Here is a 60948-nt window from a genome sequence, read left to right as displayed (position 1 = left end):
TCATATGTCATAATCAAGCTACATTCCCAGCGTTTTCAAGGGATGCTTTTGAATTTGGGTGGTGATGGAAAAGGTCTCACAAAGAAACCAATGGCTTCTTTTGCTGCTGTGCTACTTGAGACCCATGAAAGAGAGAGAGAGAGAGGCAGTCCATAACCTCTGTGCATGCTACTTGGCCGACCCATGAAATCTTAAATACAATATGGATTGCATGTTAGTTTGAAGTAATTATATTGAGCTATGCAGTAAAATTAACAAAAACAGGGAGCATCCTCTCCGCTTCCTACTCTTCCACTGGATGTGGGTCTACTTATGATCTGAGCCATGGTGGTGCTGTGATTAGAATACAGGATTGCAATATTGGAGGCTAATTCTGCCAACTGCCAGCGGTTCGATTCTGACCAGCTCAAGTTTGACTCAGCCCATCCTTCTGAGATCGGCAAAATGAGGACCCAGATTGTTGGGAGGGGTATGCTGATTCTGGAAACCATTTTGAGAGGGCTGTAAAGCACTATGAAGCGGTATACAAGTCTATTGCTATTGCTGAACTCAGGATTGTTATGTGCAGGTATACCTTGCTAGGATAGGTTCAATCATCAGAAAAGCATCTTAGCAGAGGAAGTTGCCAATAGTTTGATCAGTTCTTAGAAGTTCTTCCATTCAAAAACAGCTCTTGAATTGTTGGGCAAATAACACATCCTTCAAGGTTCTTCTCCTTGTAGCAAAATGTGTATCAGCACACTAACTGAGCAAAGCAGTTGCTGTTTTCTTCACTGCACTTTCAGGCCTGAATGTACTTGGGGTTGGCAATTAGTAGCTTCTCTACTTTGGCCTAATAGCATTGAAATCTAATTCTTGGAATATTCTACACAACTGAGTAGCTATGGGTTATGCACAGTAACAGAGCCTCTCTAATGCAAGAGACCACATTTATGTGGATACTTCTTACATTATTTTATTGAGGAAAGAAATTTCCACATCACCCTGCCCCAAACTGTATTTATCTTTGAAGGTTGAGCTAGTCATTAGTCATTTTCAGGGATTAAAACTCTCTTAAAGAAACTTCTGTTTTGAAACTTAAAGGCAGCGCAGTTGTAAACATATTGAGAAGCATTAGGGTTTCCTGTCCTTGAAAGTTTCCCTTGACTGTTTGGAAAAAAGAGTCTTTTTAGCACCAAGTTCGAGCTCAGAAATTTTAAATATGAGGACAGAATGTTGAATTTGAAGCCAAATCTCTTACTGGCCACATTCAAATGACTTAGTACAGAAGCTACTCTAGCTATGATTTTATGTAAACTTATCCTGAACCTTGCAGTTAGTTTATATTGTGTACAAATCCAGACAAATAGCATCCAGTTGAGTCAACCAGTGTTACATAAATCGGGGTAAGCATATTGTGCAAATATGGACTCCTTTGTTAATTTCTAGACTTTGGTTCTGTGCAACTTGAGACACGTGCAATTACAGTATTCTTAAAATCATCATTTATATTTATACATCATTTGTAGTTTTATATGACATATAATTAAGACCATTATTCTGGAGAAAGACTAGATGCATACTAAGTTCCCGCAGGTTTCATGTTGTCCCCAGCAGGCCCTAAATCTGCCTATTGTCCTTCAAGGGCATCATTGCTGTTTGGTTAACAAAGCCACCATACTGCCTTGAGGCTGCAGTTGCATTATAGTGTCATTTTCACATTAAATTACCATACCAGTGAAGAAAATGCCTTTATTGAAATAATGAGAAGATAAATTGCATCATTGTGAATATTACACATCAATAACGTATTTCAGTTATCTAAATTAGCTCATATATATTATTTCAGCAAACCTAAACACATTTATCAGGTAGATTGGTTATTATCATGTTTAGGTTGTATAAAAGGCTTGAGAAAAGCTTTCGGTCGCACGACCACCATATTGACTCCCATAGTGAATTTACGATTTATCCTCATATGCCTCATCTTAGCTACATGATGGCCTTTATGCTAGCTGAAATTTCAGAAGGAAAAGACTTTTAAGGGCTTGATGCAATAACCAGCAAAGACATTACAATCCATTCAGGCATACACACGGAGTTGGGAGAGGGAAATACTTGAAAATATTAAATGGGACAGTAAGGGATTTCTGGTTCTTGGTAGTTATCACCTGAGGTAGTAACACATACGACCATTACTGCAATTGTTTCTGAAATCTTATTGTACTTCTCCAAATTTCCTTTTCAAACCAATTTTGTCTTTTTTAAGGCTGGCTGAAAAACTCCCTAATTTAAAGCTCAGCTCTGTAGTTCCGTGTGCAGATGTTCCTAACTTATACCTGAATAATCTCAAGCTAATATTTAGTAGCCAGATTCAAGTTAGCTTCAATGCAAAATAGAAATATGAGTGTGATTCTCATTTGCTTTCCTACTGCCCAGGCTTTGGTGACGTAATTTTTTTTTTTTTTTGCCAGACATCGAGTCTTCTGGATGATTGCTTAGATGCTTTGACTATTCATTTCCATAATTTATTAGCAGATTTGAGAAACTGCACCTTGGACAGACCTTCACGGAGAAAGATTTTATTAACCTGAATACTCCTACTATTTGCTTTTAAGTTAACCATTTATTACTGCCTATCATCTAGGACCAATCACAGTAAACATTCTAATCATTCTCTATGATCTAATATTTTGGTACTCCACTTGTACTTAATATAAATAGTGTGCTAAGAAACTAATCCAAACTTTACTTCTGCAATAAACTGATTGATTGGTCTCAAGCAAATCAGCATTTTCAGTTATCTAGAATATGGGTGGTAACACACAGCATGACTGTGTGAAACTATCAGATTCTTGAAGTTTCTTAAACACTCTATCATCCTATACAAAATATTTTGAGATCCATTATTTTTCCAAAGAACGATTTTTCCTCCTTTTTCATTTACTCTGCGAGTCCAAGCCTGAAGCCAAACGGAACATTCTAAATTATCTATTATTATCGCTAAAGGCCTTATCATTTTTTTCTTACTTCAGCTGCAGCAGCAAACTAGATGCCCATACTAACCATACTCAAAATAGTCCAGACATTTTTTGTTCCTTGAAATTAAACTAATCCTATATTAATCTAACACACATCTGTAGGAAATCCATTTACTATGAACTCTTTTTAAAGAGAAGAAATAAGGGCACAAAGTGAAGGCTACCATCTTTTAAACATGTATGTTGCTTTTATTTATACAAGGATAGAGAGACTGTAGCATTTTTTGCTTTTACTTGTGATCATTTAGCCTTAGCATTACTTATAAATTGCTAGAAATTTAGTTTAGAATCAGATAACGGGATTTTGGCCGGGAAGTGAAAAAAATGAAACCTCCCATCCCACACCAAACATTAAAACTAGGGAATATCTAAATTTATACATGACATATAGACAGAATGTTAATTCTCTCAGGAAGAATGGAAATTGCTCACCCACTGCTGGAAGAGATATTCTCCAGTATTCCCAGTATTCTTAACTTTAGGATAAGTTGCAAAAACAAAACAAAAAACCCCAATATAGCAATCTCTTACAGCTTTTCCCCTTCAAATTTCTCATCTTGAACCCACAATTTACAGCAACCTGTTTCACTGTCAGCATTAATAGCTTTTGCTGTTAAAAATAAGACCTGGCTAGTGGCATTCTGGGAGGAATAGGGATCAGAAAATTTTGGTTTAGAACTATTGGAAGACACTCCCACCCACCACCCACCCCATTTTTAGGATATAGACCTGGCAATATTTAAAACTGGCCCTACGCCATTGGACGTAAGGAAGGGCATCATTAGGGTGTGCCAAGGCCACTCCTGAACAGCAAGAATATGTCTTCCCATTAAAATCTGACCCATTGTACACTGCAGGAAGCAAGGGCAAGAGAAATGCTAAGAAGCTGCTTTCCCAGAATGGAATGATTGGGAAAAAGAGGCGGCACAAGGGATAGCAAAGTGTAAATTTCCTTTCTCGTTAATATATCTCTAGCTAAATGTTCCCACCATCTTGTTCTCCAATTTTGGAAAGTGGCAGAGTTTGTGGTCCTCAGGAATTGGATGCCTCGTATTGGCTTGATCTAGGTTTCCTCTGTGGCAGAGCCTTGGCTTCTGGGCTGAGTGGGACCAAATGTGTCTGTAGGGACAGGGCTGGTGGGCCTGGCTCAGGCCCAGGCCCAGTTCCATTGATTCTGGTGGGGCAAGTCTGGTTGAGGTTGTTTGAATTTCCAGAGGGTGGTCGGGACTTGTAGTTGGACTGGTACCAAGACCCATTTCTATAGCGATTTGAATTGTGATGCAATGAGCCATTTTGGCGTTGTCCTTGGGACCGGTAACCTTGACCAGACCTTCTATTTCCCTGGAACCCCTGGAACAGAAAGAAAGAGGGGGAATCAGTGAGATCGGTAGCAGTATTATGAATGAAGGTAAATATAAGTAAGTGTCCTAGGATAATGTTGCAAGATCCAATCTGGATTGTTCGCCGGGACCAGAGGTTTACGCCTCTGAGCTTTTGGATTCATGCTGGAGCCCATCCTCATGGAAATTCTCTCTCCTGGAATATGTCTACTACACAAGAAGATGCAATAGCCTAGAACGTTTCATTTGAATGCTGTCAATGCAGTCTTTAAAAATGGGAAGTTATTTTAAAATTTGGTGCATGCTTTACTAGAGTTGAATTTTCATTCCAAGTGTTGGCTTAAGACAAGCAAAGGTGAGATTAAAGAAGTAGAATGACAGCCTACTACATGTCAAAATACGGGCCCTTCGCTTTCCCTTCTAAGTGAAAAATGCTACGGTAAAGAGGACTCAAGCCTGGGCAATCTCCAGGCCACTCTCAACTACAGAAACAACATTAAATCATTACCTCACGGTGGGACTGAGATGGACGGCTCGTTGCATTTGTGGAGGTTTCTATAGGGGATGATGGTTTCTTATTGGCCATTATGAGGCTAGGAGAAGAGGTAGAGGCACACACTGTGGTAGTGGACTCATCCGGACTGCTTACTGCCATGGAGGTCATGGAGCTGCACCGTGATCTGGTTGAATAATGATTTTTTGGGTGTGAAACTGAAACAAGAATGACAAAAACTTTATTTCACACTTTTTTTAATAATGTAAACCTGAATTTACCTCTCATCCCATCAGCAACCAGTGATGATATATTTTCCAAATTCTTACACAATCAAATTGCAATAAAAAGAAAAATTGATTCCAGTCTGCTCCTATAGTGTTCCTGTAGTAGCCATTGCCACCACTTTACAATTACTGCTCAGATATTGTGAGCCAGCTAAGGGGGGGAGCCATGTGCCTGCTGAAAAATACCTTGAGGTATAGAAATACCGAAAATACTGGAAGAGACAAGGCACTGTCCAATCAGGAATTGACAATCTTAGTAGATTTAAAGATGAAGTAAAATTGGAAAAAAAAAAAAAACAGAACTAATGAGCAGAGAGGAAAAGCCTGCAAATGCACTTTTGTGTAAGTGAATGGATTTCACTTTAGTAGTACTGCAACAAGTCTTTGAACATTTTTTTCAATTTTTTCTTAAAATCTAAAGCATTGGGCTATGTCAAATGGAGATGTCCAAAGAGAGACCCCGTTCCATACTTATTAATTTGAAATATTTATAGTGTGCCCCACACCCAAAGGATATATAACATGTACATTTATAATATATCTAAAATAAGCAGGATAAAGTAATAAATGCATGTAAATGACTCAGTTCTGGAACTGTAATAATATGAAAACATAAGGGACCTCGATCATCCTCCTTTCCTGAGCTGATAAAATTCTGAGAAGACCTTTTCAGTTGAAAGACACACAAAAGCATATTTTCAGAATTTTAGAAATGCTTTTACTAATCACACATGTGTTTAGTTCAGTTCAGCTTTATCCCATCATTGCTGTGTTTTTATTTTGTGTGGGTACCCAGGATATACAAGCTCACCTTGTCCAAAGGATTCAATGCTTTTCTTTAGGGCATCCAGGTCACAAGTGAAGCGAGCCACTCTTCCGAGATCTTCATCATATTTGCGCTCACTAACAAAGTGCTGCAGAGAAGAAAAATGTAGGCATGTGAGCATTATGCACAAAGCACATTCATGTTTTGGGAGAGAAGCTGTCAATGTGGATTGCTGGTATCAACCGAGGCACAAACTACACACCCTTCTCTCTGCTTCTACACAAAAGAAGTAGAAAAAGAAACAATTGGATTTATTTTGCAAGAAGACCCCATTAGAAAATAATGAACAGCTTAAAGATGGAACTGCTGATAGAACAGCAAGTACCAAAGTGATTTTTTTCCCATGTAGTGAGATTTTTGTGGGAATTTGAACGTAACTTCATTCTGGCCTCTAGTGGTAGGCAAGGGAAGCATTTGTCAGCGTTGCTAGTTCACACAGCACGACAAAGACCAACTTTTTGTAGTCGCAATCAAATTATTCTTCAGCTTTATGGAAGTTAATAAATGTGAAAAAGTTTCAGGCAAAATCTTCAACTTGATTTTCAAGTTTGTTCTTTTCAAAAGTTAATTTAAAAAAAATGATTTTGTTTTTCAGTCAAGTTTAAGCAAATATTGTCAGGTCTGACACTGAAATTGCCTGTTTCAAATGCTAAAGACTGGCTCCTCCTAAGTATGTCCTCTGCTGTTCAAGGCAGCCCTTCTGCCTAAGAGGAATATAAGGAAATGTAATTGCATCAACAGAAGCTAGGGAAATGTAATTTCTCTGTGCATATTGTGGCTGTACTTTGAGGAGATCTCTGCCCCAACTGCCCAATCTGTGTAGATTAGAAAAAGGTGCATATAGTCCAAAGCAGTCTGGAGATTCACCTTTATATCAGCTCTAAGTTCTACCAATTGCTCTTCTGACATTCGGACTGCTACATCAGTTAGTTTCTTCAGTGCCTCTGCCTTCTTTTGGCGGCTGCTTAGGATTTCCACTATAATGTAAAACAGAACCCCAAAAAAGGCAATAATGTTTATAATAAATACGATAATTAACCAATTAAAGCACAAAACAATATCTAAGTTGCTACATATCTAATTCCTGCCTGCCCCTATTCTCCCCTTTCCCCAATATTTTAGTTTATCCTTCGAAGATCAGCTGCAGCTCTGCAATACGTCTGAAAAATGCTTGAGGCCTTGGAAAATGCCTAAGACTGGAGTTAAGTGCCAGGGAACAATTACCTAGGTAACAGGGTGAGAACTCTTAAGTTCCTTAAATTGACAGATTCTTATATAGCTCAAGCTCAAAAAAATATCTGTGAATAAGGTCTTTTTGCTTTCTTTTTCTCTCTCCCCCTTTAATTTAAAAAAAGTTATCAAGTTAAATTAGTTGTTTACTTGATTGCAATGCTTTGGATGGGGTGCAGTTTATAACTCTGTTCTCCTGTACTCTTTTCCCAATGAATGTTGGTATATCAAAGCAGTTCTTTTGTCTTGTAAAGAGAAAACCATGTAGATACTACAATAAAACTCTGGGAACCAAAACCGAAAGAACTGCAGTTTTTCTACTGAGAGGTAATGGGAATTGCTTTTTTATAACAAAGGTAGCCACAGGTTTATTTAGATATGAAGATTATAGGATCACAAGTAGTGATTCAAGTCTCAAATCAGACAATCGGGCTGGGCATATATTTTATTCTTGCACTTTTCAGCATATTTGGACTCTTAAAGTGAGAAGTTTCATAACAGTTGGAATGGTCACAGAGACTGAGGCAGTGATAGTTTTCATCCAGGATAAGTAAATCAGTGTATAAATGCACACATAGAAGAAGCCTTAGGAGCACTCTGTGTTTGGAATGAGAAAATCCCAGATGCTGGTCTGGTGTAGTGGCAACTTGGATTAATTATGGCACTATACTTGGAAAATAAATGCAGTTAGTCCTTGACTTACAACCACAATTAAGCCCAACATTTCCACTGTTAAGCAAGGCAATAAAATGTTGTGTTCCATTTTACTTTTTTTTTTGCCACAATTGTTAAGTGAATTACTGAAGTTGTTAAGTGAATCTGGCTTCCCCCATTGTTTTGTCAAACATTCGCAAAAAGTGACCAGCTGGGAAGGTTACAAAAGGTGATTACATGACCACAGGACAATGCAGTGTCAAAAATAAAGGAAACTGAATTCTGATAACGTGATCAAAACGGGTTGTGTGAAAAGTAGTCATAACTCACTTTTTTCAGTGCCACTGTAACTTTGTATGGTCACTAAATGAATGGTTGTAAGTCAAGAGTAAAACCAGATCTTACCCATGTACATATAATTACAAGATAATTTGAAATATGAACCTATACAACTAGACATGATATAAAACCAATTTGTATGTATATAATATGAGGTTTACATATCTGGAAACACCGGAAACAGAAGTACTTCTTTGTATTTTGTCTTGAACTGCTTATTTTAAACATCTGGTAGTCTTGTACTGGTTTCAGTACACAGATGTTAACATAGTTGTGTTTTATAAAACTTACTTGCTTCTGCTTTTACTTTGTCCATTTCACCAAGTAGGGCTACTTCTCGATCCATGAGGCTAAAGGAAGAAAAGAAAGAAAGAAAGGAAATAAATATTAAAATTCTTATATTCATAGGCTGTAACTCTCAGAAATCAACTCAATGATCAATCGGGACATTAAATTGGGACAAATCTCTGCCTCCTTGATGAAGACAGTTCCTTGCTATACATTAAGCTTTCAAACACTGAATGGATAAATATCACTAACAAGGAACTTGTCAACTCTTTTTCTGAGATTTTCAACATCTCTTTTTCTTTAACCAACTGAAATTCTACATGGTTTATCATTGTTTTGGTTCCCAAAATCGTAAGTATGTTGATGTTTTAAGCTTTCATTCCCAAAGTTATTTACAGTTTGCTGTTCTACTTTTAATTCCCATATAGCAATCACTGTGGCCTATTAAAGTGTTTAACTACCTGTAATTCTCATATTTCAAATGGTCATCTGTGAATATGCCTGTACAGGGTTTGTACTTGCAAGCACCCAATTTAAAACATACCAGAACTATTCTTTGCAGGAAGTTGAGCCTCATTGTAACTTCTCCCCTCTAACACTACTGGGCCACGGGCTATTCGCCACCAGGCCACTTGAGTGGCTGGCTGATGGGCGCGCCTCTGTGCGTGTGCACAGCCCCACCCACGAGTGTTGTCACGGGCATTCAGAGCCCCACTCGCACTAGCCTCGTCACAGGTGCTTGTGGCCCCACTCACGCTCACGTTGCTGCAAATGTCATGGGTGCTCGCACATACACATGCGCTTGTCCCTCCCACAAAACCATCCCTTCTTTCCCCCCACCCCCTGCTCCAGGCCACCAATCCAGAAAGGTTGGGGAACTCTGTGCTGCAAGTAGTAACTGTTGTTTCTCTCCTCAGATTAGCAACTGCTACAGTAATTACTGGAATTGGTAAAGCAGAATCAAGTATCTGATATGGGGGAGGGGACCAGTGTCCATTTAATCCCCAGTTGAAGAACAAGTTCTGTTCCCAAGGTCTGCCTTTAAGTCAAATTTGTATGTAAGGCAGAACAGTATTATAATACTGTATAAATAGTATTGTGTAATTAACTTGAACCATTGTGTATTTAATTTGAATCACTGTGTATTTAACTCAGATTTTGCTAAAACAGGTTCTAGACTGAACTCTGGGTTGTCCTTAAACCAGGGTGTTCTTCATCTGTGAGCTTACTGTACACTGGTTGGTGTACACTGTACACTGCTGTACACTTGAAGAACCAGAGTTTCAGGTTAACCGTTAATCTGTTCTTTTTCTCTCTGATTTCCTCTGGGTTAGCGTCAAAGAGCCATTCAGACAAAACTGTTGATTGAGAATAAAAACTGATGGTTCTAGTACCAGATCTATACAAGAAACAGCAGGCACATACATAGCTGAAATGGAATGGTCCAGTATAGACTGGGCTCCTTTGCCAGCTCACAGCTTACCAAAATAGCAATGTTTTGAATGGCAAAGGTACTGCTTTCTTAATCTGTTCAGAATACAGAATATACTGTTCCTTATGAAGGGCTTCTATCCCCTTAAACAGGCCAAGCATATGCCAAAGAGGAAGACAGATTTGGAAAGAAATAGGAAGAATATATTATTGGTTGAAATGCAAGAGAACAGGCTTTTGCAGCATCAGTTTATTCCTATGGAATGCCAAGAATTTGTTTATAGGGGGCAAAGCTCATTCATACTCCATGCTATAATACTGTACTTGTGAGGAAAAAAATGGCCTAATAAATGCAGGATAGTAAATGCACAGAGATGATTTATGGGCATCATTAGAACCTCTAAAAGTCTCTGAAAAGACATTCCCCTCAGGAGTCTCGGCAGAGGTTGGCATGGCTACCAAGAGCTGTTCACCATACAGCTGCTTCTCTGATCTTCACAATCACCCTCAATAACAAGGAAATAAATAAAACATTATTTGTTGACATTTTATCTTTTATCCACTACATCTCTTTTTTTGTAGCTGTTTATTCTGTCCCTTTAAATATTTTAATAAAAATAACACACCTTGCCCCCAAATATAGCAATCTTATGGAAACTGAAAACGCTCAGAGGTTTCCTAAGGGGGTCATGCATCTGAGGAAGAGATAAAGGAACTATCTGATATTTCAGTTTTAATTCCAAATTTCTGAGGGGTTGAGGATAATTTGGAGTAGTTATCTATCACACCCTACCACTAAATCATGCAGAGATGGGTGACAACATGCAGGGATGGGTGATAACAGATTCTGAATATCTGCAAGAATAGGTTTCAGCTTAGATGCATCCAGATGAACAACTGATAAAGGATAAAATATAATCATTGAAAGCTTGCATCTCAGAGGTTGAACAATTTCAGCAATGGCTCAGAGGTTGTAATAATGAAGGCCATGGATGATGATGCAATTCTAAATCCTAATAATCATCCGTAAATATGTTCCAGCTTCTATTCAGGGCAACAAGCCAAGGAAAGCCAATAAAATCCTTACAGTGAGGAAAATGAAGACAGGGTAGGTATCAGCCTTTATGCTGCTATTAAAGCAGCTACAGTTCTACTGCTTGCCTTTATGAATGAAAGAGGACCAGTCCTCACTTAATTGGGAGTGGTAACTCCACTGTAATGTGGTTGTAAAGTGCAACCTCACATGACCATGTCAACTTACAACAGCAGTTCTGGCACTTCTGGTTCCCATCATTAAGTAAATCCAGTGTAGTCATTGAGCAGAATATCATGTGGCTGCCATTTGGGACTTCCTGCTGGCTTCCCCACTGACCTTGCTTGTGAGAAGCCAATGGGGAAGGTCACAAATTGTGACCATGGGACTTTGCAACCTTCATAAATAAATGCTGGTTGCTAAGTGCCCAAATGACCTCAAGGATACTGCAACAACTGTAACTACGAGGACTGCTTGTAAGCCTCCTGGTTCAGGGCCATCGTAAATCTGAATGGTCGCTGAATGAATGGTTGTTAAACAAGAGCTACCTGGACAGGGGAACTAGAGAATTTATGTTTGAAAACAATCCTGATGGCAAGGCTGATGAAGTCTCAAGCAATGGATTCATTTCTCAGACCAATATTAGGTAAAAGTAAGCCTGAAGGAGTGAACTGCCTATGCACTTTGTATTTCTTTTATTATACCTTCAATATCAGGTGTGGTCTGCCTGCTTAATCGTTTGTGCTTTGAGACCCAAAATAATTGTAGTGTTCAAGGCAATCACAGAATCTTATCAGAAAGTTCAGAGGATTAATCAGGCTGTATTTGTGATGTGCTCCCAGAGATGGATGATTTGTCTTTCAATAGGAACTTCACAAAAAACCAGAAATTATATATTTAAAAGTTTGAGCATCTTGAGCAGTGATATCCAAAACCTGATAATCTTCATTCCTGGCAATAACTTCAGGAGTTCACAGCACATTCATTTCTTTTGGACATGGCAAAGAGAGTTTCCTGTCAGGTCAATGTTTTATTGCCATACTTTGTCAATTACAAAATACCATATTTCCCGGAAATAAAACCTATCAAAAAAAAAAAAAAAAGCCTTGATTTTTACATGTGTGCCCAATATAAGCTCTACCCCCAAAATAAGCTCTAGTTAAGACCCTGCCCCCTGCAGGGTGCACGGGGTGGGGCGAGGTGCATGGGTAAAAATCAAGCCAGGGTGGGGATACTTACTTACTTTCAGACAGTTGCAGCCACTCCCTGACATCTCCCTCATCTTGCTGGTCCACTTCTTCTGCGGCCGCTTGCTGCTGCTTGCGCGCATCGGCCCTGGCCTCCGTTCAGGAAGGGCCTCTGCAGCTGATAAAAGAGCTCCGGACTGACATGCACCTGAAGGCCTCTGATGGTGAAACGGAGGCTGGGGGCACTACACGCAAGCGGCAACAAGAAGCCATAGAAGAGGACTGCCAGTGGGCTCCTGCTGGGTGGGATTGTCGGTGCCGCCGCCACAAGATCAGTGGAAGACATCCCCCAAGATTTGGTGCCTTTTTTGGTGCCCCCCCAAAAAAGTAAGTCCAGGTCTTATTTTCAGGGAAACATGGAAGCATTTAGAGTGCAGGTGGCCCCTGAAAGATCTATTGGGATGAACAGTGCCTAACTCTAATGAAAATAAAAATATAAAAGTTGATAGCATGTGATAACAAGTCAAATAAAAACTGAAACTACAGTTTTCAATTACAGACAGTAATGTTCAATTATTAAACATTACTGTAGAACAGCTAAAGTTGAAAACTGTGAGAGTAATGCAGCAGAGAATATTTAGCATGAGGGTTTGATCTTCAGGAAACTGAGCACTTCAGTCTATTACATGGCAAGGTATTCCTGAATGGATTTTCCTGTTTTTGCCAAATATTATAAATTCATCATTATATTTAAAAAGAAATATAGCCTGCCTAATGAGCACATTATGAATTTCTAAAGCAAAATAATTAAGTTTTGAAGGGATGCTATAAAATATTACTTGTTCAGTTTTAGTTCACAAAATTGTGGCAATTCCTTCGACACCTCTTCCAGCAAGTGACTACAACCAATGTATATCAAGAGAACATAATATTTGTAATGCCAACAGGTGCAAGACCAGATCTCTTGATAGACTTCCTACATTGAACCAGCAATGCTGCATTTATGTGTTGATACAAATAATTTTCCTCAGAAGTGAATAGAAAGGAATTTGTATGCTGTGGCTCAAAGATACACAACCTTACTTGCAGGATGGCAATCACCCCGTTTTGAGGAAAGAACAAAGAACAAACCCTTGATTCATTATCTGGCATTTATTAAAGGAGGTTCTGCTGGCTTACTTCCAAACTAGCCATGCATTTCCCTGTGTCACGGAACTGCACTTCCTGCTTTCTGCCCTTACTCTGCCCCACAGCAAGCAGAATTATTGAAACAAGGTCTTTAACCTTTTAAGACATGACGCATGAGGAAGCAAAGATTAGAGGAGTGACACAGGAGGATATGGTTTATAAAAAGCACTAGCTTTTTATGCTGAAGGAAGAGATATCTGCATGAAAATACACCATCCAAATGAATGTGGATAATACTGAATAACAAATATACTGGCAAAATCCACAATGAGAATTAGTTCTAAATATTAAGTCATGCAGAGGCTGTTAGCCTTCACTTGAGGAATCTTTCAAGATTCTTCTTTGCCTACAATTCCAATATATATCCTTGGAGAAATAAGTCAGATGGAAGTGACCCTCACTAAAAAAAAAAATGCTTTCATTATTTTTGTTAAGGCTGAGATAAACAGCACAGTTTTTAGTATAGGTATGTACAAATTTTAGCTATTCAGACCATCCATTTTAATACTTTAATAACAATATGCTTGAAAAGCAATAAACAGAGCTGTGATAGATTAAGTCAGCCTACAAACCCCCTGGAGTCCCTTGATCTCAGGTTGTAAGATTTGAACATGAAAATGCTTTTTGGCATGGAAAATGATTCTGTTCGCAAAATTCCATTTATTTGCTCAGATTTCAAACTAACTTTTAAAACTTAAACTGTAGCTTTGTGAAAATTGGGAATCAAATTATTTTAATCACTTGGTCATTTGAAATGTAAATGCAATAGATTTCTCAACCATGATGAAGATTCATTACTAAAAGGTAAAGTGGTCAGTGAAATCCTGCATATATGTACAAAACATTTGTTTCTCAATTCTGCCCTGTTTTTATCATAGGCCAGTTTCTAAAAAATTAGGAGAGATTTCAAGCAACTACTGTATGTTGTAATGCTATAGATTACCTTTAAGGCATCTATTCTTAGTAACCTTGCACTGCTAAGTCCATGAGTTTCCTACATAAAGTCATCCATATACATAGTTGTTTTATTTGGGGATAAAGATGCTATTTGGAAACAGTTTGTACCCTAACATCATACAGTACTACCAGAATCTGGTAGTCAGATGCCATTATAGTTAAATTTTGCAATTTCCCCCCCCCAAATTAAAAAAAAAAAACCCACCCTCAGGCAAGGACTCGTTTGGTCGAGGAAAAAAGGGGAAATTGGAAGGCATTATTCTTAATTAAATCCTTTAAAATCATGTTCACTCTTGAATATACCAGATTTCACAGTATTAGCATACCAAATCTGCAGCTCTGCAAAGACCTGCTTCATTTTCTTAATGGAAGCATCCATCTCTTCTTTAACTACTACTCGATATCGAGACAGTGACACAGTGCATCGCTGGAGGTCTTTTACTGATTTTTCAATATTAGAACCTGTCCAAAAATAACACAATAAAGCATCAGTACTCCTTGCAAATTTTCCAGTAATTATCAAAACTACAAATGATTGCCATAAAGCATTTGTTCATTACAAGAAAAAAAGGGATTTCAAAGAAACCAGCATGCTGCTTTGAATGCCATTTCTTCCAAATATTTCTGCTAAATATTTACCAGAAAAAAATTCCAGGAATAAAATAGCAGCATTGAGTTATAAAGAGAAAATATCTAATTGTGAACAAAATTGCAAAGTTCACACTAAGATTGACTCTCCCTTTTGTAGTCCAATCTGCATAAAAATTTCTCTAAAAGGGAAGGTTTAAGGTTTAGGTACTGGTTGCAAAGGTTAGACTCTCTGCCGGCTATCTCCCAAAAAAGCACACTTCCAAGCTTCTTTCCACCACCAGAAATTACTGAAGTGCTCACTCTCTGCTAAGCTGCTTGTTAGCCACTTCCTTGTTAAAGCAAAAAGTTGAAACACTGCTGCCAAGAGGCCAATGTTCCTGTCTCCCCAAAACTTTGGATAATGACCATGTTTAGAATCAAGATTTTGAAGGTCTTATTTGCTGGCAGGTGTAGAAGAGAAGAACAGAAATTAAAAGAAGGAACAGCAAGGGCTGTTGCTGCTCATTTATCCACCCAAGTTCATTGAAAACCTGGCTCACACTGTGAGAAAAAAAGTGTGCAAAACTGGGATAAGAAATATATAATGATTACAAGGGAGAACACACTTTTCTAAAACTATGTTGCACATTACATATACAGAGTGAATCATAGAGCAATGCCAGCTAATTAAATAATCTAGGTCAACTAATTCTCATTTTATTTGTATATCCAGATGAGGAAAAAATGTAGTCTACAATGTGCCCCAAAGGATGCAATATTTATATTAAACATTATACAATCTTTCAGTGCTCCTTGGTAAGTCAATTACAACCAGTTGCAAGTAACTCTAGCTGCCTAATGTGCTCTGCAAATTACTCCCCACTTTTAATGAAATGTATTATGTAAGAGCTCTCTGCAACCCAAATAGAAATAAAGAAATTCAAATAAGACGAAAAAATATTGTGCCCAGTGAATGCATTTATTCTCAGAGCAAGCAGGTATTATACCATCAGGCTTGAACAGATCTGTAGCAATTTTGAATTTAGATATAAGAATCCCTTGCAAAGTCATCACAAAACTAAATGAGAATTATACAGTAGCAGCAATTTAACACTGAAATAGGCAAGATGAAGTGATTGATTGAAATCAGGGAGGAGAGGAAGTGGCTATCAACTTCCACAGGAATCCACTCTTCATTTACCAATCCCAGTGCAGCAGCTAACATATTACTTATGGTAAAAAGCAATAAATGACATGATGACAAATGATTTGTTGTTCAGAGCATATTAAAAGGTTATCAATAAGCATGTCAAGACAGAACAAGGATAATCATATGGAGATGTCCTGAATATTTATCTTCATCTTAATATTTATGTAAAATATATTCATATGTTTGCACATGAAGTATTCCGAACAAAAATAACAACTTCAATTTTAGATTCCATTTAATTTATAATCTTACTGTTTCCCAAGGAATATTTGAAATGATAGACTAGGCTCTTTTTTGCTTATCTCTGAAACAGCTGAAGGTTAGGCTGATTTGGTACATGGTTACCCAATGAACTTTATGACTCAGCAAGATTTGAACAGGATCAAAGTCCTGTACTATCCACCATAGCACAACAACTAATGAGATATACACTAAGAATTACAAGCTTTAGAGTTATAACAAATGTCAACTGGCACCCTATAATTATTTTGCAACAAAGAACTTCTTAGTAAAACTAAAAAGAGAACAGAATCATGCCATAGATCTGTAAATTCTACCTAGTTTTTTGTTTCCAGGGGGCACAGGGACCTCATCCAGCATTGCTAGGGATGAGGGAGCTGGAGACTGGGTGCTGGAAGCAGATCTGGAAAGTGGCTTGCCAGCATTTCTCAATTCAGGTTGCACTCTGAGGGACTGGGTATTCTGGGAAGACCGCATACTTGCAGATTTTGGACTCAAGTTGGTTATTCCATTTTCAAACTGTAACAATGCTGAAGAAGGGAAAAAAGTGTTACTCTAAGCTTCCCACCACCATAAAATAACATAAAAAAGAACAACAGGATAAGGAATTTTATGTAGACTGTAATCCCAAATTACTTTTCTAGGGTGTCTCTGTATGGTGAACATCTACCTACCTAGAATTATATCAGGGCTTGTCAATTATGGCAATTTTTTGGCCTATAAACTTCAACTCCCAGAATTCCTGAGCCAACACAGCTGGCTCAGGAATTCTTGGAGTTGAACTTGACAGGTTGTAAAGTAGCCATAGTTGCCCACCCCTGGTTTGCATGGTACCCAATTTTCCAATTCAGTACATTCACTGCTCATGCAATCTATGGATTTCCAAATCAGATTATATAATTAAGTATAAATTCCAGTTATCTAGTATTATTACTGTCATGCTGCTTCCATTTCTACCTCTCTCCCCCTCTTTGGAATCCTGAGAAGAGTCAAAGTAATTTGAAAAAGAAGGATTCATCTCCTTCTGTGGCAACTACTGAATAGCGGAAGGTAATTGTTTGGTTATTAAATAATGAAATGTGGCAGAAGACACTACACAAGTAGAATGGAAGAAGGGAGCCTTCCTACAGACTTTCTGATTTTCATAATAATCCAACAGAGAACTAACCTGCTCCATCAGGAGTCTCAGGTGTAGCAAGATCACTCTCCTCTAACTCTCTGGCATCAATGGAAAGTGTGTCCAAGCCTTCACTGAGTGAGTCCACAGACTCTGTATCATTGGCTGAACCATTGACGTGGTAACCGTTAATCCCTCCCTTCTCTGATGAAACTGCAGACTGTTCTTCTTCAGTGGCTGCTGGCTTGCTGGAGTCAGGAGGGTTGGCACTTGATTCTGCAGGGGTTTTTGATTTGGTCTTCTTCTTTTTGTTCTAGAATTAAGATACCGACATTATGAGAGAAGAGACTAAGCTTAATTCCTGGTATGAAATGGAATATTATTACTATTGCCTGAATAAAAAAGAATTAAATTCTTCATCAGTCAGGACGTAGAGACGATTCCATAAATGTTAGATGGATTTATTTAACAGTCAGAACTGATAGGCTGTGATATTAATGAAAGTGTGCAGTGTGTAGCAGCCATTTATGAAGAAAGACCCCAAATTAGTCAGAAGGGCTGACTATTTTCAGAAATATGCACATTCCACAATTCCATACAAATACAGGGGGACAAAATATATGCCTTGTGAAATCTTTGAAGACAGGACAATTTCAGAGTCAGGTAGTTAATGGGTGAGATATCCTTAAGCCTTCTAAATTACTAAAAGAAGCAGAATGAATTAGTGTGTGCTTGATTTTTATCATGGAGATATATATATATATATCAGACGAACACAATACAGAAGCCTGATGATGGCAGATGAGATTCTGCCGAAACGTTGCTACAACTTTAAAAGCACAACTATAATGACGTGGGAAATCTTTGCACACGGAATCTATACAGAAGATGGTGAACATTCCTGCATTTACCTGGGCTTTCCACAGATAAACGAAGAAGGAAAATGCTGGTGAGATTAGACCTTGATCTAACCCAGCAGAGGTCTTACATACCATATATTCAGTGTTCCTGGAAAATCTTACACAGTGTTACGGAATGCTCTAATAGCCCTAAGCAAGTACTGGAAAAAAATTTTTTTGCTTCTCTTCCCCTTCCCCAGAGGTCTTTTTAAAAAAGCCATTCCCTCTTATTTAAACTAGTTGCATCACCTCAGTTATGCCATATGACACATAACAGGAGCTAATGGGCCATGACTGTGGATTGGCTATGGATCCCTGCTGTAAGGCTGACCTTCAGCATAAATTAGATTTAATGTTGCCAATGTGAGGATTAATAAAGGAAAGGCTGCAAATGTCTCCATAAAGGTTGGCAATGAGTTTCAAGTTTCCCCCTTCAAGGACTATCTCTCTTTTTCATTGGGGTAGTCAGACTTTTGGGACTAGCAGGTACTGTTAGAATTTCAAGATTGTGTTGTGGGGACTAACAGCAGGATGGAGATCCCTGACCATAGGATTAAGTAAATAAAAATAAAACAGAATACTCTTACTATTTCCAAAATGACTGCAAGAGGGGGAACATCCGGCCACAAAACACCATTTATCAGAAGACAAACAGATGAGATTGGTCCTACATACTTTAAGTTCTTACACCCTAACTTACTTTTGTATTTTTTTCTAATTATGAGGGCACACTTCTAGTCAAAGCAATGGAGTATAGCCACAACAGTTTTCATTTTCTAAGAAGATGTGTAGTATTCATTGGTAAATTTAGATCATGCAAATTGTTTATATATCAGACTCCTTTTTTAAAAAAGTGCTAAAGGAAAAGTGGGTATGAAGACTCAAAGATACTAAGCGAAGGTCCTATAGGTGCTTTGGAACTTATAAATAGTTTACTGGGGATGTCAACTCTACATCCTTGGTGGAGGAGGGAGGACCTAAGAATGAGGAACTGAAGACTCTGGAATATCTGTCATGAAGATGAGAGATAATAACTAGCTGCCTCATTATAATTCAGTAGAATATCAAAGCAAGCTCAAATCCAAACCAAGACTAACCTTTTTCTTGCCAGTTACTGTCCATTCTTTCAACACTGCAGTAGCACTACCTATTATAAAAAAAAGCACGTAATTATTACGGTTCGTGTGCTCCTTAGCTATACAAAACAACAATAGCAAATCATAAAGGTACATACGGTAAATAGAATATAACACAGTAAGCTTATATTGCTGATAACAAAAAATGGCTTAAAGCCGGAAAAAATATTTATTTATTTTCTGGTCAGAAGATAGAAGATGGTATATTTTGTTTTTGTTATTAAAAATATGATTGTGGTTCTTAAGGAAAGACCAGGATATGCCACTAAAGTGTGAAATCTTTAAATTTTATCTTAAAAATAAATATAATAAAATGTCTACAAATATATTCTTGGGAAGAGTTTACTTTGATGGTGCATGGTTAGAATGCAGTACTGCAGGCTACTTCTGCTGACTGCTGGCAGTTCAAGTCTCACCAGTTCAAGATTGACTCAGCCTTCCATCCTTACAAGGTTGGTAAAATTACGACCCAGATTGTTTGGGGCAATAAACTGATTCTGGAAACTGCTTAGAGAGGGCTGTAAAACACTGTGAAGCTGTATATAAGTCTAAGTGCTATTGCTATCATGGTGAGACCTGAATTGTTTTCCATGATAATTGTTGGAATGTAAAACATAAAAGCTGAAGAATACTGGTCAACAAGATATTGAGTAAAAGCTGAGTTGCTAAATAAGTACTTTTAGGACACCATTTACACAAGGTGGTTTTGTATCATAGTGACAAGGTTTTAGGATTTCTATGCTTCATAAAAGACTGCTTAAGACTGATTTACTGAAGCCAAAAGCCAATAAATGGTAGTGTCCTTACAGAGTTTCTGAAATTGTACATTCCAATTAGTTTTAGTACCTAATAAAAGGCATTAATCCATTAGTTCATTTCAGTACAGAACGGTCTCAGGAAAAAATGTTTCCCTAATCTAGGCCCTGAAATGTAGAATTTTAGGTTTAACTAGAAAGTCTTGTTTTCAGAAGTCTGAAATAGATTGTGAAAGAAGTCATAGGATAAAGCCACATTTAGAATAAAGAATGAAACCTTTCTTTAAAAAGCTATGAAAAAGGATTATATTGTTTAGAAAAGAGATGCATAACACATTTGAGCTAAGAGCACACAATAAAAAGTGGTGTGCTAAATCACCTCAAAAAACATTAATTTCATTGTTATTTAACCATGTTTCACCCCTTCTGTTACAATTAAAATGACCATCTGATAACAACCTTTGGTATATCTGGGGCAGCACTCAGAGTTTCCAAAAGCAGCATATAAACTTCATAAATAGTTCCTGCTGAATCTCTCATTAGGCAAGGAAAATTTCCGTTTCCATGAGTTCCCATGAACATGCATAAATGAGTTATGGAGAAAACTTGTGAATATGCTTTGCTACTGGAGAACATAACACTCAATGTCTAAAGCGGAATTTTAACTGAGCGCACCGCTCATTTTTGCCCAGGCAGCCATTTTTAATCTTCAACAACAAAAATAGAATTTAGAAATTGTCTAATAAAAAGGGCAGACATTTTATATTTCCTTCATAACTTACCTTGATGTAGGAAGATTAAGTCTCATATAATCCAAGTATCATACAAAACAAATAAGTCCTGTGCCTTAGTTACATATCTTGAAACACCATAGTATCAGAAAATGAAGAAATATATAAATATATTTTAATAATTATTTAGCATTCTGTAATTGCATGAAAGTAAGATTGCACGTTAAATGATAACCCATGCTTTCCCCCCCATCATATTCATTTTTGAGGCCTGTCAGAAAACATCTCAAGTAGGAACTAAGAACTTACCTTCCATGAAAGCCTGTACAGTTCGATCTACACAATTATCAAAGTGTTGCAGCACTAAGATAATCTCATTGTTGCTGCGGTTAGGGACTATCGCTCTCACAGCACTAATCTAGAAAAATGAGATATACAGGTCATACGTTAGCCACTTACTTTCCACACAAATATGTGCACTGCCAACACAGGAGAAAAATTAAGTTTCTGTTTTCCTAAATTGAAGTCAGTTTCGTTTTTCCTCTGGGGACAGCCCATTTTTCCTCTGGCAGCCTGTGTGTGGTGTTAAACCCATTTCAAGCACTTACACTAGAGCTGCAAGCAATATGAGCCCACGGTATGAGTAAAGCCTTCCAGATTCCACTGGTTAAGATGTCACTGAAAAGCAAATATTATGACTCAATATGCTCTGAAACAGTCTGACCAGAAAAGCTTGCCCCCAAATCAATAGTAGCTAAAAAAAGAAGAGGAAAAATAAATGTTCAGCCATGAGACAACAAGAAGCAATGTATGGAAGCTAATCAAGGAGAGAAGCAACCTAGAACTAAGGAGAAATTTTCCGACAGTTAGAACAATTAATCAGTAGAATAACTTGCCTCCAGAAGTTGTAATGCTCCAACATTGGAAGTTTTTAAGAAATTGGACAAACATTTATCTGAAATGGTATAGTTTCCTGCCAGAGCAGGGGGTTGGACTAGAAGATCTCCAAGGTCCCTTCCAACTCTTATTCTGAGAAAAGCGGTTTCAACAGTTGCAATTGTGGAAGATACTACTTCCAACAGTAATAGGGTCACAAGAAAGTTAAGAACTTACTGTAAATTGAAATTTTCCCTGCATGCTCTATTCATACTTCAAGGGAGTCATCATAGTTTCTGACTTTCAAAAAAATATTATGCTATTTTCAGCTGTTAATGAAGTAACTGTTACTTACCTTCTCTTTCATATTTTCAAAGGTACCTCCTTGGGCCATCACGGTGTTTGACTGCACATCAAAAATAAATCCTGACAAATCTGAAGAATCAGAAAGAGATGAACGTTCAGAATGAGAGGCAGCAACAAGGAAGAAATTTAAGTTCAGAGAGTAGCTGCAGTTATAGATTGTTCTGTGCAGAATCATATAAATAGGCTGGAAATTATGCTAGAATAACCCATCCAATCCCTGAGAGCAATAACTTGCAGGCACACCCCCTTGGGAGAGGCAGAAAGCATATCAGTTTCACCTGTTGAACACCACAGCCTTAGTAGGCTTCTGAAACAAACAGTTCTGGCAATATTGCAAAACTAGTCAAATATTAAAATGTGCACTAGAAAAGTATTAACTGAATAGTTTTCAAAGTCAGAAATTCAGACTTCTATGTCCCGAGGCATATTGAAGTGCTTCTTGATGTCTATCACTAGATTCTATATAATTTTCAGGGTAACTCTATTTTTAGACCAGAATTATAACTGTGTTTCCTGCTAGCTATAAACATTTCTTGGCTATTCTATGTTCCAAGGCAACACTGCTGATTAGTCATTTAATTGACTGTTGGGGAGAAACTCATCGTCCAATGCTGATATAGCTGAGGTCATTGTTAATAGCAGTGAGGAATCAGTTCTTACTTTCAGGATTGCTGGATAAAAATGACTGGGTTTTTAACTGACCTTCATTGATTCCACACCTAGTTCTACCATGCTCTTCCCAGCTCACAAAAAATAATAAGTTATTTAGCAGAAGTACAAATTTTACCCCTGAGGTAAAGATACCCTTCTCTATCTCAAAGGTGGCACTGGCCCACACAACTAAGATCAGAATTCAACATTTAAAGCAGTGGCATGTGTAACTATCAACTGGAATCCACTATCTTAGATTGAAACTCACAGCTGGAAAACCAGGTTGGGTAGTTTATCAAGAGACACACTGGTTCTGTTTCTTTTCTAACCCATTTATTTTTGGAAATATGTTGAAATTCTTCAACATTAGCAACCCTAAAAGAAAAACTCCCAGAAGGATCACAAAAGCAATGAATGAATTAAACCTTTTTCAAATTGGCAACATAGAATCATTTATGACAACTGGATCAATTTCAACACAACAATAAGGTACCAACTCTACGAACAAGAATCCGTTTCAGCTCCAAGACTTTACTTAATATTGAATATTGCTTCTCTCATCTGGTTATATAAAGTGCAGGATTTTTGTAATGCATTATTAGGTCTACTAGTTATTATAATTTTCATGAAAAATGATTTTAACAGACATTGCTCTGTCATTTGAATTGCATAAGGAATTCAATGAAATATTACACGAGGAATAATTGAATATTAATTTGCATAATTCCTTTATTCTCTCCAATAATGACTTGAGGTCTTTTTCCTTTACAAAGGAATAGTTAAAAAAGCAGTTTGAGGAAATCAATTTCTTGTTCCTCTTTGAGATTTAAAAAAATCTCAACATTTGGTAATATTGATTTAACAGTCCTCTTTTCAAAAAAATGCATTTGTACCATAATGACTACAAAATTAAGAGGTCAAGCATGTATTTTATTGCTTTAAAATAGGGGTGTCCAACCTTGGCAACTTTAAGACTTATGGACTTCAACCCCCAGAATTCCCCAGCCAGGCATATCTTTATTAGATATAGATAGCAGGCAGTTATCACAAATAATTCACATTCAGATTATCATTCAATCATGTTTCCTAAATACTAAAATAATTATTCAAATAACTAAAATACTGGAAACAACCTATTCACCACAAACAATGTTTGTTACTTGCTGACTGAATTCAAGTAACCAATTACTCTGACACTATTTTAGTAAATAAACCTTAAGAAATAATTGGTGTTAGCAAGAATTCAGTCAGCTGTTCCCAAGCTCCTTAAGATGAAACCCCAAATTGGAATTTTTTATCAATAATAATGCCATCAAGGTAACATTAGTGACATTTTTGCTAACTAATTTAGTATGTTAGAAAACAGACTGCATATTAATTTGTAATCATGTTAAATTTATAAGACAGAGTATAATCATGTCTTATAAGTTTAACATGAACTATGATTACAGGTGATAACACGAACCTACCATGTCAGCATTATTAAAATTGCAAAAGAAAACATTGTATATGGCAAACCATTTATATAACTTTCCATATGTGATTGCCAAGGTACAGATCTCACGATGTGAATGCAGTGTGGGGGTAAGTGTGGAATTTCTATCTATAAAAAACAACATGTGGAGAAAAAACAGTGAGCTCTTCCTTGATCCATAGCTTATGCCATTTTATCTGTTCTGAGAAGAATGGATGGAACACTGGGAAAGCTAAAATATTTAAAATGGCCCCTTAACATTTTTCTTCAAAGATTGTAGTTTGAAAATTGCTGCTGTAGGCTACACAGAATTTGTTCATAATATAATCTTGTTATATACAGGAAGATGCAGGAGATGTGAAGATGTGCAGTGTCTTGTCCTACATAGTGAGCTATCGGGATTTTAAATCTTGTCTATCCTGCACATTGTTGTGGATTCTTAGATGCAAGTCTACTTCTGAAACTTCACAATAACCACGGCAAACCACGTACCTCTGTCAGGTCAATCGTGAACTGAACCTTTGCTCCTTGGTGACACTTCCATAAAAGACAGAGCAACCTGACAAAGTGAAGAAAACCCGCTTTGCTTGCCAAGAGATGCTTGCCAAATAGGATGACTATTTAGTCATCCCATTTATTTCCCAATTACTCAGTAGCAGCACTCCATAGAAAATAGCACATCACAGACTGAACAATGAAGGGAAAAATCAAAGAAATAATCCTTGGGGGCAATTTTATACCACATAAGAGAAAATTCATTTAAATCATACCTAAGTAGGAATTGCTAGAAATCCAAGCACCGTTTTTTCAGTTCATTAGTCAACAAACTCTTCAAGAACTAACTGAAAAGGCTTATCACAAAATACTTTAAGAGCAAAATCATAATAATCTCTTGAGAGGCCCCCACCCCCACTCTATCCCCAGCCCTCTATGGTTCTGAGGCCAAATAGAAGGAAAATGGGAAAGAACATTAATTACAGCTAATGGCCTACTATGTCCAGAAAGTTCATTAAAATCTGTATAGTAGTATGAAGGTTTCTATGAACCTTGCTTCCCCATGGACTTTGCTTGTCAAAAGATCTCAAAAGGTGATCACATGACCCTGGGGACACTACAACTGTCATAAATACACGCCAGTTGCCAAGTGTCCAAATTTTGATCACATGACCATGGGGATGCCACAACGATTCTAAGTGTGAAAAATGGTCACAAGTCACTTTTTAAAGTGCCGTTGTAACGTTGAATGGTCATGAATTGAAAGGTTGTAAGTCGAGGACTATCTGTAATTAGGTTTGTTTCCTTAGCTTTTAAACAGCTTTCTGGTTCCCATTGTGGAGAGTAAATAGTCTTGTTAATGTAAGGCTTTCAGAGGGCATAGGTTTGGCATGTGGCCTTGTCCAATTTATTTCCTGTATACAACTTAAATGCTAGAGGCCCTGAGCAATTCATTCTTTCATAGTACTTTATAAGTTCTATATTCAGATGCCCATATATAATGTTAGCTGTCTATATGATTAACTATTGCTAATGGCATGAAAGACTCAAGAGACAAACCAGGCATCTTGGCAGTCATACTGAACTTCAGTGACACTTTGGAACTATAAGACTGCTTCCAGCAAAGATATGACTCCCATTGCCAATTGCAATTATACAATAATCTGCAGCATGAAAAATCAACATTTTTTCTCAATAAACTGAGATTCTTAAGATTTACTTTAACTGCTAAGGAAAACAATATTAAACATTAGTTCTGATTGAAAATAATATCCAGTATAAGTCACTTATACAGGTAGTCCTTACTACCTTACTACCACAACTGAGCCCAAAATTTCTGTTGTTAAGTGAGATATTTGTTTAGTGAGTGTTGTCCCATTTTACGACATTTCTTGCCACAGTTCTTAAGTGAATCACAGCAGTTAAGTTAGCAACATGGTTGTAAAGTGAATCTTCCCCATTGACTTTGCTTGTCAAAAGGTTGCAAAAAAGGGATCACATGACCCACAGGGGACACAACAATGGTTATGATCCAGTTGCCAAGCATCTGGATTTTGATTATGTGATCATGGGGATGCTACAAAGGTTGTAACTTGAAAAATGGTCACAAGCCACTTTTTTCAGTGATGTTGTAACTTTGAATTGTCACTAAATAAACTATTGTAAGATGAGGACTACCTGTATAACATGGAACCACATTTGCTATCCTTTTGTTGCTCTACTGAATTCTACAACTTATGTGCAAATATATTTCTCTTTAAAAAGGAAAAAAAGTGAATCACAGCAGTTAAGTTAGCAACATGGTTGTAAAGTGAATCTTCCCCATTGACTTTGCTTGTCAAAAGGTTGCAAAAAAGGGATCACATGACCCACAGGGGACACAACAATGGTTATGATCCAGTTGCCAAGCATCTGGATTTTGATTATGTGATCATGGGGATGCTACAAAGGTTGTAACTTGAAAAATGGTCACAAGCCACTTTTTTCAGTGATGTTGTAACTTTGAATTGTCACTAAATAAACTATTGTAAGATGAGGACTACCTGTATAACATGGAACCACATTTGCTATCCTTTTGTTGCTCTACTGAATTCTACAACTTATGTGCAAATATATTTCTCTTTAAAAAGGAAAAAAATGAGTGAATTTGAGCGTATGGGGTTACATTTGTTTAGAATTCTAGAATTTTTTAGAAATTTTAAATCTCCATTTCAGGGAGATTAATCTTAAAAGAGTAAGCAGTATTTATAGATATAGAGTTATGCAACCCTAAATTCAACAAGCGCTGCAAGGTGGACAGCTATTTTTCTTTGTAGCAGCTTTCCTATGCAGCTGAAAACAAATACTGAAACTCTTCTAAGTGAGAAACTCTGATGCAACACAAGAGTTATTGCTAATAAAAAGTATAGCTGCAAATTCCTTTTTAAAAGATGGACCACAATTTTCATTGTTCCATGAACCATAGTCATGACTAAGTCAGCATTGTAGTGTGAATTTTACAGTTGCTTTTTCTATAAACTCATTTTTTTTCAATAAGGGAAGATACAAACCTAAATGTAACCAAAGCGGTTGTTCCATAAAACAATTGTGGAGTAGGCAAATTAATTACAGTTAACGACATAATCTAAAACACAACTGCTCTCAGAAAAATAAAATTACATAAAATTCACCCTTTTGTCAGAGGTTGAAATAAGATTATTTTGGAGTATTTTTTTTAAAGATGGCACTAAATGACATCTTTCAAAATATTTCCAAAAATGTACTGTAAATTGGGGGTGAAGAGAATGAATAGATGTAGGAGTGGTGATTTTGCATAACAGACTTCTATGGGGTTGGTTGAATGTGCCAGTATGGATGAGGTAAAGTTGCATTTGGTGAAGCAGTGCCTTGGATAGCAGTGAAGCAGTGATTTGGAAGAGACCAAGAATGATCATCAGGAAATTCAATTCATGATGCTTCACCATGATGAAATGCAAGCTTCAGGATCAAGAATTTGAAACTGGAGGAAAATTACTAGCAACTTCCTGTCCTGGGTAATTCCTGTAGGACTGTGGCTGGGTGTCATGGAGCTAGATTTACTTCTAAGCATTTTAGGAATGGGACAACATGGTCAAGATATAATGTCCTAAATCTAGTGGGGGCTTCATGGGCTTAACAACTGAAATGCTAGAGTTGTTTACACCTCAGGTTGGGACTCCTGGTAACATTGGATCCCTCTGAGAATTCTATCAATAGAATGACCGAAGGGTATGACACTGTTTTGTGGACAGAAGAGGTGAACTGGGTCAGCAGCTTGAGGGGGGCCTCCACTTATAGTGAGATGTCAGGGGCTATGACAGGGTACATTAATAAGGTGTATCCTTGCAACAGGAACACTTGGAGAGGGGATTAGGATGACAGTAGAAGAGTGGTGGGTGCATGGTTGGGTTCCAGTATGAGTGGCTTTGCCATATTGCTGGCGGTCCGTAGGTGCTGAAACTGCAGAAAGTATCCAAAAATATTTGATATTATACCGGGGGGGGGGGGATTTCAGATGAGGGGGAAGCTTATCCTGATTTTGGTAGGATAGGATAGGCAACGGTAGGCATGCCAAAACAGTGAAGGAGGGCGTGACTATCTCATTTTACTTCTGGTCTAGTGGCTTCACACCTGAACAGCAGAGTTGGTGGTAGATTGACCTCAAAGTACTGGTTTTCTGCTAGTTATTAAAACTGGAATTATTTTGTACTGTCCTTTGGAGGCTGATGTGACACCATCCATTTATTGATTGGCACACAGGATTGGAACCATTATTGGTTTTAATTATAAATAAATGTATGCTTTTAAGTTAATCACAAAGAATTCAAAATTAGCATTTTTTTTTTACAATCTAAACTGCTTGTCTTTGTAACATATTAGACTGTTCAGTTGCAGCTCAGAGCAAAACTATACCTGAAAACAATTTCTAATTCCATCAAATTACATCTCGATCTACTTATTACAAGTTACAGAAAGGAACATGACACATTAGGGAACTGCAAATTTTATTACTAGATTTTTAAAAAGAGGGTAACCTGGAAAACAAAATAACTACCTTCCAGAGGGCTATTTATATCAGGCTGAAACAGAAAGCCTTTTCAGACAAATGTCCAATATTAACACATTTACTGTACACATCAGAAAAATTCTCTCAGGACCTAAATGTAAGTGGACTGTTTCAATTTTCATTTGTTTCTCAGACTTTTGGCCAACGTCAAATGTAACACTTGCAAGTTTCATACAGACACCTTTCATAAGCAATTTTCCTGAATAAATTCTTATACTAGTCCATTCAATCCTGACAGAAATTATTTGTAAGGATTGCAATTATTTTTCAAACCTATGCACACCTATTTTGTTCAATTTATAATTTCAGGAACTTGAAGGGAAGTTTACTATCAATAAAAGTACAAACAATTTTAATGTAATTTATTGTTCCAAATGCAGATATACAATAGCCATAGTCACGTTCACTGTGAGAATGCTGAAGTGTTCCATTTGATAAAATAGCCAATGAAAAGAATCTGAGTTCTGAACTACTTACCCAATGAAAGTGTCAAACTTAACAAAAAAAAAACCACCCTCGAAAATTTTCTGTTGCTAGAATCTCATCCCTATCTTTTGTTACTTGCAACCATATTTACATTGGTTCTTTCTTTCATACAGGATTCTAGATTCTGTTCAATATACTATACATTCAAAATACTCAAGTAGGTTGCCTATGGAGATTCTCAATCATCCATGTCATATGGCAGTATGGAAGCTTCTAAGTAAAATATGGCTTTGCTGATATCATGGTTATCCCAAAGGTGCTTTTCCAAAAGGCAATCAGACTTTGCTTTTTTCTTTGAAAATGTTTCACTTCTCATCTAAGAAGCTTCTCCAATTCTGACTGAGTGGTGGGGAATGGAAGGATTGACTTTATCTGCAGTCTCAGAGTACTAACTACCAGATGACTGCAAAAATATAAATCCTTCCATTTCCCTGCCAGTCAGGTTAGAACTGAAGAAGCTTCTTGGATGATTTTTAAAGGGAAAAAAAAAACGAAAGAAAGTCTGCTTGCCTTTTGGAAAAGCACCCTTGGGACATTTGTAGGCTGTTCATACTATATATTGAGCTCTGAATCCCTATTTTAGTTATTAAAAGAAGATACAAGTTTTCAGGCTACTCTCTAAAATGGTTTTATATTTTCCTCAATAACAATCTGCTTGTTGAAAACTCAAAAACTGTCTAGTGGCAGGTGACTTAGCTGTATGTTAGAAGAAAACCAGAGAAAAAGTTAATATATAAAGACAAACTGCATGCAGCTATTTAAAATAATATTTTGAACAAGACTAAGTTAGGTACTTCAAATTCCTCTGTTCTGCTTATGTAAATTTTAATCTTTTTAAAAAGATTTTTTATCCTGCCTTTCCTTTATTATAAAAAAGTTGTAGAACATACCTAATACTCCTTCCTACTCTTATTTTCCCAACAAAAACCTTGTGAGGTGAATTGGGCTGAGAGTGAGTGACTGGACCAAAGTTATCCAGCCAGCTTTTATGCCTAAAACAGAACTAAACTTAGTTTCCTGGTTTCTAGGCCAGCACCTTAACCACTGCACCAAACTGGCTCTCTCATTATTTTAAGTATTCGCAATGAGAAAACAAAATGCAACAAATTGGTTCAGCCTATTAAAAATGATGCATTTTAACAAGGAATTCCATTAGCAGAGGATGCTATGTATGGCAAGATGACAGCTAAAGTTTGTAAACTACGGTAGTTTACAACTTTTCTAAACTAAAAGCCTTAAACAAGTTTTCAGGGCAGTAGAGGCTACTGATTGTGGAACAAATAGAGAGTATCGGGGCCCCATCAGTGTGTGCTGGCCTGGATGTTTTATCTGCTGCACAAAAATGACTTACAGATAAGCCCAGTGTATGATTTGCCTACACCAAAGCCACAGTATTTGATATAGGATATGCCAGAGTTGTCCCTGGGAATGGGATCTTACTTCTGGAGTGCTTCTAACCCTTGTTGGCAATTATTTTCTGCAACATAATCCAGCTGAAAGATGCTTTGTCTGAACGTAAGAATGAACGACGCTTTCTAAAGGAATATTGTGCAGCAGTCCCATGTAAATGTTTCTAGATGGCTTTAGTGTAGAGGTGGTTCTAGTGAAGTCATTCCCAATTTCCGGTGTGCCAGGCCGAGTTGGAATTACACAGATAATTTGATGCATGCACTGACCCCCATGGAGATCTTGGTCAATGCTTTATTTATTTATAACATATATATGGCTGCCCAACTTGGATGCTGCAATCATGGGCAGCTTATAAAAATAATAAACCTATATAAATTAGAATAGATAAAATGATTCAATTGAAATAACCAATCAGGAATTCGCAATTAGTGTTGTCTTCCAGATAGAGATTCCCATCTTCCTGGCTCCAATTCTTGAGGAAACAATCAGGTTTTTAACATCCTTCTAAAAGTCAACAAGTTCAAAGTCCAACATATAATTGGGGGACAATGTGTCTGGATCACAGCAATCCACGTGGAGTTATTGGAATCAAACTGATTAAGACTGAATTCTTCTTTCTGTTCAAGCAGATTCTGCTCAATTTACCAAGGTATTCCAATCATTTGCTAATTGGGTTTTCCGAAGGGAATAGAGGGAGGGAAGGATCATTCCCTAACTTGATGAAAGGCCCAATTCACTTTAATCATGAAGGTAGGGCTTTTCTCCTTTGCTGTCCTTGGTAGATTTTGGTTGTTCCCAAATCAGTCACTTTTCTTGCTTTAAAGCTGCCAAGATATGTTTGATTACCACTTAGAAGGATACTTAATCTGAACCATATTCCAAAGAGAAATTGACAGTCTGAGATTACATCAGTTTCAGAATTGTAAATCTCTCTCTTTTTTAGAACTTGTGGGGAAAATGTACCCTACATCGGCTTATGATTCATTCATCTTTTAAAACATTTGTGATGCAGCAAGATGAATTGGTCTGAATAAAATTGCAGGATGGCAATATACACATTAAAACATATTCTGACACTAATGGTTAGCAGCTCCTGAATTACTATTATTACTGGAAAGTGTTTGGAAAGATTGTAAACTCGTGTATTTTTTTTAAAAAGACCACAGAAGAACATTATGGAGATAAATACTGGTAATTTGCAAGAGAAACTGGATGGAACAGAATACCCTATTTTAACTAAAAAGTAGGCTAACATTTTAAAGAATGTTAAATATGTCTCTGGAAAATGTTTAATAAGCTTGGATATAAATTATACAGATTGAGAGAATATTCTATCATCTACCTACCTACCTATCTATCTATCTTGAAGTGCCCAATAACTGAAGCTATTTTTTACCATGAAATACATTAAAAATACTATCTTAATAAATATAGAATTAAATAAAAATGCAAAATAAAAACTTCATATAAACTATAAAATACTATTGCATGTAGACAGCAAGGTAGTCATTCAAAATCTAAAATAATACAAATTAAAATACAATTAAGAGCCCATTAAAGCATCTCATAAAATAGATATTGTGCCGGAACAAACTGTTGTGATCTTGTGAAGGTGATGGATACATGACTGGAAGTAAAGATCTACATATGTTTAATTATAAAAGGGCTAATACAAATGTCAGACAATACAAATTGGTATCCTCTAGAATAGATTACGGTAAATGTATACTAAAGGTCTTTTCTGAATATTGTGTGTAGTTTAAGTACAAGTTTATTGAGATACACATATGGCAAAGAGATTAACATAAATCTAAAGGAATGATTGAAAGAATTAGCGAAGGATACAAGGGGCAATGACATGCTCTGAATGTCAGATGGATCATCAAATGATTTGAGGCCCAGAGATGCTGTTTTTCAGGGGCAATACCAGTTATTTGGAACAGCTTTCCACCGGACACAAGACTATTGCCTATTACTGATTGCCTTCCAGGAGATGCTACAAACCAAGCAAGCTCTTCTGCAGACCATCTGGTAATCCAACAGTTGGACTGTTGTGATTACTGTGCTATGCAATTTTTATTCTGTATTTTTATCTCTATTATTTTTATCATCTTTCTTACTGTGTTTTGGTGCCATGATAAGGTCAAAGATTATATGGATCAGAAAATAAAGGTTTACAAGAGAATGATTGCTGCAAAAAATAAAAAGATGTTGTATAATGTTGTAATCAATGTTGTAGACAAGCCTTTGTCCCCACTTTTACTGTCAAAGCTGCCAGCTCAGACATTCAAATCAGCCCCATCTTTGTCACAAGCAGAAGCATACAGGGTATGGCATATATGCAGATGCCCCTCCGCAAAACTTAATCCTTTTTATAAATTAGAAAAAAAGATTTCTCCTTTTAGAAGCTGAGCATAAGTTGCTGGACAAAAGGCTGGAAACAAGTGAGATTTACTATCTTCCCCCAGCCTCAGATTTAAGAATTTGCAGGAAGCAGGATTACTGAAGAATACCATATGTTCCAGGGCTAATCTATTCTCTAGAGGAATAGAGGAAAATTAACTAACGGCAACACTCTTTAGTTTATTTCCTGCTAGTTGATCCTTTGTGGTTTCTGATATTTATGTTTTTATACATGCTCAGTACATTATTTTATACACTTTTTCACATCAGAGCTGGTATTAGAAGCAGATCTTTATTCTCACTCATTGTTCTATGGGAGTTTCTTTTAAGATGCTTTCTGTGATTTGAGCATCCCTGTATTTTCTTCTCCAACAGGAAAGGTTTGGGAAGGGGCTATTTAAAAAGGAATTTCTACATTCTCTTTTTCTGTCCTCTGGGAAGATAAGCAGCTATTCCAGAGCAGGAAGAAGGGGCCAGGTTGTGTAAATCCAGAGGGTTTTTGAGAGGAAAGACTTCCAATGTTTAGACTCAGCCCTGCCACTACAAACGTAATTACAGAAAAAAAGCTGCAAACAATCTTGTTCTGTCATCATAGAATAAGAGTATCTTGTTTAAAAGAAGCAGAGAAAATACAGAGCAGTTTTGAAAGCAGTAGATGAAGGCTAAAGATGTTAAGATCTAAGACAAAAATATAAAAAGGAATAAATACTATGAAATTTTTTTTTAAATGGTAAGGTTGCTGATGTAGGTGGCATGCCTGGAAAAATGTAAAAATACAGATTTGGTTTTTTCATGGAGTGTTGTGTAACTTATTTAACATGTGTGAGAAGACTACCTTGGTGCCCCATGATTGGAAAAATGCCACTGTTGTTCTGATAAAAGAAAAATAGTGTAATGTCAAAAAGCCTCCTCCACCTCATAAGGGCCATTTATTGGAATATTATTGTTGTTGTTGTTGCTTGCCTGGTCAGTCAGATTGTTGCTCCTGTCGAGGGGGGAAACGGCATCTGTCCGCGAGGAAACCTGGTGCTGGGTTCCAGATGAAAGGAAGATGGTCGGAAGTAAGGTGTCTGCTGGGATTCCGATCTCTTGAAAAATGAGGACAGAATCTTCTTTCTGTCCTTGGATTCCACTAGAAATGGCTCTAGGGCATCCCCAAAAAGATTATCGCCTGTGAACTGGGAGGAAGGAAGCTTCCATTTCCATTGCAAGTCTGCCTGCCAATTCCGGAGCCACAGAAGGCATCTGGCAGCCAACAAAGAAGCCATTGTTTTAGAAGCAAATTTTGCAGAATTCAAGGTAGCATCTGCTGTGAATTCTTCTGCTGTGGTGATTTTAGATATCTTGATGGGAGCGGATATCACCAGCCGGCAGTTGGTCCTACAGCTGACACAGCCAACGCCGTAATGCCCTCATGAAGAAGACAGCTGTGGTGGAGTCTCAGACTGTCCAGGCCATAGCCTGATAAGTCCATTTAAGAGTCTGCTCCGACCACTTGTCATCAGCCTTTAGCACATCTTCAGGTTCTATCAGTGTTCCAGATATGGAGACAGAAGCAATCACAGGGGCATCTACTGATGGAACTTGAATGGCCTTGGCTAAGCCTGGACCTACATTATAAAACCATCTATCATTAGATGTTGGCCCCAAACCAGGAGAGGTACACTGATTGTGCACCAGGTCCAGGAACAGCTAGAGCGATGGAAGAACTTCAGTTTGAACTTTTGGCCGAGAAAACAAGGAATCACCCTGGGGCTGAGGGTCCCCAGAAGGCTCTGCTGTGGTTTCATCGGGACCCAGCTGAGCAGTATTTTTTGCCTTGTACAAAAGAAACTTGAACAAGGAGGGTTGGAAAAGACCTGTAAAAGTTGGTTGCTCAGGCTTTAAACCCTCATCTTCAGAAAAATTGGAGTGTCTCACCTCCCCTTCCTCCTACTCTGACATAGAGGAGTGGCTTTGGTCAGATGGACCCATGGAGCACCCTTTCTTGTAGTCCACCCATTCATTACGAGAGGAAGGCAACCCCTGCTCTGGTGGCCTCCTGTACACAGCCCTCTCAGGTGGAACTATCTGAAGAAAAGGATGGAAAGGTCCAGGGGCTAACCCAGTGGGGCATAGGAATTGCTGAAATCCTTCAGCAATCCCCTGTCTAATGGACACCGATACTACCTCTTTGATATCCTCAGGCCTACTAGTTACAGGAGATTCCACAGGACGTAGGCCAGCAGCCGTTGGTGTAAAAGTGGCTTCAGCCCCTTGTCTATGCCTGCCTTTGGATGGATTCCCATAAGCATTGGGTGCTTCTGATGCTCAGACTGCCTGTCTGAAACTAGGGCCAGTTCTGCTTAAGTCCTGAAGAAGAAGAGCCTCACCAGCCCTATCTGGAGACCATGCCTGTGAATGATGAGTAGAGCCTAGTTCTGCCACTCCAGCCATGGATACAGATTTTGGGCAGGCCTGCAAATCACCAGACTGAGGAGATGATTGGCTCCTCCCCCCAATTTGCTCCAAGCTTCTTGCAAATTGTCCTTCCAAGGCCTCATGCCTCCTTTTTTCAGCCTTAAGTTCCAATTTGGAGGCCTTCTTGGTAGTGAAGGCCTTGGCCTTGATCTTGGCCGCCACCTCTCGCTTAGCTGAATGGGGCCTTTCATGCCTTTTTTTTTTAAAACGGCCTCCAAGAAGCATTAGAGGAGGGGGCCTCAGAGTGGCCTGGTTGGTCTGACAGGGTGTGCATGCTCCCCATGTTGGTAACAGCACGTTGATTGAGGTGCTGGCCCAGGAAGGTAATGGACCGAATCATGCTCCGCCTCAGCTGAGAGGCACTCTCTTTGAAGTGTCCTTGCAATGGCGGTGGAAAGGTCTGCGGCTAGTGTGCGAAGCCTCGGCACGAGCTGAAGCTCTAACACCGGGAAAAACTCACTTCGATCGCCTTTCACGTGTTTGCAGCACTTTGGGCCAAAGCCCTGGCGCTGTTTGAGAGCGGATCCCTGCTCTCCGGAACGGCACTGGCTCCACCAGATCCCTCGGGGCACCTGGAGGTAGAATTCTTTGACATTTGCTGTATCACTATTATCTTTGCCTAGAATCCTGTTTGTGCATGCTGAGACTCGTCCAGTCCTGATGAGGGACTGAGTTGAAAGCTGGGTGATATAGCAACAGAGGTGGGTCTTATCAGCTTGACAGACTCAATCCCTATGACAAAGAAGGAGGAGTTTTCTCTACCCTGGACTCTCGCAGCAGTGTGGAGGAGAATTTTGGTTTCTGCACCTACAACCCAATACAACTTGTGGGGGGAAAAACCAATTAGAAATAAATAATAAATAAAGCAATTAGACAATATAAATCAGAGCTAAAATAATAGCTTAAGAATATGCATAATTAAAATACAAATTCATATGTTCTGTTTCTAAACATTATAGCACAGATTATTAACTCAACCATAATTTAGCTTTAAGGACACTGGAAATAGTAATTTGAACCAAATGTCTGAATGAGAAGAGCCAAAAATCTTTTTTCCACAGGATGAATAGTGTAACAATTTACAGCTGGAAGTAGTGCACACAGCCAAGTTAGCAATTTGTTCCTAGCCATTGGAATTCAGGGATCTGAATACAACTTGCAGATCTATACTTCAAATTAGTTACAGTTCTGTAAGATACACCAGTATCTTACTGTATACATCAGCATCTTACTGTAAGATTCTTTAAGATCAACCTAGTATGCAGAAAGACCTCTTCTGCATTTGAAAATCAATCAGCTATGTCCTTAAAATGTCAAAAAAAAAAAGAGGGTTGGGGGAAGGCACATTTTTGTACATAAAGCCAGCTGTAATCAAGCTTTTCCATTGTAGCCTCTTTGAAAGATGGTTGCATAAAACATAAGAGAGGAACCAATTCATGTCCATTTGGGAAGAGGTGGGAACAACCAAATCATATATTCGGCCCTAGGATGCTTCTGAAGCCTGGGAACAGCTATAGTTTTGGAATCTATAATTGATCAATCTAGCCATTTCAGCTGAAAGTTATTCAGTAGGACTGGTCAATACGCATGCCAATTATTCAGATCACAGCACTTCTAGCAAAGTTGAAACAATCCACTTTAAACTCAGTATGCTGCAAACACATCTTCCACATCTTCCTAAAAGCCTTAATAGACTCTTAGTCATTGTTTTGAATCTAATTCAAAGGCCAGTTTTGATCTTTAAAACCTGTCCAAATGTCATGTTAACTCAAACATACATAGTGAACCTTGAATCTTGACATATTATCAGTAGCATCCAAGAGAGGGCAGGGAAATGAAAAATACATGATAGCCTTATCAAGGGGGGAAAAATCACCAGCAATTTTCATTTGCAAAACCTGGATAAAATAAAATGTTTTTGCAGACAGATATAATTTTCATACAATCTCTAATTAATATGAACAAGCAGGTATAGATGTCAGTTTTCAATAAGATTTATTGTTCCTAAAGTTAAAAAAAAAGGTAAAGGATTCCCTGTTCAGTTGTGTCCAACTCTAGGGAGCAGGGCTCATCTTGACCAAGGGAGCCAGTGTTGTCTGAAGACATTTTCCGGGTTCATGTGGCCAGCGTGGCTATATGCCAAAAGTGCATGGAACACTGCTACTTCCCCACCAAAGCGGTACCAATTAATCTACTCGCATTTTCATGCTTTCAAAGAAGTAGTTCTTAAAATGATACTGACTTCTCAGGAAGATGGAATTCTGCCTAGAGAGAGGTCCACTTCCTCAAATGAGGCACAGAGAATAGTCAAATCCCATAGTAGGTCTTGCACTTGTTAGTGTTGACGGTTCTGAACCAAAGCTAGACTTTTCATGTTTTCCTTAGTTTAAATGTCTAACACTAGAAAGTCTCACGTTTTTCAAATGTTGAAGACATTCTTTCCTTGAGAAAGGGATGAAGGATTATATTTTAGAAAAGTAATCTTATATTTATTTAGCAAGATGTGAAGAGGATTTTTCCTTAGAGACATATAAGAGAATAATTAGAGAAAATTCCCTGACTTTGATGAATGTCTTAACACTGACTAAATTTCCATATTTGATAGCAACATATTATATAGTCCTTTTTCTTAGTTATACTACCCCTATATTAAAGCTTACCTTTTTGGTTTTGCTTCTTAGACATAATAGCTTGTCTTATTTAATGTCTGATTACACAGCAAAGAATATGGTTCCTCAAGTATGAAAGTAGCAGATGTGATTCAAGTACTGCTTTGCATCCAGGCAGGAAATGGCAAATATCTGCTCAGAGACAGCAACCTCCCCAGCTCCCAAGGCAACTGGAGAATTGTCAAAATCCTGCTAGCTGAAGACTGTAGATTCTTTCTTTTAGCACTAATCTTCTGTCAGAAAGCACCCACACAGCAGTTCATGTTGCTGTTTTTCAGATTCTGAAAACGAAAATGTACAGAGGGAATTTAATTTACCACTTCTATTTATTTTAACAAAGAAAATCTAGGGTAGAGAATTATGCGGGATAAATAAATTGTACTCAAGAGCATTCCCCCAAATGAAGTGACTTTTACCAAACTCAATGTTTCTTCACTAAAATGCAAAACAAAGAACAGGGGAAACTTATCGAGGGCAGTGCAACATCTGGCAGACTTTGCCCTCTGTTTAAACAACTAGTATTCTGAAACTGAAGTTAATGTATTTTACATTTACACAATAATAAACATTTTGAGAACACTGAGAAGGTTTGACTCATGCGTTGCAAGGGTTTTATGATGCGTTAAAACACAAAATAATTTATGAATGTTGTGTCTAGGTCTGCATTTTTTTAAAAGTCCGATGCCCGGGGGTCGACACGGTGCTTTACCACCAGGATAAGAAATAATTAGAAATTGTTGTGTTATTTTTTTGTATAAATTTTCGATAAAACTATTGAACTTAACTCCTTTTAAAATTTAAATGAAGACGAATAGCCTAATAGCATTTTACTATATTCCAAACTTTAAATACTCAGATTAATTTTCATTTTTTAGTTCTAAGCTTTTAGCATATTGTATTACACTGTAGATGATAGCAGTTTTGCTTAATTCTAATTCCAGTGATAGATTATTTCTGAAATTAACACTTAGGACAGAAAATCAAATTATATCCTCTATGGATACAAGCAAACAAGAAGTCTTCCTAGTCATCAACTAATCTCTTGATCCTTTTTCCTCACCATCAAAACTTCCATAGCTCTTATGGTATCTTATAGCCATAAGAGCTGCTGATATAGAATTATCAATTTCTTGCAACCATGTATTTAAAAACACAGAACTATGCTAAAATTTTCAGTATGGGTAAAATGGTATAGGTAAAGCCATTATTTAGATTTGAAGTCCTGATGAATTTGAATACTTTGAATATTAAAACCAATATGTACAAATCCACCAGTAAATGTTGTTTTATCTCTTAATATGCTTAGGGCATTTTATGTCAAAAATCTTTGCATATCTATAATACCCTGTCACTTAAAAAAAAGATAATTTACTTCATATTAAAAATTAAGAATAAATGTAAGGCTAGCATAGGTTCACGAAACTATTTCCTAAAAGTTTGCAAAGTCCTCAGAGCCAACAACATTGTAAATTCAACAGTCTGAAACCCCTACAGGTTACTCATTTAGTCTAGTGAATACTTAGAATTCTAAAACTTCTGTTAGCTATACAATCCAACATCAGTCGGGAAACTAAAAATACCCATTTCAAAATGCTAAAGGTTCAGTTTTTGTTTAAGATATAACTTCCTGTTCTCTACTTGACAGCCAATGTTCCCAGAAGAAGGTAACTTCACTTCTTTTAGAAGAATTCAGAGTTTATTACACATTTTAAGCAGGCCTCAAGAACTGCAACCTTCAAGTTACATATTATCCCACAAGCGTTGCAACTTATGAATACAGCTATACACTGTCCTGCTTTTTTTTTTCCATTTAGAAAACAGATACACTGAATCTAAAGTACTTTTGACAATGTTAAAACACCTAGAAAAGTGGGGGGGAAAATCACCCCAATAATGAAAAAACAGTCATATCTAGTTGCATACCATCAGTAATATCATCATATTACCATATCATGCACAAGACCCCCTCAGAGTCTAGGAAAAAGTAAATGAAGATCACAGCTGCACAAAGAATGCAAATAAGAAAACAATGTTAACAAATACTGCAATTAAAAATTATTTACTGGCTATTAAGAAATATGTTTTATTTCAATGTCTTTCTTTTGCTTCAACATACATTCAATTAACAAAATGTGGGAGAAAGGAGTGATCTCGTTCAAGTTATGAGATTCACTCCCACAAATCCTCAGGTTACGAATGGAATGGGCAGGTCCCATTCCATTCGTAACTTGAGGACTATCTGTATTGCAGGCTAATTCTGTTGACTGGCAACTGCTAGCAGTTCGAGTCTCCCCGGCTCAAGGTTGACTCAGGTTTCCATTCTTCCAAGGTTGGTAAAATGAGGACCCAGATGGTTGGGGGCAATGTGCTGACTCTGTAACACCGCTTTGAAAGGGCTGTAAAGCACTGTGAAGCGGTATATAAATCTAAGTGCTCTTGCTATTGCTAAGTCAAGAAAATCAAGTGTATAGGAATGTAATAGAATCAAGTATATAGTTAGTACATTTTATATATCCATCAAATGTTTTAATAACTAAACAGTATATCATCAAACATATCAGAGATACCCCTATCTCTAGTGTACCACTGCACAAGTCTTCAGTATTTGTCTATACACCAAATGACAACTTTGGACTGTAGCCCAAGATGTTTCCAGCTTTTAACACAGAATTATACTTTAAAAAATAGTGGCTAGATCAGTTATTCTAGCTATACAAAGAGCTGTTGTTATGGTTGTTTCCCCCAAAGACAAAATAATTGCTGTGAGAATAAGCATGTTGATCCTTGCTCATGAATAACTGTCCCCAAATCAGCTAGCAATTCTAGAAGCATTACATAAAAGCAAGGGCTGTTTTAGGCAACTATTTTTCTAAAAGGCAATAATCTATTCAGCCAGAAGCCAAGCATACTAACAGAAAACTAAACACTGTTGTGGATTGCCTGACATCACAACACTTTTAAATGCTCAGAAGTGTAACAGACTGTTTCTTATAAACTGAGTTAGACCTGAGTACTTAGAAAAATCAACTGGCTTTATAATATCTGTAGCCAGCCATCAGATACATTAATATTTACACAACATTAATACTTTATGAAGTTCCACAAGCTAGAAAGGGACAGACTCTTGCCCAACCGGAGATAGTAAAAGATCAAGAACACAGCAACCTGTGGGGAAAAAAATACACTAATACTTTTTAAATGTGCCTTTGAGTCAATTTTTGACTTCTGGTGAACAATACTGGACATTGATTTTGATTTATTTGCCATCAAATCGTTTTTGACTCCTAGTGATCACATTGATTTTCTCTTGACAATCTATCCCTAACTTCCAATCTCCCAATGGTGCACCCACAATCATTGTAACTTAGACATACATATAAGAAAACAAGAATTATGATGTATGATGTATGTGGTAGAACATTCTGTGCCCGTACAGGCCTTATCAGCCACCTGCAGATACACCATGGACAGCCCACAACCCGTTAGATGTCAAGGTCCTCTTCAAACACGATGGACGAACATCAAAATACATCCAACAAGTATACACTAATCAGACTAGGTCCGTGATGGTGAACCTATGCCACGTGTGCCGGAAGTGGCATGCAGAGCCATCTCTCCAGGCATGTGAGCCATCACCCGTTGCTCTTCCGGGTTCCAGTGCACCAGCCAGCTGTCTTCACACACGCAGGAATCCCAGAAACCAGAAGAGCAGCCGCTTGGTGTGCATGCGTGCGCTGGGAAAATAATCTTCTGGTTTTCGGAGCGCACATGTGCACCAGCCAATTGATCTTTGTGCGTGCATGCACGCCAGAACCAGGAAGACCAGGTGGCCGATGTACATGTGCGTGTTGGAAACCAGAAGAGCAGCTGCCCAGTGCACACATGTGCACCGGTTGGCTGTTCTTCTGGTTTCTGGCACTTGCATGCACGCTCCCATTTTGGCACTTGGTACCAAAAAGTTTCACCAACACTGGACTAGGTCATTGGGCATTTTACGGCCCCCAGGTCACATCCAGACCTTTAGCTATTCCTGTCTGGCCCAAGTGGATTGCTTTTATTTTGAAGGTGATTGGTATTTTTTTTCAATTTATGCATGTGTATGCATGCATGTCTATGGACTTTCATAATTCTATTGGTTCAACCCTCCACAACAGTCCGTTTTTCATGTCACCCCTTGGTAAAATTAATTAACTGCCATCCTTGCACAATGTGATGCATTTGAATTTATATCTGAATTTCTGCCTATCAAAGAGCAGAAAAAGATAATTGCTTTGTATAGTGTCCCATGAAAAGCTTTAAATAGAACTTCACCTTACATTCATTGTTGGTTTTATAACTTATTTGACAAAAATATCCACCATCTTATAATATTCAAGGGAGTATATATCTGGATGAAATTATAAGAATAAGAAAAGCACTTGTTTGTTATAAAATTTGGTCAAAAATGACTGATTTCATAAAAATATTAAGCATCCATTTATCTACCCTATCAAAGAATCCCATGTTGATGAAACATTTCTAAACATGTGTTCATCATGTACATAATGGCCACCAGAAGAGCAAGCAGTGCTTTTGGTGGATTAACTTACATTTTTTTAAACTCATTTTTTTCCTTCTCTCTCCTTGAAAGAGATTCAAAGTGACTGCACGCTTTACAGTCCACCAAATGAGCTTAAGAATAAACAGACAGCACACAATTATTTGAATGCTGCACCTCAGTTTCAAAGCCACTCAAAAAACAGAAGTACTTCTGAAACTCTGTGCAATTGTAGGCAGCAAGCCTCCCTCCTTGTCAGTGCTGCATCAATCTGTTAAACCCATCTGTGATTAGGACCATCTTCTCTTGAAGCGCAATCCTATTCAAAAGTCGGCCACACTGAATTCAATGCTACTTATTCCCAGAGAATTCCATAGGATTTTAGCTTAATAAAATGAATTCCAAAAATCAAAAACACATGTTTATTCTCAGACCGTAATATCTGGTACTATAGTTTATAAAATATAAATAGTATATGTTATAAATACAATATGTAGATGTGATGGTTATGAAATAAACTGCACAAAATTTGGAAAAGGAGTTTCTTAAATTGTAAAAAAGTGAGGTCTTAATATAAATCTATAACCAAATAAACTTCATGACAAAAATGAAGACAATAGAATTAGAACAGCTTCAGATCTGCTTATTCTTTTGTATCCCACCTGCATTGTTTTTACAGATAACTCTAAGGCAGTGAACATATCCAACAGTTTCCTCCTCCTATTTTCCTCACAACAATAACCCTACGAAATGAGTTGGGCTGAGAGAGAGAGTAACTGGCCCAAGGACATCCAGCTGGCTTTCACAGCTAAGGCAGGACTAGAACATACTGTCTCTGGCTTTCTAGCTTGGTGCCTCAACCACTGGACCAAATTGGCTTGAAAGAAGTCCCCTTTCCCAAAGAGTTCCACAGCTCTAGAAAGATCTACAGTATAGAAACATTGCATATAAATTCAAAATTTTGGAGCAAATAATTCAGCAATGTAGAGAATATTTTAAAAGTTTTGAATGCAGTTTTGAAATTAAGTACAGTACTGATAACATATGGTCCTGAGTTGTCAAAGAATGTTCTGAGCATAAAAGTCCTGTTGTTACGGTATTAGTTGCAATGTGTAGTTCTCTGTCTGCTGCCTATCTACTTTAGTCACTACAGAAGATTAAGAAATTATTTTTATCATTAACAATCAAGGAGATTGACTTCCTATGCCAAATAAACAGCCTAATAGAAGTGTTAAGGAATAAATTATGATTTTTAAGCTTTATTTTATTTACCCATTGAACATTATTTGGCATACTTTAAGTGGAAACTAATGTTAATGATGTTTATTAATATTCTACACTGCAGATGCAACACATCTATAATTGAAGTAAATAAATTTGATTTGAAAGCATTTCTAAACTGCACAGATTAGGACATCATATAAAAGTTACTCTAATCTAGCACTTTAAATAAGGAGTAAAGTACAACCAACTATTTAACATAAAATGGAACAAATAGCTGTCATTTTATCACAAACATAAGATATCTAGCCACAGTCCAATTTTAATACCTAAAAAGAAGAAAGAAAAAAGATTTAAAAGTAACCACAGTTTCCTTCCTATCCTTAAATAATTATGAATCATGTGTACCTTATCTGTCTAACTATGCTTTCTATATTTACATATCATTATTCTATAATGTATCTGATAATCTCAGAAACCTGCCACTATAAATACATCCAAAGTTTTTGGTGGCCAATCTATTTTGAACCAATACAGCAAATACTCCTTTGTCAGATCTAGTCTGTTTTTCTGCTTCATTCTGTGGTACTGAACAACAATAAAAAAGTTTATCCTTTTCAAAGCCTGAACAACATCTATGTTAGAACAGCAACATCTGGCTAATTGGCTTTTGAGTACTGTAGTCCCTTACCAAGCTATTTTAGTCTTGTTGATCACAAACACGAGCTCTGCATGTTCACAGTGTGCAATTTTCAACTACTTTCAAAGATCATAAGGTAGAAGTATCACAACCAATACGGTGGCAAAAGCCCTAAGGACCAAAACTATTTATCCCAACTTACATGCATCTTTGTAATCTGGCAAATAAATAAATGTATTTTTCTTGGAATGGGTTCACATTTCACATTAAAGCCACGAACCAGAGTTAGTTTAGTACTGTGTGAATGGAGCTGTATAATTAAACAGGAAAACTCAGCCTCCAATCTTAGGACATTCTTTTTCTCTATATCAGCTTAACTAATATACAATTCAGTCTAAAGCCATGCTCCCAACAAGCTTCTCTGCCCCACAGGTGGTTTTTCCAAAAGGTAACTGGACTTTTTTTGGTGAAAAGGAAGTCCAGTTGGAACTGGAAAAAGCACCTTTGGGACAACCATGACCTGGATGATGGAGAATCTCCATAGACATACAAGCTTCTCTTTTTTACCTTTCCATTGCAAACAGGGCACATCAGGGCTTTGTCACTTTATATTTCCAGAATACCAATAACTATAATTCACTTCAGCAGTAACATATTTCACATTTGCACTCCTTAGCTATTTCTCTTTGAAAACATCTTTTTTAATGCCAAAATGCCGCAGTCCAGATGCAAATACTACATAGCAGCAGGCAACAGTTTACAGTACTGCTAGAATAGAGCAAACAACTTGCTTTTTCTAAACCCCTGCGAGTTATCATCATCCCCATTGTGTTACCTTGCCTTCCTCCTCTTTCCATCCTCTCTCCCTGGGTTGGACGGGGGTGGGATGGGGTGGGGGGGGATGACAGTGGAATTAAAGGTTATGGGCATGTGGGAACAACACTCTCATTCGGTCTGGAAAACAAATCCCGAGGAGTGTCCCTCCTGGGCAAGTTCAGGACTTTCTTGCGTCCTTCTTTAAGGCGTTGACCAGGCTGCTTTTGATGAACCTTTCTCCTGAATCGGAACAGCTTGCCCTGCAGCCTGTTTTTGTAAACGGTTCTTTGTGAACTTGTCCTGGGAAAGGAGTGTCCTCATCCGTAAAGGACCCGAGTCTCTCCCCCGCCCCAAAGCCAAGGCGTCTTCTACTTTCCTTTTTATTTTTCGTGGGATACGGATATCGTTCCTCTCCCGTGGAGGGGAAGCCTTCCAGGGCTCCGGGCTGAGCTTCAGCGCTGGCTGCCACATATGAAAAACCCCTCCTTCCACCGCCACATCGCCTCTGCGCTCTCCGGCCCACTCCAGTCCGCCGCCCCTCGATGGCCTGCCTTTGAGCCCACCCCTTATTCCCACAACATGGGGCCATTCCCTCGGTTGCCTCCTTTCCTTGTTCCCCATCGCTCCTTCCAGCCTTTTTTCCTCCGAGGCTCCTTTCCCACATGCTTTTGTGATTCCCCCCCCACCCTCCCCGTGACACCCAACCTCCCCGCTCTTCGCCTTGTTCCCACACGCACCACAGTTTTACCCACCTCGGCGGAAAACCTCACCAAACCATCAAAGCCGCCACACTTCCCCTCCTCACCTCAGGCCGCTGCCAACGCCGCCAAGCGCCGGGGAAAGTAGAGCCCCGCCCACCCGTAAGGGAGAAGAGAGCGAAATCGACGAAGGCTGCGCGAGCCCCGCAACCAACCGGACACAGGCGCCCTCTTTCCTTCAGCCAATGAGAAAGGTGTTTTCTCTTCGGCGGAGCGCCGGCCAATAGGAGCAACGGAGAGCCGAAGTCGCTCCCACCTTTTCCCTCCTCCCTCCCTCACCTCCCCCGAGATCCAAAAATCGAGTTCGGCTCGAGGACAACGGAACCGCTCTAGCCACCGAAGCACTTCGCCCGTTGTCCAATCGGCTTCGGCGTTAAGAGAGGCCGAATCAACGACCGCGAAAGAGGTTGTTGCGAACGGATGGTTAACCTACGCTAGACCAATTGGCAAAGCCGTGGAAGGAGACCCAATCCAGGCGTGCGGGGAATGCGCGAGGAGCTCTGGCGGACCCAATAACGTCTCTCGCCTTTCTTTCTTTCCTTTTCTTGCTGCGCATCCTGAAACGGGGTGTGGAGATGGCGCGTTCTCTCCCCGCAACGGCCGAAGGAGGATCCTTGGACGGCGGCCGCTCAGATTCCCTCATTTCAGTGGCCCCAGAGCTTTGCTGGAGGCGGAGGACGCCTCCTCTCAATCCCTTGCACGCTGCTCACACTTTCTAAGCTTCTTGTGCCCCGTCTGTACGTAGGAACCTTGTGTTCTTCATTGTGCGCCTGCCCTGTTTTATGTGAGAGATTCAGAACATCTGTCCCTGCAGATGTTGACATGGGTGACATGACCTACTGAACTTATGTACAGCAATAGCAATTGCATTTAGACTTATTAGACTTACATACCGCTTCACAGTGCTTTACAGTCATCTCTAAGCAGTTTACAAAGTCATCATATTGCCCCCAACAATCTGGGTCCTCATTTTACCGACCTCGGAAGGATGGAAGGCTGAGTCAACCTTGAGCCGGTGAGACTCGAACTGCCAAACTGCTGGCGGCTGGCAGTCAGCAGAAGTAGCCTGTATTCTAACCACTGTGCCAATGCAGTCTTGCCTTATAGCTTCTGGACGCAATTTTCTGATTTCATCCAGCACTTCAATTCATCAGGATTGCCCTCTATGCTAGCCACATGGTATAGGCCAGTGTTTTGTCTGAATGTAGGCTCTTTTATACTAATAAAATTAACAAATGGCAACTTCAAATCTCAACAAATAAATGCTCTGTCCTACATATTGGCAAAAAAATAAATAAATCAGAAAATAAAATACAGGCTGAATAGTCAAGACCTTGTTGAGGATCCAAACTTTGTCAAGGACCTTGGAGTACTTATCTCTAATGATCTAAGTGCTAGAGCCCACTGTAACTACATAGCCAAAAAGGCATTAAGAATTGTTAATCTAATCCTACGTAGTTTCTTCTCTGGTAATATCACACTACTAACTAGAGCATACAAAACATTTGCTAGACCAATACTCGAATACAGCTCATCAGTCTGGAACCCACATTACGTATCTGATATTAACACAGTTGAGAAAGTCCAGAAATATTTCACAAGAAGAGTTCTCCACTCCTCTACTCGTTGCAGAATACCTTATGCCACCAGACTCGAAATTCTAGACCTAGAAAACCTACAATTACGCTGCCTTCAGTCTGATCTAAGTATAGTATATAAAATCATACATTGCAATGTCCTACCTGTCAATGAATACTTCAGCTTCAACCATAACAACACAAGAACACACAATAGATACAAACTCGAGGTTAATCGCACCAAACTTGATTGCAGGAAATACGACTTCAGCAACAGAGTGGTCAATGTCTGGAATACTCTACCTGACTGTGGTTTTTTTTTCCCAAATCCCAAAAACTTTAACCTTACACTGTCTACTATTGACCTCATCCCTTTCCTAAGAGGTCTAGGGGGGCGTGCATAAGTGCACCAACGTGCCTACCGTCCCTGTCCTATTGTTTCTTTTATATATTTTTATTTTTCTTATATGTATCCATGTATTCATAACTATGTTTTTACTTAATACCTATTATCTTGTAAGCAATTGACAAATATAAATAAATAATGCTTTTTAAGAAAAGAAACCTGCAAGTTTTCTGAGGTCACACAGGCCATGGTTGGCTGAATGTACGCAATTGCTCAAAAACAAAAATGTTTACACTTAAGCAAAACAAAAGAGGCCACATTAGTGTAGGGTAAAATCAATCTCAGGTTTGTATCATGATTAGACAATCGTGCATTCCCAAGTCTCCTTCTGTGCAGGATTCTATTCCAGTTCTCACTGGATTTGTCTGATTTAAGTTCTCCCCAAATGCTGTATCTTTTAGGCAAAGCAGCACTTCCCTTCAGGCCTCATTATGACTTCTGAATATGGATGGAGATGCATTGTCTTCCCAGCCATAATATTTAGGGCATCCTGCTACTTCTAAAACGTAGATAATAAAACTTTTTTTAAAACTACATCCAGACTGAAAATCTGAATGACCCTTAAATGAAAATGGTATAAAAATGCTAATTCATTTCTGGCATCTTGTTGTCTTTTGCCCTTTGTTTCTGTTTAATATGGCCTTGCAGCCATCCAGAATCATTTCACCGTGAGATGGGGGGCAAACAAATGTAATAAAAAAGAATTTAATTTTTCTTTCCCTGATTTCTTTAAAAATCAAGTCTCATTCATTTTCTGTTAATAGTTCAATAGTGTCACCTGCTGGGCTTCGATGAACATGTAAGCATTTCAAACCAATAATTCATACTGTGTTTCCAGTAAAAGATAATAAAGTATAATAAATAAAAAATATAGGTATATGTTTGCCAACTACAGCCATCCAAGCACTCAAGAAAAATTAGCAACACAAACTGCAATGTAAAGGGAAAGTCCTCTTTCAAATGCTATGTCATAATAAAACTAATGACAAAGTTTGCTGTTTACTCATATTGAGCATAATTAAATGTTATTGTGGGGAAAAAGAAACCCTTATAAGATTTAATGTTCTTGTTCTATCAAAAAGAATATTGGGACAATTAAAACTTTTAAAAGAGATATGGAAAGGAGTATTAATTTAGTAATTCAGAGAGAATGTAACAAGTTTAAGGAAACATGATGTAATAATGGATGGATGCATAGCATGAGGTTGTATACTAACCGTAAACTGCTACCTTGAGCTAACTCCTTTCTTGATTTTTATAATTTAAGAAATGCATGTCTATAGTGTAAGGTGGCTTAAAGCAGTGTCATAATAACCAATGGCTATAATTAAAGTTAATCAGAAATATAAACCAACAATAAAATAGAAAGAAAATTAGAACATTTTTACTTATTTATTAAATCTCTATCCTGCCCATCTCCCCTACAAGATAACTCTGCAATTCTTGTTTTATTTTCCCTGATGTTAGAAAGATGAAGTATATCTCATTATTATAAGATGGCACGTTCCCTTTTTATTGGCAACTTGTAAAGAGACTGGCAATATCTCATAGAAAACAGGCCTAGTGAAATTGCAGTCCAATAAGAAGTCCCACTCCCCAATTTGTCCAAAATATCCTGGAACTAAAACAAACATTTAATAAAGGATCATAAAACAGTTGTGTTTGTAATCTTCACCTACTAACAAATTTAAAGTACATAGAAAGTTAACATGTATAACTTGGTCCATGTTATTTTGAGAGCCATTACTTTAATAAAAATGGTTTAATCCCTAGCTGTTTGATGGTAATAAGATTTCTGTGCCGTCTAAAATGCAATCATGCAAATTTTGGCTTCTTTGCCTGCATGAGGAATTCGTAGGCAGCTTGTACTTCAATAAAACGTCTTTCAGCTTCTGCTACTTGATGTCGATTATGATCAGGATGCCAAATTTTGACCAGCTCCCGGTAGCTTTTGGTGATTTCGTCTGGAGTGGCATCATTAGGGATACCTAAGATCTAGAAGAAGAGGAGAGATGAGTATCAGTTGTGAGTTCACTAATATTTTAATTATCAAATTGTTAATTAGTTGGCTGGGTGACTTTGGATCAGTCACTGTCTCACTGTCCCAACCCATCTGACAAGGTTGTTGTGGGGAAAAGGAGAAAAAGGATGAAGGAGCATGTTGTCCTAAGTTGCTTATAAAGTAATAAAGTCAGGATAATATCTAAGAAAGAAATAAACTAGTCATTTGTCAGTGATGGAGTGGAGGTGGAGAAAACAAAGAATAATTGTCTTGCACTTGCTGTTACAACTTACTGGAAAATCTATAAAATCCAATGAAGGATGATTTTTGTAGTTTGAACTAATAGTAGAGCACATAATTTTGCAGAGCTTTGGAAAGCTAAGCATAAAGGTACTTTCTTACAATTCTGCAAAATACAGTTGTCTTTTCTTTCTTTCTTTCTATACCCAAAGACATCAAGCCTGAAGAGCCTTGTTATTATCTCTGGTCATACATTTTGGGTTAAACTGTCAGCCAGCATGATGATAATAATATACAATTTCCAGCCTTTAAAGATGGCATTTTCTGCTGTAAAATTTCAAATAATCTCAGAAAACTCCACTAAAATCAATATTGTTTTCTTGTGTTAAGTCTAAGACTGCAGAATTGTAACCAAGGGCTATACTAAGAATTCTGGGAACTTTAATTCTAAGACATTAGGGAAATATGCTGTAAATGGAAGAAATAGTCAATAATGGAGCAAATATGTGTGATAGATAACTTACCACATTGTTAATTTCTTTGCCCTTTGAACTGTTTTCCTTATAACCAAAGAATTCTGGTTTGAGATAATCTTAATTCTTTTCACAAGTAGCATTTAAAATTAGTAAATGAATGTAAGTGTAAAATTATTGGTTAGGGTCTTCTGATGTGTTTATTTAGTTGCTTGTCTACTTTTAAATACTGTTAAAATAGAAGGTTTTATTATCAAATTGAACAAGATTTTTTCACATACTGTTTCTTTTTATGTAATTAGATTTAACATGACTTACATTTTGTTGTTATTTTATCTTGTACACTGTAGAGTACTGTTATATGAGCTTCCTTTAATGCCATTTTACTATTAATACAAAATGCAGTTGTTTAATACATGGACGGCAAATTGTTTGATATGCAAGGCTTGAAGGGAATATTTTAGTCTGCCTGAGCACAAAAGCCAGTTTGATGTACTGGTTAAGGCATCAGCTAGAAACTGGGAGGCTGTGAGTTTTAGTCTTGCCTTAGATACAAAGCTAGTTCGGTGAACTTGAGCCAGTCCTTTTCTCTCAGCCCTAGGAAGAAAGCAATGGCAAACCACTTCTGAAAGATCTTGTCTAGAAAACTGCAGGGACCAGCCAAGTAGTCGCCAGGAATCAAACTTGACTTGAAGGCACACACACAGATAGACAAAAATATGACAATCTGAATCAAGGACAACTGTGGGAAGGGCAAAACACTCAAGAGGGTGGTCACAAATGTGCAAGCTTTTAAACACTGTGATGCATATACAAAGGGGACAGGACTTCTATTGTGTGGTAATGACCATTAGCTTGACTTTTTAAAAATCCTTCCTGCAGATGATCCTGTGCTAGTCCAGAACATAAGGAAAGGTTTAGTGTCATGACATGCAGAGTCTCATTTCCTATGTTTGATTATATAACATCGGATCACTACAATGCACTCTGCATGGGACTGTCCTTGAAATGCATTTAGAAGCTTCAGCTGGTGCAAAATGCAGCTGCACAGGTGGTAAATGATCTTGGGAATGTCAACTGGCGGGGACCAGGACACGTACTTTCTCTGTTGTAGCCCCTGTCCTCTGGAACATTCTTCCCTCAGAGTTGAGGACAACCCTGATCCTGTTGGATAAGTTATAGGAAACTTGAAACTTAACTGTTTCCAAAAGCTGATAAATTATAAAAGGCCACTGTACCTGATACGCCATCTGACGTTTTTCATTCTGGAAAGATTGCACAAATTTAAAAATGTTCTCCCATTCCTGGAAATAGCCACCACTTAAACCCAACATCTTCCCGGCACGGTAGGGGAGAAGCAGCACTGATTCCAATATTCCACTCAATGATGGAAACACGCTGACATAATCCAGGGCTGCTCCAATCATGCTGGCTATGTAGTTGGCAGTGGCTGCTGTGTTGCTGAAGGCAGAGTAGGCCAGCGGTGTTGTGAATGCCAGATAGGCCAGGCCTAGTCGGTAAAGTCGGAGGCTAAGCTTCTTCTTGGTGCGATTGCTGGTTTTATAGCATCGGTAGTTCTGGGCTGTCACACTAGTGGTGAGAGTAATGGGCAAGATCCCCAGAGAGTGGCCGTAGAAGATTGGGGCAGTTATGAAGGCAGCCATTAAGGTTGCTTGAAGATTGGAGGCTTGATTGCCCACTTCAGACACCAAATGAACTCCAAGACCCACAGCCAGAGGGAGGGCCAGAAGGTAAAAACCTGGCAGAGTAGAGAGACCAATCAAAGCCACTACCCCAAAATAGATGCCTACTAAAGCTTGGCCAAGAAAACGCAGAGGGTTCAAAGGTGGGGGTTGACTGTTGGGCAAGTCTGGGGCACCATTTGCCTCTGCCACCCAACCAGGGAGCAGCCACAGCTCCCAAAGCCACCCCATGCCAAATCCGCCCAAAGTCAGCATCCAGAGTAAGGCATGGTTATCTCGGCCCAGGTAGAGATGGTGAAGCCCAGCAGGGCCCCCCACAGCCCAGAGAGCAACAGCCACCACAAGACGTTTGGCCATCTCATTCGGCCATAGCACCACCAGACATATCACTGCAGGCAATGTTGTTTTCTATATTCCATCCTCCCTGGATGCCAAATAATAGTTCTGTGGGGAGAGAGAAAAAACAGCAAAATATAGCAGTTATCTGCAGCGCAAGGTTAGCCAAGTGTCTGGACTGTAAGTCATGATTTCTTCCTGTTGTTGAGCCACGCCCTCCCTGGTAGTGACTGCCTGCCTTTTTTCTCCAGGTCTAGGTGTCTGCATTATGATACTGTGCACCTAGTGCCAGCTTGATTTTCCTGGCAACTAATACAGGGAGCCGTTGGTACTTTCTTACAATTTACCATCTAAAAGATCAATCATTTTCTAATCAGAACATTGCTTCCATAGCCTCCACAAACTTTCATTTATTGAATCCCACCAAATATTTTAGTGGCAGAGTATCTGCCTCTCAAGAAAAAGTTCTTTCTCAAGCAAAAGCGTGTTTAAAGGAGGACTAGGAAAGACTCCTGCTAAGCACCCTGAAGATCTTTCCAGTAAAATTAGATGGTTTCGGGATGAGAGGGTGCAAATGTTTGATTTGATCAAAAGCAGATCTCTGTGAACCACTTTCCAGATTCATACTCACCTACCTTTCAGCTCACTGTCGGAAGGAACCTCAGGAAAATGCAGGCAATTCTAATGCCTCAGAAAGCCTTCGACGTCACATGACTAACAGACTTTGTCTCCCTTCTGGGGCAGGAGGTACAGCAGAGCACTGCACACATAGGACGAATGTCAGGAAAGGAGGAGGAACGGTCAAAGGGCAGCAGAGCACACTCTGTGCTACAGATAACATCAGAGAGAGAGATGGCTCTGCAGAGAATCTTTACCAGATCAGGGTGGAGATTTAAGCACCGGAGCCTGATCAAAATGATCACCTACCTACACTTTTCAGAGTTCATTTATATCACTCAAATTAAGAAGGAGATAGGTTATGTGTATGATTTTTTTTTAAATTTATCCAATGTGATGTAGCAGTTAAAGATATTAATCTGAGACCCGGGGAGATCCAGATTCAAGCTGATCCTCAGCCATAGGTGGCGACTGAGTGGTTTTGGGTGTGTCACTCCTCTCTCACAAGTATTGCTCTAACAGGGATAAAAGGAAGGAAGCGCCCCACATAAGCTGTCTTTTCTTGAAGGAAAAGTGTGATATAGATCTAACAAACAAACAAAAATAGTAATTCAAGTATATATACTTCCAACATGAAACATTATACCAATAAAAATGAGTGATCTTGTGATTTGAGTCTGAGGTTACCATAGAGCAGGCGTGTCCAAACTTTTGGCTTGCCTGGATTGTTCTGAATAAGGAGGAATTGTCTTGGGCTGCATATAATATATACTGTAGTTAATGAATATAGATAAAAATCCTTTATTTTTATTTATTGTGGGGCTAGCTGTCCAGGGTTGGACACACCTGCTGTGGAAGCTAAAGTGGAGCTTGGAGATCACATGTGGCCCCTGGTCATAAGTCCCCACCACCTGGTTTGTTTATATCCCGCCTTTATTATTTTTTATAAAAAACCTCAAGGGAGCAAACATATCTAATGTTCCTTCTTTCTCCTATTTTCCTCACAACAACAACCCTGTGAAATGGGTTGGGCAGAGAGACAGTGACTGGCCTGAGGTCAGCCAGACAGCTTTCATGGCTAAAGCAGGACCTGAAGTCACAATCTCCCACTTTCTAGCCTGGTGTCTTAACTACTAGACCAAACAGGCTCTTTATCTGATGAAAAGTTTGTATGACTTGACTTAATCTAATAAAGGGAACACCCCTGATATGATTTTGGAGGTTTCTCTTTGACCAAGGTGAGCTCCTCTGTTTGCTGAAACATTGCTTGTTATTTCAAGTGAATGGGAAGTCCCCCAGAGTCCCCCATGTGACCACTCACCTCATGACGATTAATTTGGTCAACCAACAATATCTGCCTAAACTCATCATTACCGAGTTGCCTTGTCTGACCACAAACCTCCAGCAATTGACAATAAAAAGAATTTAGGCTAGATCCTTAACCCCCCCCCTAATAACAGGAATAAATCTATAGCTGAAAGATTTACAACAGATGGTGAAATCTAGTGTATTGACACAAACATTAATTAAGAACAATTGTATTGTTAAAAAAAGCAACTAAGGATGGAAATTAACATGAGGAGTAAAGGACAAGTATTTAAATAACCTTTCAACTTCTTTTCTCAACTTAATCCCTACCACAGAAGAACTAGGGGCAATTAATACTACACCAGGACTCATGATTAGCTACTTAATTCCTGTCCATATATAACTTCTTGGCACAAAGGTTGCCCAAATCAAAGTTTGAGATAACTTGAATCCTGAAATAAGATTAACTTATATGATAACTCCCCACAACTCATAAATAAAACTAAGGTTTTCATTGAGCTAAAAGTAAATATGCTGTTTACTGTTAATAATTAAATGTTCATCTGCATAGCAAATAGAATATTGACAGAACCTTGCAAGTCTGAAAAACAAGAATTTCCCCTACAAAGAAGAAAAGTTTAAAGAAAAAAATATGGAAAAGATGAATTTGCTTAGTTTTATACAAACTCTGAAATCTGGCTTTCATTTTTTTCAGGTAATCAATCATTCTTGTTTCTTGTTCCACATTTACAGTATCTAAGATCAGTGTGTAGTTTTTATAGCAGCAACTGAAGAAAATCCTGTCAACTTGTCCAGAGAGAGCAGGAACAAGTTCTAACAGCAGTTCAGTTTTGTTTATGCATGCCACAAGGCTCACATAGAAGGCTGGAGCCCTGGATAGAAAACATGCCAAACTTTGATTGAACAAGTCACCTGTTCTAAAGAAATGATTGAGAGACTTCATTTACCAAAGGAATGGTAGTGTACAAGCAGGAGAATTAAAGCACCCAATCTCTAGGCAGAACAACTGCAGGAACCGGCATGTATTTGGGGTCTTGGATGAAAGCAAATGCGTTGAATCCCCACAATTTGTACAAGATAGGGTTGGAACCAGCCTGCAAGTCCTTCCTTTCGGCCTAACAACACTTGGCTAACGTAAGGGGCATTGAGAAAGATGGACAGTTTTATTGGAATCTGCTGCCCTGCTCTGAAGATTGTATGCTTGTGGTTGCGTAATGTGTAGGATGTGCATGTGTGTGTTGCCAACTCTAGCCTTACCATCACTGCCATGTTTCTGTACCCCATTTGGAAAGCTTTGAAGAAACAAAAACTTCAAGCAAAAAAAAGATTCCCTATTCCCTTTCTTAAGCCTCAGGACCTGACCCAAACAGCTCAGACATATATATTAACCTTAGACTGTCTACTTTAACCTTAGACTGTCTACTATTGACCTCACCCCTTTCCTAAGAGGTCTGTAGGGGGCGTGCATAAGCGCACCATCGTGCCTACCGTCCCTGTCCTATTGTTTCTCTTATTATTTTATTTTTCTTATATGTACCCATTTCATGTATTCACAACTATGTATACGCTTATACTTATTATCTTGTAAACAATTGGCAAATCAAATAAATAAATAAATAAATAAAAAATAAATGCAGCCTCCATCAGTAGAGACCAGCATCTGAACCTAATGCTACTTAGCCATAAAGGGAGAAACAGGATGTCCAAGCCAAAGAACCTTCGATGTAATACAACAGTGCTCTTGTTTCTTATTTCACCCAGAAGTAATGTCCTAGAGCTAAGCCCCAACCACTTTAGCTCCATCTTGGTGGAGCATTCAATACAGGTAGTCCTCGACTTACAGCCACAATTGAGCCTAAAATTTCCATTGCTAAGCAAGACAATTAAGTGAGTTTTGCACTATTTTATGACCTTTTTGCCACAGTTGTTAAGCGAATCACTGCAGTTGTTAAGCGAATCATGCCTTTGTTAAGCGAATCTGGCTTCCACATTGACTTTGCTTGTCAGAAGCTGGCTGGGAAGGTCACAAATTGTGATCGTATAACCCCAGGACATCGCAACTGTCACAAATACATGCCAGTTGCCAAATGGCCGAATTTTGATCATGTGACCATGGGGATGGTACAATGGTCGTAAGTGTGAAAACTGGTCATAAGTCACTTTGTTCAGTGCCATTATAATTTTGAATGGTCGCTAAATGTACGGTTATAAATCGAGGACTACCTGTACATTCAAATCAGAAGCGCTGCTTGTTAATCTGGAGCCTAGTTGTGGTCTGTTTGTGATGGTGTAGGAAGTTAGCACCCACCCCTCTCCTAGAAAATTGAAATAGCCTAGGAAATATTAAAAAGGCAGAATATTTCCTCTAAAAAGAGTAGAAACTCAGAAGCAGAAACTCACCTCAGAAGTAGAAACTCACCCCCACCTTTGTTAATGGGTGGGCCATTAAGGCCTGGGCCAGTCTATTCTACATAACAAAGATCTACCTTCTTCAGATAGCCATATTAGGAATTGCCCAAAGCCCTTTCATTACATCATCATCCAGCAAGGCTCAACCAAGCCTGGAACTCAGGACAGCCTACAGAGTTGCCCCTCATGGGTGTCTGACAACCAATGAGAATACAAACTCAGATTCAAATCCCAACAGAGGATATAAAACCCAGGCACTCTTAGCACCTCAGTCCTTTTTTCTTGATCTCTTCCTTTTCACTCTGCAGCTCCAGGCCATGTGGTCCTGATATTAAACCTTCCAAACAGCCTCCATGTTTCCAGTGTCTTTTTCCCCACTTGGAACTGAACCCAGAAGGATATTTCTTCCAACAATGGAATAAAACATCATAGCTGAAGGAACCTACTGTATATTTTTGCTTTGCTTCAATTCCACCCAATAAAACTCCTGCTGTCCTAAAAACAAATCAAGACACCAGGTGGCAGTAGCAACATCACAATGAAAGCTGCTCCCTTGCTAACTCTTTGTGCAGGGTTTCTTCTTTCCGGAAGGATACAGTGGGGAGTTGGGGGCAGCTTAATTTTTTTTGAGATATCGTGGGATTCAAGTACAATTTAAGTTGCCGGAGATACAGTGGCTTTAACCTTTTACAACCAAAATAACAGCAAGCATGTCTCAACTAACCGCGTGCATGAGCAAATTTATTATCTTACGCATTTCATTTCTGAGTTCAAGTCACTGAAAAAGGGACTGTCTCCTCGTTATATTTTCATAACAGCAAGCTGGTCAAGTCGATTTGGGGCAGGGGTGTCAAACTGGCGGCCTGTGGGGCTGATGCATCACGTGCAGGCCATGCCCATCCCGGCTCCACGAAGGGAAAAAAACTCCGCGATATGCCATGTGACAGCAACGTGACGTGGTGAGTTTGACACCCATGAAATAGGGGAAGAATAATTCAAGGTCATCCAGCAGTGAATTCCACAGTCAAATGGGGAGATGAGTTTGGGGCTTTCCAATTCCTGACCTTAGCCATGATGCTATCTTGCTGGAAACTGCTTTGCGTTCGTAATTAGGACTTTTTGAAGTAGAGTTACTCACTAGAAATGGATGAACATAATTGTGTACCACAATGCTTACCACCTTGGTCACAGAACAAACGTTGTTTGTTTCCTTTTATGTATCATGATGATTCTCTCCTATTTTTTGTGACTTGGATTAAAAAAAAAAATTAGTTTTGTATCCATGTGCAATGCTTGTGTTTTAATGAAATACAAGTCTCATTCAAAAACCATTCTTGCTGTTGGTAAGTGCCACATCTGTTGATGAACTTGATTTTTCAAGCCGCCTCTTCAGTTACTTCTCGTACAATGCCATTCATTGTAACTCTATTAGCTCCAATTTTTATAAAGTTACAGATTGGGTATTTGAATTTAAGACGTCTTTACTTTTCCTCCCACAGCACTACCAGAGGTGGTATTCAGCAGGTTCCGACCAGTTCTGGAGAACCGGTAGCGGAAATTTTGAATAGTTCAGAGAACCGGCAAATACCACCTCAGACTGGAGATTTTACAGTATCCTTCCCCTGCCACGCCCACCAAGCCACGCCCACTGAACCTGTAATAAAACAATTTGAATCCCACCACTGAGCACTATGTACAAAAAAAGATTAGAAAGCAAGATGCAACTGAGCCAGTGGTGGGATTCAATTTTTTTTTACTACAGGTTCAGTGGGCGTGGCTTGGTGGGCGTGGCAGGGGAAGGATACTGTAAAATCTCCAGTCAGAGGTGGGATTTGCCGGTTCTCCGAACTACTCAAAATTTCCACTACCGGTTCTCCAGAACTGGTCAGAACCTGCTGAATACCACCTCTGAACTGAGCCAAGCTTATGCTTGGGTGGACATATAGGTGAGGGGAACGATCTTCCTAGAATTCAGTGCATCCATCTTCTACCTTCTGCTGTTTGTTCTTCCTCTCCTTCCATTGACCAAGCGTAGTTTTAACAAGGTAGCCCCTGTGATAGGCATCTCATTGTCCATGTAAATTTCATTCTGTCACCCCATAAAAATTAATAGCAGCACAAAGCCTTCTCCCCTGAAACCACCACGGGGAGCTGAGTCTGCCCATTGCTCCTTAGCAAGTTTCTATTTGCACAAGCACTCATAGTATTATCATCCTTATTTACATAGATTACTGATAGCAGGCCGCCAATTTGTCCTAATTCATAATTAATCAACCCAATCTCCTTCTATGTTGTTGACTCAGCCACCTGCTTCCTGACCTACACAAATTGCGAGAATTTTGCATCAACTTTGGAAATGTATTGGGAGACTTTAATATTTCATTTAAAAAAGAAAAAAAGAAAACAGCTATCCATGTTATTACCCCAAAGGTAAGGAATTACTGGTGTGCTCTGAAGCATGAGACAGTAAACTGGTTTTTAGTTTGCCAAAGATTAGCAGATATAAACAGAAATTGGTCCTCCTTCTGCTCAAAGGTGCAGATTTTGATCTGGAATTGGCTACAATTGCTGCTACTGTTTCATATCAAACTGGACCCCTGGATAATACAAATCTCAAAATAATTTGAATCAGTTTTGTCCAGCTGCATCTTGATCTGAATTGTTTTCTAAATAATCTCCACTTCGTTCTTATGTACTGAGAAAATAGGGAATTAAGCTTTTTTAAAAAAAAATGGAACCAGACGTAGCACATTTTAAAGTTTTTTAGTTGTTGTATAAAAAGGGGGCATAATACATGTTTTTGTTTGTTATTCTTTTAATGTTTTTGTCTAATTTTGTTTTGTTTTCCTAATTTCTTTTCTTTTCTTTTGGATATTTGTATTTTAATTTTCTGAATAAAATATTTAAAAAAAAACATTAATAAATTTGATATTTTGTGCAGAGGACATAATGTTGTGTGCCCTCACCTCTGGCAAGTGACTGGTAGCTGAATTTTATTTTGGCATTAGCAACAGGATGGTATATAGGTAGTCCTCTACTTATGACTACCATTGAGCCCAGCATTTCTGTTAAGCAAGACAGTTGTTCAGTGAGCTTTGCCCCATTTTACAAACTTTCCCCAGTTGTTAAATGAATAATTGTAGTTGTTAAGTTAATAACACGATTGCTAAGTGAATCTGGCTTCCCCATTGACTTTGCTTGTCAGAAAGTCACCAAAGGTGATCACATGACCCCAGGACACTGCAACATCATAAATATGAGTCAGTTGCCAAGTGTCTGAATTTCGATCATGTGATCAGGGGGGGAAATGGTCATAAGTCACTTTTTTCAGTGCCACTGTAACTTCAAATGATCACTAAATGAATGGTTGTAAGATGAGGACTACTCGTAGGGATTATGGTATCTTGGCAGATCCAGGTTCAAGTGGCCACCCAGCCACTGAGCTAACTGTCTGACCACGTCCAGTAATCTGTCATCTCACTGTATCTCACAACATGCTTGTCATAAATAACTGGCTTACGTATACCATGGGTACCATTTTGTGTTTTAGGAGGAAAGTGGGTTATATATGTTCTGTA

The 60948-nt window shown here is 38.4% G+C and overlaps 2 protein-coding genes across 8 annotated transcripts; both read right to left on the bottom strand.

Moving 5' to 3' along the window:
* Positions 1 to 3186: 3186 nt before the first annotated feature.
* Positions 3187 to 47033, bottom strand: SPATS2 (spermatogenesis associated serine rich 2). 6 transcript variants are annotated; one of them, XM_026680786.2, is made up of 13 exons: positions 46325 to 47033; positions 38297 to 38586; positions 22163 to 22242; positions 21241 to 21349; positions 19407 to 19456; positions 17462 to 17723; positions 16611 to 16823; positions 14600 to 14735; positions 8481 to 8539; positions 6834 to 6943; positions 5952 to 6054; positions 4869 to 5071; positions 3187 to 4370 (listed from the first exon to the last, which is right to left on the bottom strand). In XM_026680786.2, the coding sequence occupies exons 2-13, from the start codon at positions 38319 to 38321 to the stop codon at positions 4053 to 4055; spliced, it is 1668 nt and encodes a 555-aa protein (XP_026536571.1). In that variant the 5' UTR covers positions 38322 to 38586; positions 46325 to 47033; the 3' UTR covers positions 3187 to 4052. The 6 variants fall into 6 exon arrangements, with proteins under 6 accessions (XP_026536571.1, XP_026536572.1, XP_026536570.1 ...); XM_026680787.2 differs by having other exon boundaries at positions 46711 to 46876; XM_026680785.2 differs by having other exon boundaries at positions 46272 to 46368.
* Positions 47034 to 49633: 2600 nt separating this feature from the next.
* On the bottom strand, positions 49634 to 53803 carry DNAJC22 (DnaJ heat shock protein family (Hsp40) member C22). 2 transcript variants are annotated; one of them, XM_026680788.2, is made up of 3 exons: positions 53650 to 53803; positions 52214 to 53122; positions 49634 to 50255 (listed from the first exon to the last, which is right to left on the bottom strand). In XM_026680788.2, exons 2-3 carry the CDS (start codon positions 53033 to 53035, stop codon positions 50076 to 50078), a joined length of 1002 nt encoding a protein of 333 aa, XP_026536573.1. In that variant the 5' UTR covers positions 53036 to 53122; positions 53650 to 53803; the 3' UTR covers positions 49634 to 50075. The 2 variants fall into 2 exon arrangements, with proteins under 2 accessions (XP_026536573.1, XP_026536574.1); XM_026680789.2 differs by having other exon boundaries at positions 53646 to 53788.
* Positions 53804 to 60948: the final 7145 nt, after the last annotated feature.

The sequence above is a fragment of the Notechis scutatus genome, chromosome 2, assembly GCF_049901735.1.
Source record: "Notechis scutatus isolate UNSWTSFEM ecotype Mainland chromosome 2, rNotScu1.2, whole genome shotgun sequence".
In the NCBI taxonomy this organism is placed as follows: domain Eukaryota; kingdom Metazoa; phylum Chordata; class Lepidosauria; order Squamata; family Elapidae; genus Notechis; species Notechis scutatus.
This window is presented reverse-complemented; position numbering and strand designations above follow the sequence as displayed.

What these genes read in the sequence shown, in the direction of transcription:
- SPATS2 (XM_026680786.2), bottom strand. Translation starts at nt 38,321, where the DNA reads ATGTCTAAGAAGCAAAACCAAAAAG. An exon ending in CAGTAACTGGCAAGAAAAAG is followed by an intron (nt 17,724 to 19,406) that starts GTTAGTCTTGGT and finishes TCTTAATTCTAG; the next exon opens with AACAAAAAGAAGAAGACCAA. An exon ending in TGAGACTCCTGATGGAGCAG is followed by an intron (nt 16,824 to 17,461) that starts GTTAGTTCTCTG and finishes TCCCTTCTTCAG; the next exon opens with CATTGTTACAGTTTGAAAAT.
- DNAJC22 (XM_026680788.2), bottom strand. Translation starts at nt 53,035, where the DNA reads ATGGCCAAACGTCTTGTGGTGGCTGTTGCTCTCTGGGCTGTGGGGGGC. An exon ending in AACGTCAGATGGCGTATCAG is followed by an intron (nt 50,256 to 52,213) that starts GTACAGTGGCCT and finishes CTCTTCTTCTAG; the next exon opens with ATCTTAGGTATCCCTAATGA.